The following is a 71,611-nucleotide window of genomic DNA, read 5'->3' on the forward strand; positions in this document are numbered from 1 at the left end:
TGTCTTTTTTCCTCTAGCTGATCTTAGTCCTTTAGTTATGCTCTCATGAGTTGTTGTTTACCTCTCAGAAGTTTTCCTAGTCCCTCTTCAAATTTACCCACTCCTACCCACCAACCAAATGATTCTAAAGCTTATATAGAAAGGCAGAGGAACTAGAGGAGGTAGCATCTGTCCAGCCTAAATACATTTTGTAGAAAATAACACTCTTCTTCCAAAACATTTGTTTTAGAACTACTAAAACAAAATAAATGGTTCAATATCTGCAGGGCAGATCACTTTTCTCACCATCAGAAACAGAAGTGCTTGTCAATCAGTGGCAATTTCTTATACTTAATGAAATGCAGTGAAATGAAGTAAAATAAATTACAGTGAAGTAAAATAAGTCTCATCATTGGATACCCTGGTACCAGAATTTTTTGTCAATTTTCAACAATGAGCTTCTATTATCTTTCTGGTAAAAATGATAGTAATACAAAACAATCTTGAAAAGAAGAAAGAAGCCTCACATTTCCTCATTTCAAAACTTACTGTAAAGTTGCAGTAATCAAAAGTGTGGCACTGGCATAAAGATAGACATACAGACAAATGGAACAGAAGAGAAACAAACCCTCACATAGATGGTCAAATGATTTTCACAAGGGTGCCAAGACCTTTCCCCAGCGGGGAAAGGACAGTTGTTTCAACAAATGATGTTGGGAAAACTAGATATCTACATTGCAAAAGAATGAAACTGGGGGATTTGTTCAAGATGGTGGAGGAGAAGGACGTGCGCTCACTCCCTCTTGCAAGAGCACCAGAATCACAACTAACTGCTGAACAATCATTGACAGGAAGACACTGGAACTCACCAAAAAAGATACCCCACATGCAAAGACAAAGGAGAGGCCACAATGAGATGGTAGGAGGGGCGGAATCACAATAAAATCAAATCCCATAACTGCTGGGTGGGTGACTCACAGATTGGAGAACACTTATACCACAGAAGTCCACCCATTGGAGTAAAGGTACTAAGCCCCACATCAGGTTTCCCAACCCAGGGGTCTGGCAACAGCAGGAGGAATTCCTAGAGAATCAGACTTTGAAGGCTAGTGGTATTTGATTACAGGACTTCGACAGGACTGGGGGAAACAGAGATTCCACTCTTGGAGGGCACACACAAAGTAGTGTGTGCATCGGGACCCAGGGGAAGGAGAAGTGACCCCACAGGAGACTGAACCAGACCTACCTGCTAGTGTTGGAGGGTTTCCTGCAGAGGTGGGGGTGGTTGTGGCTCACCGTGGGAACAAAGACACTGGCAGCAGAAGTTCTGGGAAGTACTCCTTGACGTGAGTCTTCCCAGAGCCCACCATTAGCTACACCAAAGAGCTGGGTAGGCTCCAGTGTTGGGTCGCCTCAGGCCAAACAACCAACAGGGAGGGAACCCAGCCCCAACCACCAGCAGACAAGCGGCTTAAAGTTTTACTGAGCTCTGCCCACCAAAGCAACAGTCAGCTCTACCCACCACCAGTCCCTCCCATCAGGAAACTTGCACAAGCCTCTTAGATAGCCTCAGCCACCAGAGGGCAGACAGCAGAAGCAAGAAGAACTACAATTCTGCAGCCTATGGAAGGAAAACCACATTCACAGAAAGATAGACAAAATGAAAAGGCAGAGGACTTTGTACCAGATGAAGGAACAAGATAAAACCCCAGACAAACAACTAAATGAAGTGGAGATAGGCAAACTTCCAGAAAAAGAATTCAGAATAATGATAGGGAAGATGATCCAGGACCTCGGAAAAAGAATGGAGGCAAAGATCGAGAAAATGCAAGAAATGTTTAACAAAGACGTAGAAGAATTAAAGAACAAACACCTAGAAGAATTAAAGAACAAACGAACAGAGATGAACAATACAATAACTGAAATGAAAAATACACTAGAAGGAATCAATAGCAGAATAACTGAGGCAGAAGAACGGATAAGTGACCTGGAAGACAGAATGGTGGAATTCACTGATGCAGAACAGAATAAAGAAAAAAGAATGAAAAGAAATGAAGACAGCCTAAGTGACCTCTGGGACAACATTAAATGCAAAAACATTCACATTATAGGGATCCCAGAAGGAGAAGAGAGAGAAAGGACCAGAGAAAATATTTGAAGAGATTATAGTCAAACACTTCCCTAACATGGGAAAGGAAATAGCCACTCAAGTCCAGGAAACGCAGAGAGTCCCAGGCAGGATAAACCCAAGGAGAAACACGTCGAGACACATAGTTATCAAACTGATAAAAATTAAAGACAAAGAAAAATTATTGAAAGCAGCAAGGGAAAAACGACAAATAACAGACAAGGGAACTCGCATAAGGTTAACAGCTGATTTCTCAGCAGAAACTCTACAAACCAGAAGGGAGTGGCATGATATACTTAAAGTGATGAAAGGGAAGAACCTACAACCAAGATTACTCTACCCAGCAAGGATCTCATTCAGATTGGATGGAAAAATCAAAAGCTTTACAGACAAGCAAAAGCTAAGAGAATGCAGCACCACCAAACCAGCTCTACAACAAATGCTAAAGGAACTTCTCTAAGTGGGAAACACAAGAGAAGAAAAGGACCTACAAAAACAAACCCAAAACAATTAAGAAAATGGTCATAGGAACATACATATCGATAATTACCTTAAACGTGAATGGATTAAATGCTCCAACCAAAAGACACAGGCTTGCTGAATGGATACAAAAACAAGACCCATCTATATGCTGTCTACAAGAGACCCACTTCAGACCTAGGGACACATACAGACTGAAAGTGGGGGGATGGAAAAAGATATTCCATGCAAATGGAAATCTAAAGAAAGCTGGAGTAGCAATACTCAGATAAAATAGACTTGAAAATAAAGAATGTTACAAGAGACAAGGAAGGACACTACATAATGATCAAGGGATCAATCCAAGAAGAAGATATAACAATTATAAATATATATGCATCAAACATAGGAGCACCTCAATACATAAGGCAACTGCTAACAGCTATAAAAGAGGAAATTGACAATAACACAGTAATAGTAGGGGACTTTAACACCTCACTTACACCAATGGACAGATCATCCAAAATGAAAATAAATAAGGAGACAGAAGCTTTAAATGACACAATAGACCAGATAGATTTAATTGATATTTATAGGACATTTCATCCAAAAACAGCAGATTACACTTTCTTATCAAATGCGTATGGAACATTCTCCAGGATAGATCACATCTTGGGTCACAAATCAAGCTTCAGTAAAGTTAAGAAAATTGAAACCATGTCAAGCATCTTTTCTGACCACAATGCTAAGAGATTAGAAATCAGTTACAGGGAAAAAAACGTAAAAAACACAAACACATGGGGGCTAAACAGTACGTTACTAAATAACCAAGAGATCACTGAAGAAATCAAAGAGGATATCAGAAAATACCTAGAGACAAGTTACAATGAAAACATGACGGTCCAAAACCTATGGGATGCAGCAAAAGCAGTGCTAAGAGGGAGGTTTATAGCAATACAAGCCTACCTCAAGAAACAAGAAAAATCTCAAACAATCTAACCTTACACCTAAAGGAACTAGAGAAAGAACAAACAAAACCCAAAGTTAGTAGAAGGAAAGAAATCATAAAGATCAGAGCAGGGCTTCCCTGGTGGCGCAGTGGTTGAGAATCTGCCTGCTAATGCGGGGGACATGGGTTCGAGCCCTGGTCTGGGAGGATCCCACATGCCGCGGAGCAACTAAGCCCGTGAGCCACAACTGCTGAGCCTGCGCGTCTGGAGCCTGTGCTCCGCAACAGGAGAGGCCGCGATAGTGAGAGGCCCGCGCACCGCGATGAAGAGTGGCACCCGCTTGCCGCAGCTAGAGAAAGCCCTCGCACAGAAATGAAGACCCAACACAGCCAAAAATAAATAAATAAATAAATAAATTAAAAAAAAAAAAAAAGATCAGAGCAGAAATAAATGAAATAGAAACAAAGAAAACAATAGCAAGGATCAATTAAACTAACAGCTGGTTCTTTGAGAAGATAAACAATATCGATAAAACATTAGCCAGACTCATGAAGAAAAAGAGGGAGAGGACTCAAATCAATAAAATTAGAAATGAAAAAGAAGTTACAATAGACACCGCAGAAATACAAATCATCCTAAGAGACTACTACAAGCAACTCTATGCCAATAAAATGGACAACCTGGAAGAAATGGACAAATTCTTAGAATGGTATAACCTTCCAAGACTGAACCAGGAAGAAATAGAAAATATGAACAGGCCAATCACAAGTAATGAAATTGAAACTGTGATTTAAAATCTTCCAACAAACCGAAGTCCAGGACCAGATGGCTTCACAGGTGAATTCTATCAAACATTTAGAGAAGAGATAACACCCATCTTTCTCAAACTCTTCCAAAAAATTGCAGAGGAAGGAACACTCCCAAACTCATTCTATAAGGCCACCATCACCCTGATACCAAAACCAGACAAAGATACTACAAGAAAAGAAAATTACAGACCAATATCACTGATGAATATAGATGCAAAAATCCTCAACAAAATACTAGCAAACAGAATCCAACAACACATTAAAAGAATCATACACCATGATCAAGTGGGATTTATCCCAGGGATGCAAGGATTCTTCAATATACGCAAATCAATCAATGTGATACACCATATTAACAAATTGAAGAATGAAAACCATATGATCATCAGAAGAGATGCAGGAAAACGTTTTGACAAAATTCAACACCGATTTATGATAAAAACTCTCCAGAAAGTGGGCATAGAGGGAACTTACCTCAACATAATAAAGACCATATACGACAAACCCACAGCAAACATCATTCTCAATGGTGAAAAACTGAAAGCATTTCCTCTAAGATCAGGAACAAGACAAGGATGTCCACTCTCACCACTATTATTCAACATAGTTTTGGAAGTCCTAGCCACGGCAATCAGAGAAGAAAAAGTAATAAAAGGAATACAAATTGGAAAAGAAGAAGTAAAGCTGTCACTGTTTGCAGATGACATGATACTATATATACAGAATCCTAAAGATGCCACCAGAAAACTACTATAGCTAATCAATGAATTTGGTAAAGTTGTAGGATACAAAATTAATGCACAGAAATCTGTTGCATTCCTATACTCTAATGATGAAAAATCTGAAAGAGAATTTAAGGAAACACTCCCATTTACCATTGCAAAAAAAGAATAGAATACCTAGGAAGAAACCTACCTACGGAGACAAAGGACCTGTATGCAGAAAACTATAAGACACTGATGAAAGAAATTAAAGATGATACCAACAGATGGAGAGATATACCATGTTCTTGGATTGGAAGAATCAATATTGTGAAAATGACTATACTACTGGAAGCAATCTACAGATTCAATGCAATCCCTATCAAATTACCAGTGGCATTTTTTACAGAACTAGAACAAAAAATGTTAAAATTTGTATAGAAACACAAAAGACCCTGAATAGCCAAAGCAGTCTTGAGGGAAAAAAAACAGAGCTGGAGGAATCAGACTCCCTGACTTCAGACTATACTACAAAGCTACAGTAATCAAGACAATATGGTACTGGCACAAAAACAGAAATATAGATCAATGGAACAGGATAGAAAGCCCAGAGATAAACCCATGCCCCTATGGCCAACTAATCTCTGACAAAGTAGGCAAGGATATACAATGGAGAAAAGACAGTCTCTTCAATAAGTGGTGCTGGGAAAACTGGACAGCTACATGTAAAGAATGAAATTAGAACATTCCCTAACACCATACACGAAATTAAACTCAAAATGGATTAGAGAGCTAAATGTAAGACTGGACACTATAAAACTCTTAGAGGAAAACTTAGGAAGAACACTCTTTAACATAAATCACAGCAAGATCTTTTTTGATCCACCTCCTAGAGTAATGGAAATAAAAACGAAAATAAACAAATGGGATCTAATGAAACTTAAAAGCTTTTGCAAAGCAAAGGAAACAACAAACAAGACGAAAAGACAACCCTCAGAATGAGAGAAAATACTTGCAAACAAATCAACAGACAAAGGATTAATCTCCAGAATATATAAACAGCTCATGTAGCTCAATATTAAAACAACAAACAACCCAATCCAAAAATGGGCAGAAGACCTAAATAGACATTTCTCCAAAGAAGAGATAAAAATGGCCAAGAAGCACATGAAAACCAGCTCAACATCACTAATTTTAGAGAAATGCAAATCAAAACTACAATGAGGTATCACCTCACACCAGTTAGAATGGGCATCATCAGAAAATCTACAAACAACAAATGCTAGAGAGGGTGTGAAGAAAAGGGAACCCTCTTGCACTGTTGGTGGGAATGTAAATTGATACAGCCACTATGGAGAACAGTATGGAGATTCCTTAAAAAACTAAAAATAGTATTACCATATGACCCAGCAATCCCCCTACTGGGCATATACCCAGAGAAAACCATAATTCAAAAAGACACATGCATCCCAATGTTCATTGCAGCACTATTTACAATAGACAGGTCATGGAATCAACCTAAATGCCAATTGACAGATGAATGGATAAAGAAGTTGTGGTACATATATACAATGGAATATTACTCAGCCATAAAAAGGAACGAAATTGGGTCATTTGTAGAGACGTGGATGGTTCTAGAGAGTGTCATACAGAGTGAAGTAAGTCAGAAAGAGAAAAACAAATATCGTATATTAACCCATATATGTGGAACCTAGAAAAATAGTACAGATGAAACGGTTTGCAGGGCAGAAATAGAGACACAGATGTAGAGAACAAATGTATGGACACCAAGGGGGGAAAGTGGCAGGGGGCGGTGATTGTGTGAGGAATTGGGAGATTGGGATTGGCATGTATACACTAATATGTATAAAATGGGTAACTAATAAGAACCTGCTGTATAAAAAAATAAATAAATTAAAATTAAGAAAAAAGAATGAAATTGGATCCATTCCCTATACCATATACAAAAACTAATTCAAAATTGATCAAAGGCTAGAATGTAAGATCTAAATTATAAAACTCTTAGAAGAAGACACAGGGAAAAACTTCATGATGTTGGATTTAGCAATGATTTCTTGGATATGAGACCAAAAGACAATAAAAGAAAAAATAGATAAATGGGACTACTTAAAAATACACACAGTGCTTCCCTGGTGGCGCAGTGGTTGAGAATCTGCCTGCCAATGCAGGGGACACAGGTTTGAGCCCTGGTCTGGGAGGATCCCACATGCCGCGGAGCAACTGGGCCCGTAAGCCACAACTACTGAGCCTGCGCATCTGGAGCCTGTGCTCCGCAACAGGAGAGGCCGTGATAGTGAGAGGCCCACGCACCGCGATGAAGAGTAGACCCCACTTGCCGCAATTAGAGAAAGCCCTCGCACAGAAACGAAGACCCAACATAGCCCAAAATAAATAAATAAATAAAGATAAAAAAACACACAAACCTTATGTACATCAAAGAACACTATTAAAGGTGCTTGACTAAAAGAATGAAAAGGAAACCCACTGACTGGGAATCATATATCTGATGAGATTAACATCTAGATTTTATAAAGAACTCCTACAACTCAACTACAAAATGAAGAACAATCTGATTCAAAAATGGGCAAAAGATTGAATTGTCCTTTGCATTTCTCCAAAGAAGATATACAAGTGGCCAATAAGAACTTGAAAAAAATGCTCAACATCACTAGTCATTAGGGAAATGCAAGCCAAAATCACAAGATACCATCTCACACTTGTCAGGATGGCTATTAAAAACAACAACAACAATAACACAACAGAAAATAGCAAGTGTTGGTGAGGATGTGGAGAAATTGGAACCCTTGTGCACTTTTGGTGGGATTGTAAAATGCAGCCATTGTGGAAAACGGTATGGCGGTTCCTAAAAAAATTAAAAATAGAATTACTGTATGAACCAATAATTCACTTTTGGGAATATACCCCCCAAAATTAAAAGCAGGGACCTGAATAGATATTTGAACATCCATGTTTATAGCAGCATTACTCACAGTAGCCAAAAAAATGGAGGCAACCCAAGTGTTCATCGATAGATAAATGGATAAATAAGGTGTGGTGTATCCATACAATGGAATGTTTTTCAGTCTTAAAAAGCAAGGAAATTCTCAGACATGCTAAACATGGATGAGGACATTGTGTTAAGTGAAATAAGCCAGTCACAAAAGGACAAATACTGTATGATTCCACTTACATAAGGTACTTAGAGTGGTCCGATCCAGAGGCAGATGTAGAATGGTGGGTGCCAGGGGCTGAGGGTAGGGAGAAATGGGGAGCTATTTTTTAATGGATGCAATGGTTCAGTTTTGCAAGATGAAAATTTCTGGAGATGGATGGTGATGATATTTGCACAACAATGTGAATGTGCTTAATGCCACTGAACTGTACACTTAAAAATGGTTAGGATGGGAAATTTTATGTTATGTGTATTTTACCACAATTAAATACAATAATAATTTTTAAAAATTAGGAAAGACAATGTGCAAAAACCTATGTAATAATTGTTACCCCAAACAGCAAATATATATATATATATACATATATGTATACACATACATATATATATATATATATGTATGTATAAGAAAGAGTCCCTGTTCTTGAGGAGCTCAGAAAGGGGATACTTTTGCCCTCTCTGTGCCAAGCGTCACTGACAGAGCCAAGGAAGTCTTAGGGCCTCCTCCCAGGGAGCCCCGATGCAGCTCCCCTTAGCCCTCCTAGTTCTGCTGTGGGTGCCCACTGCTTCAAGTCCTTGGTGGAAAGGGGCAAAGACTACATGGATTGGTCGCAGGATGTTGGAAAGCGATGCATCCAAGTGTGGCCTGCCTGATCCAGCCTTGCCAAGAGCGCTCTCTCTGGTGAGGTCATAGTCATGCGCACAGAGCCTACGCGCTGACAGGCAGGAGGAGGGGAGGGCCCAGGGAGCAGGGAGAACGGAGCCAGACCAGCGGTCTTCCTGAACTGCTGGTTTTTCCCTTCCACGTTTTTGGTTTAATTCCAATTTCACGCTAGGTCCAGAATCTGGCTCAAGTCCAAGCTGTTCCGCAGACAGAAGTCTGGCAGTGGTCAAACCACACAACCCGTGGGAGGGGAGTCCTCAGGCTCTGGAAACCTCTGAGGTACAGACGAGGGAAGCACCTGGACCTGCTCCGGAGGGTCTCACCTCGATCTGGGATAAAGAGCTTGCCAGCGGCTCGGGCCCCGCCCTTGGTGACTCAGTCAGGAGAAACTGCCTGTGGGTACGACAAGCACAGGACCTCCCCCTGCCTCGGGTGTCACCCACACGCTCCCAGATCCCAGCTTGTAGAACTGGCCCATCCCCAGCCCTCCCACCCTGGAAGATTACACGGGACTAAGAGGGGAAAACAAAGCCACACGTTTCTGGCTCAACACCCAGCTGCAGCGCCTGGACCTCAAACCTCCCTGTGATTTCACGGGGAACCCAGTCTTCCTCAGACGTGCTAAGAGCCCAGAGGCACCTTGCCCTCTGTCGCTCCCACGTTGACTGTAGGGTGTGTTTGGAGCTGGGGTGGGAGTCCAGGGCCATGTCCCTTTCTGCTCAGGGCTCCCTGGAGGCTGTGTCTGCCCATCACCACCATCTCTCCTGTGCCAGGTGAGGCCTTCATGGATGTTCTAAGCCCCCAGAAGTCACCCCAAGGAGTGAGGAATCCCTGCCATCCTGATGTCTGCCACTGTACTGTCTGTATTGGAGCCGTTTGTCTATGGACCAACTGGTGGTTTCCACCGTCTTTCTCAAAGTTCCTGTTCTTCTCGAGACTTGGTCCTTCCTGCAAACAGACCCCTGGCAGGGAGGTCCCCTAGCCTCCCGCTCTGCCCTCCTATCCTCTATTGCCTGAATCTGAACGAATTCCATGGTTTATTTGTTCACAGTTGGGGATGGGGGTGAGTTAGTCTGGAATCGAACTGCCAGAGTACCAATACTGGGTCCAGCTCTTACTAGTTTGTGACCTTGTGACCCAAACTCTCGAAGCCTGATTTCGTCTTATCAGTCAAATGTGAATGAGAATAGCACTTTTCTCACAGGACCCCCGGCACAATGCCTGTACTGCTTTTGAGATGGTGCCGGGCAAAGTGACTGTGCGGCGAATGTTAACCTTCTTGGAAATCCCACAGCCTGTGCTGTGTCCTCTCAGCCAGGCTGAGGCGGGGGCTTCTCCCTCACTGGCCCAGGTAAGCACGTTAGCGCATGCAAGGAAGTGTTTGGTCTTGAACCAGCCCCAGGTTTAGGTGAATGTGAACTTGGCCTCTGCTATGTTCCCAGTTTCCTCTTTAAGTACCTGGGGACGAGTGCAGGAGACCGGGAAACACAGAGAGGGCAGGAAGCAGACGTCTGGGGGTTTGTGCTAAGTGCCCACCGTGCTCTTCACAGACTCTGTCTCAACCAGTCCTCATGACAGCCCCGTGAGGTGGATATTACTCTCGTCTTTATAGAGAAACAAAAAGGAGGTGAGATGAATCATTACATCAGAGAGATGAAGCAAATTTCCCAAGGCCATGTAGCTGATGATGTTGATGATGCTGACGATGATATAGGTGACATTTAAGCACCTACTATGTGCCCGGCACCGTTCTAAACACTTCACATACGTTAACTCATTTAATCTTAACAACCACTCCTGAGTAAGTACTATTTTTTTTTTAATTGGGGTAAAATTGTTTTACAGTGTTGTGTTAGTTTCTGCTGTACAGTGAAGTGACTCAGCTATATGTATAAATGTATCCCCTCTTTTTTTGAATTTCCTTCCCATTTAGGTCACCACAGAGCATTGAGTAGAGTTCCCTGTGCTATGCAGCAGGTTCTCATTTGTTATCTATTTTATACATATTAGTGTATGTATGTCCATCCCAATCTCCCAATTCATCCCACCTCCCCCTTCCCCCCTTGGTGTGCTTATGTTTGTTCTCTACATCTGTGTCTATTTCTGCCTTAAAAACAGGTTCATCTGTACCATTTTTCTAGATTCCACATATATGCGTTAATATACGGTATTTGTTTTTCTCTTTCTGACTTACTCCACTCTGTATGACAGTCTCTAGGTCCATCCACGTCTCTACAAATGACCCAATTTCATTCCTTTTTATGGCTGAGTAATGAGTAAGTACTATTTTTATCCCCATTTCACAGATGAGGACTCCAAACACAGAAAGGTTAAATAACTTGGCCAAAGACACATGCTAATAAGCGACAGATTTTTAAAAATTCTTCTTTAAAAATTTTATTTATTTGTCTTTGGCTGCATTGGGTCTTTGTTGCTGCATGCGGGCTTTCTCTAGTTGTGGTGAGGGGGGGCTACTCTTCATTGCGGTACACAGGCTTCTCATTGCGGTGGCTTCTCTTGTTGTGGAGTATGGGCTCTAGGTGCACGGGCTTCAGTAGTTGTGTCACTTGGGCTCAGTAGTTGTGGCTCGTGGGCTCCAGAGCACAGGCTCAGTAGTTGTGGTGCATGGGCTTAGTTGCTCCACGGCATGTGGGATCTTCCCGGACCAGGGCTTGAACCCGTGTCCCCTGCATTGGCAGGCGGATTCTTAACCACTGTGCCACCAGGGAAGTCCCAAGTGACAGATTTAGGACTTGAATCCAGACAATCTTGACCAGAGTTCAGCAAATTTTTCTCTAGAGGGCCAGGTACTAAATATCTTAGGTTTTGCAAACTATGCAGTTTCTGTCACAAATATTCATTGTTGTCATTGTGGTACAGAAGCATTCATAGGCTGTGTAAACAAATGAGTAAGACTGTGTTCCAATAAAACAAACAGTGGGCCCATCTTAGCCCACAGGCCAAAGTTTGTCCACCTGTGGTCTTAACTGCTACATCAAGAGAATGAGGGGCCAGAAGCATCAAAACTCTCTGAGAAATAAAATCGTAATTGTGAACAAAATGTTCGACAAGTCTCTGGCCTTTTCTACGTGGCACAGCATGTAATCCATTCGATGTCAATGCAACATTATTAATTGAAGGCTTACTGTATACTAGGCACCACCTTAAGTGCCTAGAATATGCCAATGAACAAACAGAAAACACCTCCATTTGAATGAGCTTATCTTCCAGCAGGATTGGCAGGGGAGCTGATAAATAATACACGTAATACGCACCTGAATTATTCAGTGTGCTTACAAATGGTGAGTGCTTTGCAAAGAAATGGAGCGTGGAAAGGGGAATGTGGGAGCAGGAAAGAGCAGCATAGGATGATGAGTGTAGGTCTTGAGAAGGTGACAGTTCAGCTTTAAGACTTTAAGGAGTAAGGGAGTGAGACATGCTGATATCTTGGAGAAGAGCTTTCCAGGCTGAGAGAACAGCCAGTGCCAAGGCCCCGAGGCAAGAGCATGTCCCACTTGTTCAAGAAAGAGCAAGAGGTTCACGTGGCTTGAGGTGGTGAAAGGATGAGATCAGCAGTTAATGAGAGCCTGATCTTGTGGGGCTCTGGAAGTGTGGTGAAGACTTGCCTTTTACTCCCAGAGACGTGGGGAGCAGGGGCCTGATGGGATTGGACTCAGATTGTGAAACCATCACTCTCACTCGTGCGTTGTGTCTTGGGCTCAATAGCTTTGGACTGGGGTTTCCTGGGTTTGGTTCTGACTCTAATACCAATTGCAGTTCTAATATCAGGCAACAGTTAATCTTTCTATGCTTGGTTCCCACACCCATGAATGAGACATAATAATGGTATTTACCACACAGGGCAGTTCTGAGCACAAAATGAGAAAATTCAGGTCAATCACTAAACATTGTTCTGGGGACATAATGAAGACCAAGTGAATACTGTTTATTTTAATTATTGTTAAATTTATCTTCTTAATAAAAAACTACCATTTTACTATAATAAACTGTTGGTGAATGTGTGCTGCTGCTCAAGGGTGGTGAGAAGTCACCTTGGGGTACATTACCCCTCTGCAGGATGGGACAGCTTCTGGGCACCTCCATGGTCCTATAAAGTCTGTGAAGTATTGAGCTGTTTCCTAAGAAGGGAGGACACTCACTGAAGACTGGAGAATGAAAAAACAACAGGAACAACAGAAACAGGAACTGCCAGTCGTGATGACAAAGTGTATTAGTTACCTATTGCTGTGTAAGAAATTATCCCCAAACTTAGCAGCTTAAAACAACAAACATTGATTATTTCATACAGATTCTCAGAATCGGGAATCTGAAAAGTGACGTTAGCTGGGTAGTCTGACTCAGGGTTTCTCATGAAGTGGCAGTTATGATGTCAGAGAGTGTTGCATCATCTGATGGCGCTAATGGGGCTGGAAGGTTTGCGAGTGAGCTGTTGGCAAGAGGTCTGAGTTCCTCACCACGTGGGCCTCTCTGCAGGCTGCTTGTGACACGGTAGCTGGCTTCTCCCAGGTGAGTGGTTCAAGAAAGGTCCAGGGGGAAGCTGCAATGCTTTCTACCATCTAGCCTCAGAAGTGGCATGCTACCACTTCCACCATATAGTATATTCTTTAGAAACAAGTCACTAAGTCCAGCCACGCTCAAAGGAAGGAGAATTAAGCTCCACCTCTTAGAGGGTGGGGTATCAAAGAATCTGTGGACATATTTTAAAGCCACCACACATGGTGTGTGAGTCTGGGGCAAAATAACATTGTTTTAGCTAACGCCAGTTTAATTTTCAAAAAACCCAAAACATGACTCTCATACAAACACATAGTGAGCATGTGTCAAAGATTTATCTTTATTAATAAATGAAGGAACTGGCAGGATGATAAAGCTAATTCAAAAGATAAGTCAAGGAATAGAGGTTTATATGATCAGTCAGGAAAGAAATTGTGGAATAGATTGGCTTAGATAAAAAAAAACTCCTTAATGAATTGCAAGGCAATCCAACTGTACCCTTTGGGGTTATCTTTTCTATCAGGCAGAAATCATTTGAAATTTATCAATCTTCTCTTAGTTCACATCTAACTTCACAGAGTTTGATATCTAATCCATGGTAATTAATAAGTCAAACGAAGACAGATGTTCCCCAGGGAATTGAGCAATTGTTGGTGGGACTGTTTGAGGGTGCTCCAGTATGACACTGACAGCACATGATGTCATCATTGTGTTTTATTTTCAAGTTTGGAGAACTTAACAGGGGCTTGTTTTATTTTTCTTACTTTCACCTTCCTGGCTCATCCATTTGTTGTCCCGTCCATCCACTCTGTATCCATCCCCTGTTATGCACATCGTGGAGTAGACGGAGCTGGCGGAGACATCCCCCCGTACCCTCAGCATCCCGGGGTGGGGGGGCAACCACATACTGGCTTCATTCTTTATTAGCAGAATGAGGAAAGAGCTTGATGAAGCACCACGGCAGCGTCCTGGGGTGCAATTCACTGGGGTCAGGAGATCAGAGAGGGCAACCAGGGCAGATGGCATTTTACATTTTTAGGGGAAACAAAATCTTCTTCTCTATTATCACTTTGCAAATGAAAGCCTGTTTGCTTAAAGCCACTTTGCCTAATGGCCAACTCCCTCTGGAGTTTCTTTTTTCTTTTGTTCTTTTTTGCAAGTATTTGCACAAAGAGTGTTATTTCTGTTGGGTCAATTTATGGCCAATTCAACAATTTTGCATAAGCCTCTACATTTTCTGAAAGGTGTTTATCACATTAGTGGCATTATGAGTGATGAGTTATTTTTCTATCCTTTGAACAACTTGATATTTTATTTATTTTTGAACACTTTAAGGACATTTTAGCCCATAAGCCTGAACACAGTTTCTTTAAAAGGTATACCTTAACAATAAATGGTTATCAGTTGTGCTCAAGACAAAATTAAATTGTCATTATGCACTGACCCTTACCTTTCATTTAGATCCATCACAGAGAGTGTATGGATGGATTAAAACCACATGAATTGTTACACAGTCACATGTTATTTTACCGGTTAGGTACTGAAGAAAGATCTGTCATAGATGGCCCAAGCTAGGTTTTATTTCCAAGGGATATAATCAGACACTCGAGCAAAGATGTTGATACAAAGATGTCTGTCACAACATGATTTTCAATGACACATAATAGCAATAAGGACTATTAATAACGGATTGCTATAAATAAATGATGTTGCATTTGTAGAATGAAATACTATATGGCTATTCAATGTTCTGATATCATTATACTTGGTATGGAAAGAGATTCTGCTATTTTGCTACGTGAAAAAAGCGTGTTGAAATGAGTGTAGGTTCTGGGATGCAGTCGTGTGTAAAGCTGCGATGGTTACAGGCATGTATGTGCAGAGGAAAAACTGTTGTCCTTGGTTTGCTGATGACGCACGCACTGGAGATAAGTATCCATGTGTTTTGATTTGTTTTGTCAATATGGATTTTCAGGTTATTCTACAATGAATACATTGACTTAACATCCGCTAAGCAGGGGAGCTCCACCTCCAGCATTTCCCGTAGTCCTGGCAAAGGCAGAAAGGAAGGAAAGAAGGAAGGAAGGAAGAGAGGGAGGGAGGAAAGAAGGAAGGAAAGAGGGAAAGGAAGGAGGGAGGGAACAAAAGAGGGAGAGAAGGAGGGAGGGGAGGGAGGAAGGAGGAAAGGGGGTTGTTCTAAAATCTGCTTTCCTTGAGCTGCTCTCTGCATGATACCATTGGGTCTGGAAGGGCCAGATGTCCAGGACATGAGTGCTCACTAAGGGCTGGAAAGCCCCTGAAAGTTCTTCAGAATTGCTAGAAGAAGACTGTTTCCAGCAGCTTCCCTCCCTGAGAGAGATAATGGGCAGCAGGTGTTTCTGGAAGCTTAAGGCGGTGTGAAATCACTCTGGAAATCCTGCTCCTCCTGGGGTTGAGGCAGTTTCAGGGACCCCTCCCTAGGGCATCACTAAAAGGGCTGAGGCAACCTCCGAGGAGCAGGCAGACACCACGGGCCCTGCCAAGAGAAAGGAGCATTCTGAGGTGTCCTCCGGGGAGCTGGGCTTCACCTCTCCTGACCCCAGACCTAGAATCCCCTGATCCTTGGGGGTTGTTCATATGCTGGGGGGCTCAGGAGGCTGCTTACTGAGGCCCCTGCCAGCTCAGCCTCTATCTCCACCTAAGATTTTCTGTTATCTCAAAATAGGAGAGTCTACACCCAGAAGCTCGAGATGGCCCTGAGTGGGGCGCTGTGCTTCCGGTGAGTATCTGAGCCTCTGCTTGGGCCGCGTCCTCTGGGGGGAGTGAGTTCTGGGTAGACCTGCTATCCAGCCTTTCCGGGGAGGGCGCTGCGCTTGTCCCACAGGTGGGGTGGGCAGCTGGGAAGGTGTGAACTCCCTGTCCTTAGAGAAGTTCTTCCAGCCTCTTCAGACGGGGGCAGGCCCTCTCCTGGGGGCTCCCTGATGAGAGGGGGTTGTGGCCTCATCCCTCCTAGTGAGAACAGGGGTTAGGAGGCCCGGCTTGGAGCCCTGCTGTTACCACCCACTGCAGTGAAGAGATGTCAACCCAACCACTACCTCCTTGCTGCCCTCTGGGACAAAACAGCAACAGCAAAACTCTTCTGTCAGTCAGTCTGTCTGTCCATTGGCATGTGCTGAGCCAGGGGCTCTGCAATGATCTGGACTTTTGCAACAGTGAATGAGAAGAATCTTGCTCTCACTGAACTCGGAGTCTAGTATAGCTTTTCCCAAGGTGTGTTCTGTGGAACCCCAGTCCTACGAGTGGCTTTATACAGCGGTGCTCCTCGGTCAAGGAAATGTGGGAAATATGCTTTCTAGGCCCCCTTAAAAGAGGACCATAGCACAACTCAGCATATTAGTCACTTTGAAGTAGAGATTTGTTTAATTGTGTTTAGTCAGCATTGAACCAACTTGTACACATCTGGAGGAAACCCCTTTAGAGTACAGCTTTCGCCTCACAGGATGTCAGAAAATCAACTGAGATTGTAGGTGTGAATTAAATTTGAAAAGCAAAATGAAAGAATTTTAAATGTAAAGAAATCCCTCACGTGGTAGAGACTATGTGGCCAGTGGAAGTAAATGCACCAAGCAGAAGTAAAGGCGGAAGTCAATCAAGGCACATTTTAATCCTGAAGAGGCCTGGGCAGCATCTATCCCATCTTCTTAGTTTAGCAATGAGGAGACTCAGGCCCAGAGAGGGTGAATAACTTGTCTGTTGTGACTCAGCAGTGATGGTGGCAGAGCCAGGATGAGAACCCAGGATTCTGACTCAGTTTACTTTCTTTTCCAACATGACACAGGGAAGAGTCTGGTTAGTGTAGAAAAGATTGAATAGGATGAAGGGGCAAACCCCAGACTCAGATGGGAGGCTGTGGCCTTGTCCCGGTGGTAGGCATGAGCCCCCAGGGCTGGGAGAGAAGGTTGCGCCATTACTTCTGGCTCAGTGGGAAGAGAGGGTGACAGTGCCTGAGACTGGGGGACTCTCCAGAGCCCAGGCGAGCTGGAGCACCCACCACCTGCCCTGAGTGCCATCCTGTCCTGATGTTTTAGAATGAAGGATGCAAAACTGAAAGTGCTTTATCTGCACGATAACCAGCTTCAAGCCGGAGGGCTGCAAGCAGGGAAGGTCATTAAAGGTTGGTGGCAAAACAGGACCCTACTTCCCTAGGTTTCTAAATACTCTGAGGGGAGGGGGCCTGAAGAGGGCTTAAAAACATTGGCACAAGCCAACAGACCCTGGGCCTGACACAGTAGATGGGGCATCAGAAAACCGGGCTCTGAGCAAGGACAAATAAAATACCACACCTTCCAGCACGGCGCCATGCCCCAGTCCCACCGGAAGCCTCTATGCAAAGGTGGGATTATTTTCCAAGATGGCTGTTCTGTCCTTTCCTCACAGGTGGACTTGGGTCCAACATCCCTTTTTCTGGGAGCCAGTGCTGAGGAGAGCACGAAGGCAGGCTCTCTACACCTTCACTCCCACGTGGGAGTGGGTTTCTGCCCCTTTACTCCTGGTCCTCTCGGCACTCTGAGGGTCCTCGGTCACTCAGAGTGGTGGGACCCAGAGCAGCAGGTGTCACCCGCTGGCCTCGGGCTCATTCACACTGCTGCACGCAGTGTGACAGGACCTTCCCTCTAGAGTGGCACATACCTACTCACCTAGAACACCCTTACTGGGCACTGGGGCCAGGCAGAGCCCTCTGTGAGGCTGAGTGTGTGTGTGGTGTGTGTGTGTGTGTGTGTGTGTGTGTGTGTGTGTGTGTGTGTGTCTGATGGAGGGATTTTACAGAGAAAAATGAGACCCTTTTCTGTTCTCAGGAATCTCACAGGGTGTGGAAAGATACCGACTAACTCTAATGGGAGGCTTATCAAGACGGGTTACAGAAAAGAGGCTGGAAGGTCGAGGGGCATTCAAAGAGGTGGTCAGTCTCCCTTGGGGCTTGGAGAAGACTCGAACTTTTGACCCTGGAGTGGGCGTGGGGTTGGGAGGCGGTACCGTGTGCTATCTGCCTTGACTTCCACTGGACCAGCTGGCAGGAGACCACCCTTCCCTACATGACAGCTGTTATGAGGCTCCCCTTCTGTCCAGCCTGAGGACAGGATACCTGATACAGCTCATGACGGGGCAGAGGGAGGGAAGGGCGGCCAAAGTCCCTGCATCCGCTTCCTTCCTCTAGGTGAGGAGATCAGCATTGTCCCCAATCGGTCTCTGGATGCCAAACTCTCTCCAGTCATCCTGGGCGTCCAGGGTGGGAGCCAGTGCCTGTCGTGTGGGACGGGGCAGGAACCGACCCTGAAACTAGAGGTGGGTCCTGTCGGGGCAGCCTCGTCACGTGGCTTCACTAAGTCAAAGATGCTGATCCCACGGCTTCCTGGGCTCCTCTCCCTCCAGGGTTCTGTTAATTATGGCTCCGCCTCCCTGTGTCTTGGGGCCAGCTCCTACCCCTCACCCACCTGCCGTGCCCTGTGCTTGCAGCCAGTGAACATCATGGAGCTCTACCACAGCGCCGAAGAGTCCAAGAGATTCACCTTCTACCGGCGGGACACGGGGCTCACCTCTAGCTTCGAGCTGGCCGCCTACCCGGGCTGGTTTTTCTGCACCGTGCCCGAAGCGGACCAGCCTCTCCGGGTCACTCAGCTCCTGAAGGACACCAGCTGGGACGGCCCCATCACTGACTTCTACTTCCAGCAGTGTGACTAGGGCAACGTGCCCCCAGGGGTCCCGGGGCGGGCCAGCTTGGGCAGGGCCAGGAGGTGTAGGAGGAGACCCGTGGTGATCAACCGGCCTCTGCTCTCAGGGCCTCCACCGTGGAGGGGCTGGGCACACGGCCACTCTTCCTCCACCTGTTTCCCAGTTTGGATAAATCCTTCTGAGATTTGGGGCTTAGTCCAGAGTTTTCTTTTCTGCTGAATGGCACTACTGATGTGAAACCTTGCAGAAAGGTAAACCCCTAAGGGGTCAGGGTCAGGGTCAGGGGAGCGGTGGGAATCCTTCATGCTTTGTGGTAACGTACAGGCAACAATCCTGTGCTTTGACCTGGATTGGTCACAGTCTTCTGAGATTCCAAGAGGCGGGATCCAGCCTCCAAGGGGTCTCCTGGGCTGGTGGAATACTGTTCCCCACAATTCATGTCCTTCTGGGAACCTCAGACTGTGACCTTTGTCAACTGAAAAAAACTGTACAACCTTAAGTTGAGAGTTATGTTTTATTTGGTGGGCATTCTGAGGGCTTCAAGCCTGGAAGACAGCCTCTCAGATAACTCTAAGGGACTGCTCCGAAGAGGCAAGGGGGGAGCCAGGATATATAGGAGTTTTTGCAACAAAGACCAGGTAGTAGGAACATCAAAAGATTATTGTTAATTTAAGAAAATCAGACATCTCAAGTTAAGGAATTCAGCGCTTTTCTATGTATGGGAAGATGCAAGATTCTGGGCTCACTGGAATCATTCCTTTGATATGTACCTCAGCTATCTGGGGCCAGTATCCTGTGTTTTCTCATCCAGAGTTTCCTCAGGGCTCACCGTTGGGGGAAGCTGTAATGTGATGGCTTGATGGCTGCCACATCCTTTGTTTACTGATATGGCAGGCAATATTTTTCATTCACGCCTTGTTTGGAGGTAGGGTCTTTGTAGATGCAATTAGTTAAGAGGTCATGCTATATGTGGGTGAACCTAAATCCAGTAGGACTTCTGTACTTATAAGAAGAAAGAAACCCAGAGAAGGAGGCCATGAGAAGATGGAGGCTGAGTAGAGTGCCACCAGGCAAGGCGTGCCAATGGTTGGGGCACCATCAGAAGTGAGGAGGCAAGTTCTTCCCCAGAGCCTTCAGAGGGAGTACGGGAGCCTTCTAATCTCCTGAACTGTGTGAGAATAAATTTCTGTTGTTTTAAGCCACCAAGTTTGTGGTAATTGGTTAGGGCAACCCTAAGGAATGAAGACAGCAGCCAATGATCCCCATCTCTTGGTATTCACACGCCCTGTATGCCCCCGCCCACACTGGACCAGAGTTGTCTCCATGACCAATAGAATGCCGCAGAAGTGATGTTATGCCGCTTCTGAGATTAGGTTATAAAAGACACTGTGGCTTCTATCTTGGTCTCTGTTTCTTTATTCACTTGCTCTGGGGGAAGCCAGGTACCATGTGTAAGCTGCCCTATAAGGAGACCCATTGGTGAAAAACGAAGCCTCCTGACAACTGCCACACCACTGAGCTTAGAGGTAGCTCCTCCAGCCCAGGCGAGACTTGGGGCGATGCAGTCCTGGCCGACTGCCACCTAGTGAGAGACTCTGAAGGGAATCACCCAGCTAAACTGCTCTAGAGTCCCAACCCTCAGAAACTGTGAGAAAGTTAAGTGTTCCTGCATTAAGTTGTTAAAGTTTGGGGTCACTCGTTACACAGCAATAGATAACTAGTATGCAGGGGAACAGAAATAAATTATTTATTTTATTATGATTGCAATTTTCTCCATTACTTTTATTTTCCCTCTCAAAATGAACACCAGCCCTTTTATTTCCCCAAACATCTGATTTAAATGCTGATCATACCAAATTGGTTGAATATTCTCTGTTCCCACAAGGTTTAGATCTTCCTTGACTACCTTTGCACCTTCAGACATACGTGCCAGGAACTGTGACTTCAGGGTCCCTGCCTAAAGTCTGGGGAATGAGAGCAGAAGCCAGAGGAGGGGCCCAAGTCGGAGCCCCAGGAGTTCCATATAAGCCTCACCAGTCAGACCAGCCTGGCAGGTTCACCTCTCTGCTGAAGGACCAGCAAGGGAGAGGCCAGGCCATAGCGTCTGCCTCTGGGGACCGCAGCGGCTCCAGCCCAGATGCAGCTCAAGTCCTTGGGCAGCAGGCAGCACAGCTGCTACCACAGGCCTCTCAGGGCTGCCGAGAACAGACCTAGTTCACACTCTCCTTCTGTCCACAGGCCCAGCCATAGTCTCATATCGTCACCTCCTCTGAGGAGCCTTTGCCGAGTGGAGATCCCTGGTCATCTGCTCTGACAGTGCTTTGTGCTTAACTCTATGCTAACTCCCCCTCCTTGTAATAAATTGACTTGGGGTCTGAGGCCCCTAAAATCACCCCAAGGTCAAGGCTGTATCAGTTTTGTTTCCAAGCACCTCGAATAATGTTTGGCAAATAATTGGGATCCAGTGAGGGTTGAATGTGGAAACTATTCCTCCACCTTGGAATATTCTTTCTCTCTCCTCCACCCATCTAAATGGACCCACCCGGCAGGGAGCAGCTGAAATTTCACCTCATTCTTGAAGCTTTCTCCAGCCTGAAGTGATTGCTTCATCATTTGTAGGATTAAAGAATTCAAAAGGGCTTTAGCAGGGGTGAGCGGACACAAGTAGCTGAAAAAGGAAGAACAGGGACTTCCCTGGTGGTCCAGCGGATAAGACTCTGAGTTCCCAGTGCAGGACATTTTTTGGTTGCGGCATGCGGGATCTAGTTCCCTGACCAGGTATCAAGGTCAGGGAACTAGATCCCGCATGATCCCTGGTCAGGGAACTAGATCCCGCATGCCTCAACCACAAAAGATCCTGCATGCCGCAACGAAGATCCTGCGTGCTGAAACTAAGACCCAGCACAGCCAAAATAAATAAATAAATAAAAACCTTAAAAAAAAAAAAAAAAGGAGGAACAATGTAAAGGGCTAAGACCCTTTCAGTTCTAGGAATTTATCTTTTTACTCCAGGAGGTTCTCTGTTTCTATTGTCTCCAATATTCCCTTGGCCCACAGATTAGAGAGTCTGGTCTTTTCAAGTGTTTATGGCTTAGCCCCCAGACAGACTGTAAAGCTACTTAACAACAGGGACCAGGTGTTGTATGCCTTTGTCACAGGGCCTTGTAAATGCTCAGTAAGCACTCATTGATTGCCTGATATAATACCCTGTGCTTTGACCTTTTCCGTTGAGGGGACAAGAGATTGGGAAAGGGAGTGAAGAATGACTATTGGCCTTAGAAAACAGAAATCTGTTCCCCTCTCTGCCCATCTTTTCTCATCCGTCACTCTGCAGACATCTGGGTATAGGACTGACCTCTCCCACATCCTTGCCAAGCCCTTTATGGAACTTTGCAAATGACCTGTGAGGGAGAATTACCGTAAGGCAGTTGGTCTGTGTTGGGCACTATGCCCAAGTGTCTCTGTCCCTTGTGAGTAGGTGGATGAATGGATGGATGGATAGAAGGATGGATGGGTGGGTGGGTAGATGTATTGATGGATGGATGGATGGATGGTTGGATGGATGGATGGACTGAATTAAGTAATATCAATCAGAGGCCTGTGTGTTCTTCACCCCTACCCTGATCACACTGAGCCATGTGCCCACATAGTCCAGGGCAAAGGGCACCTGCTCAGTCCCAGGATGAATCTAAGGTCAATGTCTTCTGTCTGTAGTGGGTTTCCTTAGACATTACATCTCATCAACTGGTACCAACTAATAGAACCTGTTGAAAAACAGAGATGTTCCTCTCATAATTCCAAACAGGGCCATACTCACAATGCCATCAGTCCCTGTTCTCACATTGCCTCACTGGCCACAGCCTGGCTACAGAAAAAAGTCTGTCCTTAGGACCTTCAGACACACTCACTCTTGCTTCTTCCACCTCCCTATGGCTAAGATGGAACCCCATGGGGCACCAAAGGGAAGGTGATATAAAGTCTTCTGACCCCAGCATCATTTATCTGGCTGCCAAAACCACCAATAACATTATCAATAACAATAGCTATGAGCAGAGTCCCAGGGCCTGGCTTTTGCCAAGGCTTTATGGGTGACTCTCCCCCTTTTCAACAAACACTCATTATTGTTCCCCGCCTCCTTATTATCCATGCTGTGCTGAAGACATTGTGAAATCCCTAGGCTCTTCTTCCCCATCCTGGAGACAATTATAAAGATTGCTACAGGCTTACCCACCCTGACCAGGCAATATAAACTCAGATGCCCTGGAGAAATCAGTCAGAGGTTCCAGGCACCTGGGATCTGCAGGTCAGTGGTGGGCAGGCAGTATTCTCTCTTTCTCTGTTTTCTTCTCCCTCTGTCAATAGCTCTGATATACCACCTCCTTTTAACTCCTCCTGGCAAGCTCTCTAGTTAGCAAGGTATCTCCTACATAGATCACCATGGGTTGCTAAATAAGTCTAGGGGCACATAGAAGGAATTCGAGGAGAAGGTATAGGTTAAGTCAAGTCAAGATTTTTAAATATTTAGGACCACAGATTTTAGAAAGTAACTTCAGAAGAAATCATCTAGGCCAGTGGTATTCAACAATGTTTGGTGAAGCTTGAGGTTCCTTAGAGATGCCCCAGTGCCTTTTTGTTTTTTGGGTTTTTTTGCAGTGTACATTATTTTAGTTTTATTTTTTAAAAATTTAAAAATTTTTTAAAAGTTAATTTTTATTGGAATATAGTTGATTTACGTTGTTTTGTTAGTTTCTGCTGTAGTGCAAAGTGAGTTATACATATACATCTTTTTTAGGTGTATACATCCACTCTTTTTTAGATTCTTTTCCCATATAGGTCATTACAGTGTATTGAGTAGAGTTCCCTGTGCTATACAGTAGGTTCTTATTGGTTATCTATTTTATATATAGTTGAGTGTTTAGTTACCAAGGGGGAATGGGGGCAGGGATAAATTGGGAGATTGGGATTGACATACACACCCAGTGCCTGCTTCAGTAGTCAATGCTAGCTGGGTCCTGGTGCCACCATCATTCTCTGCTTCTACAAAAGCAGGTGTCTTTTATCCATTTAACTTTCATTAGTGTCTGTGTAAAATTTCCTTGTGAAACGTAAAATAGTTTTGAAAAATATTAACCTTGTTCAACCCCTCATTCCAATGATAAGAATTTGGAGGCCTAGGGAGAAAAGGAATTTTCCAAGGTGACAAAACAAATTGGTAGCAGAGTTAGGTCTAGAACCAACCTTGCCATCCGAATCTGCGGTGAGTGTTATTATGTCCTGCTCATAAGCACCAATGTGTCTCAGTTGGGGCAGATGGAGAGGGCTACAAGCTATGCTTTGTGGCTTCAAGAGCTTGTTAACTTTTATAAGGGAAAAAATGCCTATACATAAAACAATAAATAACACACTGAAATTTAATGGGAGTTCAGAGTAAGTTTGCAATGGAAAAGGAAAGAGTCTTTAAACTCTGAGTCATGGAATCATTGATAGTTTGATCTTGAAAGAATCTTAATAACCGCATACTCTAACTCCATGATTTTATAGATGCTGAAAACTGAAGATTGGAGGTTAAGTGACATGAACTTGTATGTCTGAGCTGTTTCTCTGAGCTGATAATTAACTTGGCAGAACTAGATACTCAACCTATAGATAATAATGCCATGTCCTGTGACCTTAATGTCAAAAGATTTGAATGGACAATGGTGAAGAGGGATGACTTCTGAGGTAGGGAAATGAAAGATAACTTTGAGTATGCCTACTGAGAAGACAAGAAAGAGGTCTCATTGCGGGGGAGGTGGTTTAGTGTCCACGGAGAAGTGAGATACACTTAAGATAAGTATATCATACAATGGGAAGCCAATGTAGATTCTAGAGCTGGATGGGAATGTGATGAAAGCAGTACTTAGAATACAAGTCCAGGAACCTCACATAGGTTGGGCTGGATTGAAGGCAGAGGAACCAGGAATACAGGTGCAGTTCCAAGGGCTATGAAGAAAACAAAGTTATATTTTAAAGAAGTTATTTATTGGGACTTGATAAATCTGACATAGGGTCAGGAAAAGTGGGAGAAATTGTCAACAGTTCTCAGGATTTGAATCTCACTGTCTAGAGAAAGATTATGGCAGTGAGAGAAATGAAACCAGGAGGGATGAATGAGCTGGGAGGAGAAGGTGAATTTGACCTTAGATGAATTTGGTTGGGTATGATGGCAGGATATCCAAAGGGCGGTGTCCTGTAGGCTGTTGGAGATAAAGGAGGATGTTCAGTCTGGACTTGGAAGGCATTAGAGAAAGATGATCATGCAGCTGTGGAAACGGACGGATTGCAGTTTCATGGGATATGAAAGAGGAGAGCTTAGGACCTTGGCCGGTGACTTCCAGGTTTAGGGGTGACCCCCAAACAAAGGGAGAATCTACAGTGCATCTGAGAAGGAGAGAATGGAGAGGTGTGAATCAATATCAAGGGCTCCCAGGGGGACAATGGCCAAAGATCAGAGGAATCAAAAAAAAAAATCTTTGGATTTGGCTCCACAGAAGTTGATATTTGTCTTGGAGAGATCAGATTCCATGGAGATAGTGTGTAGGAGGATGAAGGAGAGGCTGGAACAGGTGTGATGTGCAAAAGAGCATGAGGAAGCCCAGGGCTATTTGGTGGTGGTATTTGATCCAGGATAGGTGAATTGATGAGGTCTGAGACAGCCAAGGATGGGGTCCAGAGAATGGTATAGACCAAAGTCCAGTGAAAGGTCACTTGGGGACAATAGGGAAGGGAAAGCTTGGGGAATGGAGTTTGTGGTGCACTGGGAGGGATCATGGCAAACACTCAACACCAGGAGCCCAGGCTCAACACCAGGAGTCAGTTTCTCACTCCTACACAATCCTCACTTCATCACAATCTATACCAGGACCCCAGGTAGGGGTTCCTGATATGGGAGTCTGTAGGAGAGACACTGGAATTTGGGGCTGGACCAGGACAAGAGGACCCCAGCGATCCAGCTGGACTTGACCAGTCCTGAATTTCTGCCGACTCTTTGAGCTGACACGGACCAAGGGTGGGAGTCATCAGCTTGCCTATCCAGCTTTACACAGGGACCCTCCACTTCGTCTGCCCCGGCCAGCCCTTGGCACGGCTGCTAGGCTGCCCATATTTCTGCTGCTCCGACCAAAGAAGCCCCAGTAGCTTGGCCAAGGGAGATCACAGCATCTCACTCACATGGGCTTGCACGGAAGCCATGCTTCTGTCGACCTATCAGGGCTGGGGGATCATCTGGTCCTTTGATACTAAAAGTGTGGTCCAGGGACCAGCAACATTTATATCATTTGGTTGCATGTTTGAAATGCAGTCTTAGGTCCCACCCCAGACCTAGGGAATCAGAATCTATTTTAACAAGAGCTGCAGGTGATTTACACGTTTATTAGAGAGTGAGAAGAACTGAGCTAGTGTATAAGTTCCCAAGACCAGTTGATCACTGAGTCACTTCAAGAACCTTCAGCCCAGGGAATAGTACTTCTCCAGAGTCCCCCAGGTGATTTGATGGGCAGGCACATTTTGGAAAGCCAACGACTGTAATCGAACCCTTCATTAAAAAAAAAATGAAAACTTACCATATACCACAAAGGAAATTTATATTCATATAAGGAAAAATGTTGAAATGTTAAAATAAAAATGTCACCCATAATGTTAAAATGTTAAAATAACCTGTGCTTTTCACTTAATGTATTTTGACCATTTTTATATCATAAAATGTTTTTCTACATCGTCTTTTGTTTCTTTGTTTTTTAAATATTTATTTATTTATTTATTTATGGCTGTGTTGGGTCTTCGTTTCTGTGTGAGGGCTTTCTCTAGTTGCGGCAAGCAGGGGCCATTCTTCATCGTGGTGCGCGGGCCTCTCGCTATCGCGGCCTCTCTTGTTGCGGAGCACAGGCTCCAGACACGCAGGCTCAGTAATTGTGGCTCACGGGCCTAGTTGCTCCACGGAATGTGGGATCTTCCCAAACCAGGGCTTGAACCCGTGTCCCCTGCATTGGCAGGCAGATTCTCAACCACTGCGCCACCAGGGAAGCCCTCTACATTGTCTTTAATGTACACATACTTTCTTATTTACCATAATTTTTAAACCAATCACCTACTATTGGGCAGGTAGATTATTTTCAGCTTCTTGTTATTATAAAAAATGATGCCATGAACATCTTTATTATTAAACATTTGGGCAATTCATTATTTTCCCATAGAATAAGGGCAACAGATGAAATTACAAAGTACATAGAATGCTTTAAGACTTTGATTCACATCACCAATATCCATCCAGAGTTTGTACTCCTATTGGTGTCCTGTGATCCTTTGCTCTCACCAACCCTTAAACTCTCACTGCAAAGCCAAGGGATAGGAACTGACTTGTCCAAGGTGATCAAGTGGCAGATCCAGTACTAAAAGCCACCTTGGCTAAGTCATCCTTCTTCTAAGATCCAGGCCATGTTGCTCAGGGATGCTGAGATGGCCGGAAGTCCTGCCATCAACATCAATCGTCTCCTCCTTACCTGCTTCCCAAAATGTCCCTCAGTGTCACTCTCTCCTGCTCTGAGCCCTGCTTCTTCATTCCTACCTTTCTCCTATTTCCTCTCCTTTTCTGCTTTCTTATCTTTTCTCTTCTCTTTCCCTTCTTCCTTGGTGAGACAATCAGCCCTAGTCATCCTTGCTTTTACTTTTCTGGGCTATTCTCCAAGTCCTACCACCCTCATGCCCTGATTGGCTCTGGGTTTCTTTCCATGCTGGATTCTGGAATGGCCTTTCTGGAGGTGGTCATTTCAGGGAAACGCTCTAGGGACGAATGATCCAACCGGAAGGAGTGGAGCCATGTGAAGTTCTGTGGTTTAGGGTCTGTACAGGAACACTGGCATCAGTTTTTAGATCATTCCTCCTCAAAAACACAAGTCTGTGTATCTCAAGCCTGTGCTGTTTTCCATCTGGAACAGAACGGGGGAGTGTGCATGGTCTCTCACAGATCACAGTCTTGGCAAAGCGATCCAGTCCCCAGAACGACACTCTCTAACTGCAGAGAGACCCTGACCTGGCTGCAGGCGGGAGGTTCCTCCTAGTAGTGCTGTCCAGAGGAGGCAGGGGGAGGTGGTGACTCTAAGGCCAGGATGGGAATGGGACAGGGTTTCAGTCAGGTTCATCCTTTAACTGTGAGGCTAGAGCTCACCCCACCCCAGTCTGAGCCCCAGGAAGGGCTCCTGGCTGAACTCTTTGGGAAACCTGTCATCCTGTTTCCCAGAACCGGCACCAGTGCACAGTCAAGCTCACACCCCTGCCAGCTCGACTCGGATGGCCCCAAAAGAGGGAGACTCAGAGCTGCCTGGAGCTTGCTGGGCTGAGGAGCCCTTGGTGGATTCTGGTATGCCTCTTATAGATAAGCACCCAGTGGGAACTTGCCGCCCTGTGATTGGGTAATTTGGCTCCTTGGGATGTCTGTTCCCTAACTCCACCCCCTTCTTTCTCTGACAGCCCCCTTTTTTTAATAAATTACAGCCATTCTTTTTTAAAAAAAATTTTACTGAAATATAGTTGATTTACAATGTTGTGTTAGTTTCAGGTGTACAACAAAGTGATTCTTTTTTAGATTCTTTTCCATTATAGGTTATTACAAGATATTGAGTATAGTTCCCTGTCCTATATAGTAGGTCCTTGTTGGTTATCCATCTGTTTTATATATATTAGTGTGTATATCTTAATCCCAAACTCCTAATGTATGCCCCTTCTTTCCCCTTTGGTAACCATAAGTTTGTTTTCCATGTTTGTGAGTTTATTTCTGTTTTGTAAATAAGTTCATTTTTATCATTTTTTAAGATTCCACATATAAGCGATATTATATGATATTTGTCTTTCTCTGTCTGGCTTATTTCACTTAGTATAATCTCTGGGTCCATCCATGTTGCTGCAAATGGCATTATTTCATTCTTTTTCATGGCTGAGTAATATTCCATCGTGTATATATGCCACATCTTCTTTATCCATTCATCCTCTGACAGCCCTTTTTTCCCTTCCCTCTCAGCAAGGACCAGTCACCCCTGATTGCAGGAATGTGCTCCCTCCCCATGGCAAGATACTACATGTAAGTCTTCCTGGAGTCTTCCCTTTCCTAATCAGGGGGTCTGGAGATGACAGAGGAAGAGGAAAGAGGGCTGAGTCAGAGGGATGAGTCTCCTTCTCACCCCAGAAATCTCAAATGCCCCATAATTAAGCTTAATCATCATCATAATCACAAGAGCTTTCTTTCCTGAACTTCTGCAAGATGCCAGCCATTCTACTGCCCTGCCTCCAACCTGAGAAATCTACAAAGGGGGCATTACTAAGCCCATTTTATAGGTTTGGAAACTGAGGCTCAAAGAGGTTATAAAGTACCTAATGTCACACAGCGCCAGGACTCAGACTCCAGGTTCTCTGTGCTGCTCTGGCCTCCATTCTCTAAAAGCTCAGAGATAATTTTGAATCTCAGTGACAGCATCTTTGTATGTTAGCCTCTGTGGCCTCTATTCCCAGTCTGGGCTTCCAACTCTTACCTGCATTTTATCTCACTTGACATTTGAGTCTTTACTTTTAGTTTACCACTTTATTGTCTGTGATTTTTGTTGTAAATGATCTCAAGCTCTTCGAGGAATGAGTTAAGGCATAATAAAAATAAAATAAGATTGACACCTGGGATGCATTTCCTCAGCTTCTCCATGGGCCCATCCTATCCTAGACATGGGGGGCCGGTCAGGGCCTCTGGGAAGGTACAACGTAGCTGGGAAGACAAGACACAAGTGCATGGCGCACGCAAATGACAAAACAGATGTCAACTCTCTGGGGTATCTAGCCTGGGCTCTGGTCTCTGAACAGAATATTGCTGGCAGCTAAGCTAGCCACAGTTCTTGGTTGTGCAGGTTGGAGGGAGAAGGCCAGCTGGCAAACCCAGGCTCTTTCCAGATCTTCATTTTTTTTTTTTTTTTAATTAAGATTTTACAACTAGGAAGTGTGGGAGCAGGAGGTATCTTAACTGTGACTTTAAGACTACATACATATTCTCTGCAATGTCTTCTAGGCTCTTTATAAAAATTTATTTATTTATTTATTTTTGGCTGTATTGGGTCTTCGTTTCTGTGCGAGGGCTTTCTCTAGTTGCGGTGAGCAGGGGCCACTCTTCATCGTGATGCGCGGGCCTCTCACTATCGCGGCCTCTCTTGTTGCGGAGCACAGGCTCCAGACTCACAGGCTCAGTAGTTGTGGCTCATGGGCCTAGTTGCTCTGCGGCATGTGGGATCTTCCCAGACCAGGGCTCGAACCCGTGTCCCCTGCATTGGCGGGCAGACTCTCAACCACTGCGCCACCAGGGAAGCCCCAGATCTTCATTTTTATTGGACAGGGGAACCTGCTTTAAACACATGCAGTCATTAGCCAAGGGTGTTATAATTAGCTGTTACTGAGAGAGTAGAATCTCCTGGGGGCGTGGTGTTGGCCGGGAGGTTCTGCTCTTGAAGGTAAGAAGGGCTCCCCAGGCCTGAGAGCAGCCAATGATCATCTCTGAAACCAACCAGCCATGGGCTAGTAGCATGGGCGTGGCTTTGGTGCTGCACGGACTCACCACGGTTCCTTCTCAGCCTCCCTGGCATGCGTTTACCCCCCCAGGCTGATCGTCAGAACCACAGGCAATCCCAATGCCTGTCATCAGGCCCTGCTCCAGCCCCCTGCTAACCACCTGTATTTGGCATCCATAGCCCAGCCCAGCCCACCCCTTACACACTTGCACACTCACCGGAGCACGGTGGCCAGGCTGGAATGCTTACCGTCACATCGGACTTTTTTTCCCCTTCATTTGTGGATTTTCTTCTATAAAGAGCCTTTAAAGTATCTGGAAAACAAAACACACGTTATTATATACTCAACTAATCCGTTTACTGAAGAGAATAAACATATGAAAACTTGGGTGGGCCCAGAAAATCTGGGATAAGGCTCAGCATATCCCAGAGACATCGGAACCTCATTAGGAAATTTCTCAGGGGAGGCATGGAAAAGGGCTGGAGCGTCAGGAAAACTCTCTACCCTTCAGTGGGAAGACGCAGGCTCCCATCACCACCCTGAGGGCCTGACAGAGGCCAAGCCTGGTAGAGACAGAGGTGCGGTCTCTGAAAAAATCACGAGCCCTGGGAAAACTTCCTTTGCCTAAGGCTGACCTGGCCTCGACATGCTCTTGGGTGGAGTAGCACCCCTACTTCTCTCCTGAAGAAGGAGAAGCGCCCCTAGTGCCCCATGTTGTCCTTCAGAGTGTGGGGTGCGAGGGGCGTGGGGCTCAGTGGTGTCTGAAGGGGGTCGCGCCATCAGCACTGCCTCCTGTTTCAGAGTTAAGGATGCATATCTGGAGGCTCTGTACATGAGAGATGGCCACTTCCTGGTGGGAGATCCCGACGCAGACAACTGTCGTGCAGGAGCATCTGGGGCCTCGACGCCCTGGGACTCACCCAAGCTCCGCTTACCCCAAGCTCTCCCTTTCCTACTGAAGGGTCAGGACCCCTGTCGGAGTCCCAGCTCACCCTGCAGCATGCATGTAGGGGTCAGGCCAGCTGTGCCCTGGCCCAGCCCCTTCCTGTTCAAGCCTTAGCTTGCTCAAGAGCTTGCGATCTGGGGTCCCCTCATCTCCTGGCTCTCTTTTCTCCTCCATTCCCCCCAGAGATGATCTGTATACTCCCCAACAGAGGCCTGGGCCACACCAGTTTCCCCATCTTCCTGGGGATCCAGGGAGGCAGTCGTTGCCTGGCATGTGTGGAGACAGGGGTGGGGCCTTCCCTGCAGCTGGAGGTGAGAGACCGCACCCTGTTCTGGGGGAGCCTGCAGACCTGGCCAGGCCTCCAGGGTGCTCTGGCATCTCTGTGCTCATCTGTGGGTTCTGGCCAGGTGCACACATCCCTCCTGTTCAGGTTTCCACCATCTTTCCCTGCACCCAGCACCCAGACCCTTGCCTCCAGAACCTTCAGAGGGCAATTCCCTGGGGAAAGAGCCACCCTCTCAGGTCCCTTGTTGGCCAAGCCCCAGAAGCCTCGAGGGCTGACACACAATCAGCAGTCTTATCCAGCAGCCGCCGCCTTGCCCTCACAGGATGTGAACATCGAGGATCTGTACAAGGGCGGTGACCAGGCCACCTGCTTCACCTTCTTCCAGAGATGCTCGGACCCTGCCTTCAGGCTGGAGGCTGCTGCCTGACCTGGCTGGTTTCCCTGTGGCTCGGCTGAGCCTCAAGAGCCCATACGACTCACCAAGGAGAGTGAGCCCTCAGCCTGCACTGAGCTCTACTTTGAACAGAGTCGGTAGAGAGGCAGGAAGCTGGGTTCCGGCCTGGCGCCCCCAAACCAAGCTCATCCTGCTCAGGGTCTGTGGGAGGCAGAATAACGACTCCTCCACAAAGAGGTCCACATCCTGATCCCCAGAACCTGTGAATATGTTACCTCACATGGCAGAAGGGACTTCGCAAATGTGATTAAGGCTGATCCATCCTGTAGTATCCCAGTGGGCCCAAGGTAATCAAACACCAGGGTCCTCCTATGAGGGAGGCGGGAGGGTGAGAGTCAGAGGGAGACTGGAAGATGCTATACCGCTAACTTTGAAGATGGAGGAAGGGGCTGTGAGCCAAGGAACGGAGGTGGTCCCTAGAAGCTGGAAAAGGGCAGGGAATGGGTTCTCCCGTAGAGACTCCAGAAGGGGCACAGCCATGCCAACAACTTGACTTGAGCCCAGTGAAAACCATTTCAGACTTCTGACCTCCAGAACTGTAAAATGATAAATGTATGTTGTTCTAAGCCATTGCATTTGTGGTGACTTGTTACAGCAGCTGTAGGAAACTAATACAGGGAGTGAGTGGGCCTCTGTGTGCAGTATTCAATGCAAAGGGACTGGATAACTTGGCGAGTCCTTCTTGGAAGCCTGGCCATGTCTTCTCCTCCGGCCTCTCTGCTCCAGAGCTTCTAGAAACAACCGAGAAGCTCCAGGCAGAACCCAGCTCTCCTCCTCTGTCCATGGACAATGTCTTGGGCTGCTTACAATTTCAGTTTTAGTTCAGATCACGATTTTTCTATCAGATACTTCACAACGAATCAGTCGTCCAACCGACTGACCGGTACCATTAGTTGCCTGCTAGTATTGATGTGTGAGGACCAAGGAGGAGCAGTGATGGAAAGGCAGTGAGTTTGGACTGGACGTACTGAGTTTAAGGTTACTGTGGAACTGATGAGTTGAGTTGACTGTTTACAGCTGGGAATATAGGGTTGGACCTCAACTGAGAGTTTGTAGTTAGAACTGACACTCATCCTCAGAGCCCCAAATCCCTCTCCATTTCGTAGAGGATCCATGGTCAAACAAGCTAGAGCAGAGAGAACGTGGTATCAGGGCTCAGAGGGGTGGACTGCTGGTTCTCTTCCTCTTGTACAACCACCCAGCATCTGTCCAACATGTACTGTGGGCCAGGACATTTAAGAACAGTGTATCTTCACCCTCACAGTGACCCTGCAAGGCAAATATTCTTACCTGCATTTGACAGGTAAAGAGACTAGACTAAAAGAAGTGACATACTTAACTTGCTGAAGGTCACATAGGCTGTACATGTACATCTGGTCCATTTGATGCCAACGTCATTCCACAAATTTTTATTCCACTCTTATTCTAGGAGCAACAAAACTAAGCTTCCTTGGAACTGATAATTGAGTGGAAGAAACACTAAACAAGCAAATTCACAAACAAGAAAACAAACAAGGGCAATTTACATGAGAGAGGGTGAGGGCGGTAGGTATTCGATGGTAACATTAGAGAGGGTGGTCGGGGAGGTGACCCTGACTTTTTGGAGGAGGTGACATTTGAGCTGAGGCTGAAGGGCAGGAGGGAGTGGGACTAGGAAGTGATGCAGGAGAGAAATAGCAAATGCACAGCCCTGAGGCAGAAGGGGCTTAGTGTGTCTGAATAGCAGTGGAAGGCTGGGGGGCTGGACCCTGGAGAGGATTAGGAGGTGGGCAAGAGAAACAGGGGCTGGATCATGGGGGTGTCTTGAAGGCAAATAAAGGTTTCTATTTATTTTTAAGTGAAAAAGGACGCTATGGGAAGATTTTAAGCAGAGGAGAGACATGCTGAGCTTTATGACTCTGATAAATTTAGATTCTTTCCCTGCCTCTCCATGGCCTTCATGTGCCCCATTATTTTATCACCTGGCGATCACATCATAACTATGTATTTATGTGCCGGGACTACTCTGTGCTTTTTGAGGGCGTGTAGTTCAATTTTGGGTCACCAGTGCCCAGGGCAGCTGCTGGTACATTGAAGGTGATGAGTAAGTGCAAAGTCTTGAACAAATTAATGGATGATCATTTGGTTCTTGTTAGACATTCAGGATACAGTGTGAGGACATCTATGGCAGCAAGGTAGACGGACGCCACTGTAGTGTGGAGGTGCAGCTGGTGGAGAGGGCTGGACGGGTCTTCACAAAGGAAAGGGCATTTAATCTGGGCCTCAAAGAAAAAGTAGTTTCAGGGCAGAGAATGTGTGGATGGGCATTTCTAAACAGAGGGAGCAACTAAGGAAGGTGTGATGGAGGAGAGCTCCCAGCACACCTGGGTTATGATGAGTCATCCACGTGCAGGGACCCGAGGCTTGTGGCTGAGGAGTTGCCAAAAATTAAGAAGATGTATGGGGCCTGACTGTAGATGCCTAGTGAAGGAGTGAAGGAGGAAGCCTGGAGGAATCATCCAAATATTTCAAGTAAGAGCCAGATTTTAAGCCTGGGCCCCGAGGTCAGCACTGGACCAATCCGCCTGCTTCTAGGGCTTCTGCTCATCTCAGCTTCCTCTTTACCCTACCTCTCGCCCCACCTGCCTTCTGTTTGGCTCTGCCCTGGGATCAGCTTTGATGCTGTGGTTCCACGGTTGGCCTGACCCCTGCTTCATCTTTCCATATCAGCTCATCTCCTTCACCGGTGGTAACTCAACTTGACCCAGCTTGGAGCAGGGCCAGGAGTGGGAGGAGACCTGGGTATGCCTGGGTGGGTGGCAGGCACATTTCACAAGAGAAGGGCCAGCAAAGATGAGTTGAACATGTTCTCTATTTAAGTAAAAACACATTTGGAGCTTGAATATATGTCAATTCTATATGAATGCTTCGGAGAGGAAGAGGATACAAGAGATTTAGAAGACACGGTCCCTACCCTTTAAAGACATATAGTGTGGGTGAGGACACCAGACATTATGAACAAAAGCCAACATCTATTGACTGCTTCCTATGGAATGACTAGTAAGCACTCCAAACATTACTCAGGAAGCCTTGGGTTGAAATTCTGCAGGGCTCAGGTAGAAATAATGATGGGATGCTGCTATTATAATTATCATTAATAATATTAATGATAGCAGCTTCTGATAGACACCCCTCCCAAGTCTTGTCCCTGAAATTCTTCCATGCCAAAGGCTTCATTCCACAACCAGCCCATCAGAGCTGTTATTATGTAAATTCCTGGGAGAGGCACACTTTAGGTCATGTCCACTATTAACATCTCAGAGTTAACTGAACTGGCAGGTCCTGAGCCAGAAACTAGTAAACAAGCGAATAGAACACAGTGTGGTAACCTCTCCTTCAGGCAGCACCAGGGAGCTGGACTGCTGAGTGGTCCCATCCCAGGGGGTCAGGAAAGGATTTAGAGGAGGTGATGTAGGCATGGGGCCAGCCAGGTGAGGGGCAGGGGGAGGTGTGGGGCAGGCAGAGGAGACAACCTTATACAGGCTTGAAGGAAGTCCTGAGTGTAGCTGCGTGTGTTAGTGTGTGCGTGTATGCATGTGCACATACGTGTGTGCACATGTGTGTATGGTGTGCATGTATGCATGCATGAACCTGTGTCTGCATGTGTGTGTATGTGTGTTGACAAAAAGCTCCAGATATAGGCAGTGACTGATGCATAGAGGAACTTGTCTTTATTCTGAGAAGATCTGAAGCAACTTTATACAAAAGGGTGATGTGTTCAGGGTCTCCTGCAACCTGTGTGTCCTAAGTCACATGGATTGAAAATCTATCACACTTCCTTTGTGACCCAAATTTTCATCTTGTGATCGCAAGTCCACACTATAGCCCCTATATTACTATAGTCTCTACAAACAAGTGCTAAAAACATCACACACAGGAAGCAACCTAAATGTCCATCAACAGAGGAATGGATAAAGAAGATGTGGTACATAGATACAGTGGAATATTACTCAGCCATAAAAAAGAACAAAATAATGCCATTTGCAGCACCATGGATGGACCTAGAGATTGTCATACTGAGAGAAGTAAGTCAGACACATGTCACATATTATATGATATCGCTTATATGTGGAATCTTAAAAAATAAAGGGTACAAATGAACTTACTTACAAAGCAGAAGTAGAGTCACGGATGTAGAAAACAAACTTATGGTTACCAGGGGATAAGGGGGAGGGAGGGATAAATTGGGAGATTGGGACTGACATATACACACTACTATATATAAAATAGATAACTAACAAGAACCTGCTGTATAGCACAGGGAATGCTACTCAATAGTCTGTAATAGTCTATATGGGAAAAGAATCTAAAAAAAAAAAAAAAAGAGTGGATAAAGGCATATGTATAACTGATTCACTTTGCTGTACACCTGAAACCAACACAATGTTGTAAATCAACTATACTCCAATAAAAATTAAAAAAAACACAACAACAAACATCACACACAGAATTACACAGGCTACACAACACATGGAAGTTCTGGGGAAGTCTAAACCCAGATTTAGGGAGGGAAATAGTAAAAGTAAAGAAGAACACTCTAATGGAAACCAAAATTTCCTGGATACCATTGGGCCCACTCACCTGTGTGCAGTAAAATCAATTTATTGACACCAAGTTGTGGTCAAGGAAATGCAGCATTTACTGCAGGGCACGAAGCAAGGAGTACAGGTGGCTAATGCTCAAAAGGCCTGAACTCCCAATGGCTTTCAGGGAAAGTTTTTTTTTTTTTTATTTTTATTTATTTATTTTTGGCTGTGTTGGGTCTTCGTTTCTGTGCGAGGGCTTTCTCCAGTTGCGGCAAGCGGGGGCCACTCTTCATCGCGGTGCGCGGGCCTCTCACTATCGTGGTCTCTCTTGTTGCGGAGCACAGGCTCCAGACGCGCAGGCTCAGTAGTTGTGGCTCACGGGCCTAGTTGCTCCGCGGCATGTGGGATCTTCCCAGACCAGGGCTCGAACCCGTGTGCCCTGCATTGGCAGGCAGATTCTCAACCACTGCGCCACCAGGGAAGCCCCAGGGAAAGGTTTTTAAAGACAGGGTGAGGGAGAGGGTTGCAGGGTACATGATCAGCTCGTGGACATTCTTCCGACTGGTTGGTGGTGAGGTAATTGGGAGTCAGCATCATCAACATTCTGGTTCCAACCAGTCTGGGGTCTATGTGCTTGTGGGCAGCATACAGTTAATTTTTTCCACCTGGTGGGGGTTTCAGTATCTGCAAAACAGCTCAAAGGACATGACTCAGAATATTATCTATAGCCCTTGAGGAGAAACTAAATGTCCTTAACGTCATTTAATGGCTAAACTATTATTATTTTGTCTTGCTCGACTGTTTTCCTTTGTTTCTGCATTTTCTCACTTCTCTGATTAAATTTATTCTTTGGAACTTGAGGAAGACCTAGGAAGCTAAAGTTTTCCTAACAAACAAGAGGCAAGCAGAGGACACGGCCGGGGGGTGGGGGGAGGTCTGTCTAGGGAAGTCCCCACAGGGTCCTGCTCGGTTACACCATTCTACTACAATATGCAACCATTTCATAAATGATCGTGACAGAAGTGAACATGACGAGCATAGACAGAAAAGTTAATGTCTTAGAAGCACTAGCATTTGAGTTATTTGACTACATTTCCGGTTGGATTTTACATTTGTGTAATTAAAAGGGTTTGCTAGTGATTCAACCAAAACAAAAAGTCTATCTATGCCCGAAGTAAATTCCAATCTTGGCCCCCTCAATAGGCACAGATTCTGAGCAATCCAGGATCTACATCCCATGGGCCCATTTCTGAGGCCGGGAGCCTGCAGTGGGGCCTCTGGGCTGCGGGTGGCGACAAAGATCAGTTTCCCTGCACTGCTTGTTGGGTCTGGCGCTGTGTGAGCAATTAAATTAATCCCTCCGGTATTTGGTATCCACTGGGTGTCAGTCCCTCTCCCTGTGACAGAGACACTGCGGTGAATCATCCTCTCCTACACTCATCCCCTCTGACTCCCTTGGGACACCCTTGCCCAGACTCTGGTCATAGAATTAGAGTGACAGAGGAGGCTGGAAGTCTGGAGTTTCAGCATAGGCTCTTTTATACTGGACTGTTTCCCGCAGACGTTTTCTGAGGGCCCATCACTCGTAGAACCCGAGACGCTCAAAATACCAGTCACGTGAGTCTGTCTGCTCAGAAGACTGCAGACTTGGGTACCTCCAAGATAAGTATTTTCCAGACTGGTTCCAGCGAACACTATTCCAATGTATGTTCATGGGTTTATGGGGAAAATGGATTATTGTGACAGTTAATTTATGTGTCAGCTTGGCTGAATTAAGGGATGCCTGGAGAGTTGGTTAAACATTATTTCTGGGTGTGTCTGTGAGAGCGTTTCTAGAAGAGATTAACTTTTGAATCAGTAGAATGAGTAAAGGAGATGGCTCTCACCAATGTGGGTGGGCATCATCCAATCCACTGAGGCTAAGGATCGAACAAAAATGCCAAGGAGGGGCTTCCCTGGTGGCGCAGTGGTTAAGAATCTGCCTGCCAATGCAGGGGACACGGGTTCGAGCCCTGGTCTGGGAAGATCCCACATGCCGCGGAGCAACTGGGCCCGTGAGTCACAATTACTGAGCCTGCGCGTCTGGAGCCTGTGCTCCGCAACAGGAGAGGCCGCGATAGTGAGAGGCCCGCGCACCGCGATGAAGAGTGGCCCCCGCTTGCCACAACTAGAAGAAAGCCCTCGCACAGAAACGAAGACCCAACACAGCCATAAATAAATAAATTAATTTAAAAAAAATGCCAAGGAAGGGTGAATTTGCTCTCTCTTTTCTTGAGCTGGGATGTTCATCTTCCCCTGCCCTTGAACATTGGAGCTCCTGATTCTAGGGCCTTCGGAGTCCAAGATTTGTACCAGCAGTGCCCCCTGCCACCACAGCCCCCCTGGTTCTCAGGCCTCTGGACTCAAATTAAATTATACCACAAGCCTTCCTGGTCCTCCAGCAGATTGACTGTGGGGCTTCTTGGCTTCCATTACTGTTTGAGGAGACATATATATATATATATATATATATATATCTGGAGAACCCTAATACAGTTATTTCTGATCTATTCTCCTACATGCTTCTCCCTGTTTACTCTGCTTCAGCCACATCAAACTCCTCGCTGTTTTCCAGAGACAAATGCTCCAGGTCTGATACCACCCCAGGACCTTTGCACTAGCCTTCTGTCTGGAAGTCTCACTTCCTCAATGAAGACTCCTCTGATCACTTCATTTATAACTGCAACATGGACCCCTCTCTGAATCTCAGCTCTCCTGAATCCCCTATTGTACTATCACATTCTAACACAACTATGATTTATTATTTATTTATTATTCTGTTGACAAAAAATTCATCAGTAGTCAATCTAAAAAAGAAATGGAAAATTTTACTTTAGCCAGCCTGAGGATTATAACCCAACAGACAGTCTTTCAGAAAGCTCTGAGGACTGTTCCAACCATCAGAGGTCACAGCACAGTGATACACATTTTTGAGATAAAGGGTTACATGTCACTGACAGTTTACACAATCCAGATCTGCACGTACAAAGCGAGTAGTGGGTCATCGTGACCCCTTACGAGATTAAGAAGGAATGTTATCTCCTAAGGAGGTCTGGTTAATGCAGATGCACAATGCACACTAAAGGGGAGGGAGGAGGCCTAAATGGGCAGAGGAAAATGTTATGTTAAAATTTTTCTTGTCTTGCCATAAAATATGAATTTTATTTCATTAGTACTCTTCCCTTCTCCTTCCACTAGAATGCAAGTTCCACAGGGCGGAGGTTTTTGCCCATTTTGTTCATTTATATTTTACGAGCACTTAGAAGTTTTTATGACATGCGTCAGATACTCATCAACATTTGCTGAACAGATATGGGAATAAATGCACAGGTAAGTTGGGGAACTATTGGTTAGTCAGGTCACCATGGGGAGCAGTCCCAGAAAACTCCAATAATAGTCCCCAAATGGTCTGATTTGGAGGTCAAGCTCTATGGAGAATAGCATGAGGACACCTGTACAGATTTGTCAGGAAGGACTGTGGAAGTGGGAGGGAGTAGTGGAGAAGGGTCTAGTTTCCAGAAGGAGAGCTGGTGGGGGTGGATGGGGCCTCAGGACTCCCAGACAATGTCTGAAGCCCTTTGCATGGTGTCTCAGTTAGCTCTTGCTGTGTAACAACAAATTACAAACTTACCAACTTAAAACAACAATTTATTATTTTTCATGATTCTGTGTGTTGCCCCCAGCAATATTTATTATGACAAAGGTACTTATGCTATTCTTCTGATGTTTCCTTCTTTTTTTTTTCCCCTCCTTCCCTTCCTTCCATGTGTATTTACTGAATCCTACTTTACATTGTGTGTGAGGAGATACATGTAAGGTTTGGCTTCCTAGTGTAGGAGAACAAAATTTACCACTCCCAAATGTCTTTTTGGCATGTCGATAATTTTGAGCTGAAAACAATCAAGGCCAAAAAGATTCTGGAAGAAACTTTGACCTTCCCCCTAACTGCCTAAAAGAATGTAGGTAAAGGACCTGTTCCAGGAAGGGAGATGTCACCATAGATAACTACAGTATGAACTAGGTGTGTAGACAGGGAGGAACCTAGCAAAGTTTGTTTGTTAAAATTCCTCTCTGTTTCCCATTGTCTCTGCAGGGCCAGCAAACATTTACCAAACATTTGCTTTTCCATTTCCATGTTAGTTGCCTTTCTCGCCTTTGAAGCCCCAAACCACTCTCCACCCCCTCAACATCCTCTTTTGTCTTTAGCTGAAGGTGGTATCTAAGGTGAGAGTTTTGGCCATTTTGGTGAGTTACACAGGTTTCCTGGGTCTCTCCCATGTGTACATGTTGTTAAACTTTTGTTTGATTTTCTCCTCTTAATCTGTCTCATGTCAATTTAATTCTTAGACCAGCCAGAAGGACCTAGAAGAGTAGAGGAAAATTTCTTCCTCCCCAACACGAGTCTTCTCAAATTCTTACTTCCTTCTTGCTCTCCAAAGCCCTGAATTCAGTGTCGAGCACACAGTGAGAGCTTAATCAATGGCTTTGAATGATTCTAAGCAAACTGCAGATGCAAAGAACATTTCCACCGATATTCTCAAGAGTAGCCTGACCCTCATCCAAGACTATGTCCCCTTCACATCGTACAACTCCAAGGATGCCGTTCACATTGTAGACAATTTGGATTTGTTTACTACGTTAAATTATAACTTGCCCTCAGAGCACCAGAGGTTCTCAAATGCTCTTGACCACTTACATCAGGGTCAGCTAGTGAAAAATGATTCCTGGGTCCCCATCTCCAACTGGCTGATACAAAACTATGCGGTTGAGGTATTTCTGAATTTCTAGGAAGCCTCTAGTTGATTTTTAGGAAGACTCTAAGGATCCCCAATGTATACCGAACTTCCTTCAGCATCAACTCCACAGAAATTAGATCCCGGTCAGAGTACACAACACTCTGTATGTGTATGTTTCCATGGCCAAAAAGGAATAACTAAAACAGGAAGTTGAGAATCAAAACATAAATCTCCTGTACAAAAATATGTGCCTCAAATGTGACCCAATATGTCATTTTATGCTCAGGCTCATTAGTCATGGAAGATGGAAAATCATCCTCATTATGAGAGGTTGCTCATCATTCATTACTTCCCCATATGCCCTATGAGAGAGGGGAAGGGGGTGATCAGCATGGAAATTCAGGGAAGCTTGGTTAGGAGAATTCACTAGAATAGACTCCACTGGGGCAGGAGGTGCTTTGCCTGGGCAGGGGCATAGTTTTTGGGTGACAGTTCAAGGCTGATGTTACATCCTTTCCTGTTCTGGAGGTCGGGTGTCTCTCCTTACTGTGTTGTCCTTGGGTACACTTTTGCTGTACCTGGTAGGTGGCACTTCCTAGGCCTGGCCAACCGCTTAACCAAAGGGATGGTAACTCCCGCCCTGAAGATATCCTGACAAGGGAATATGGGTGTGGCAGAGCCCATTCTTACTCACCCCCAATACTCTGCAGGCAGCAGGTGAATGCTTGTCCCTTTGTCAACATTCTTATTATATGGCACCAGACTGTGAGCTCCTAAGGGACAAAGACTTTGACATTTTCATTTCCATATGCTCATAAATGAGAACAAAGATGCTGGAGTCACCTCATACAGTTATGTAGGTTTTACCCCTCGGCTCTAGGGCTCATCACCCACATTTCGATATCATACTCTTTAATATTTATTATGACAATGTTATGGCAGTCGTCAATAAACTGCCTTGTACTAAAAAAAAAGGTATTTCTAATGACTTTCCAGCTGATGAGAATAAAATCAGGAAAGGAAACCTTTTGCTAATTCACTGCAAGGAGCCACAAATAGCTGGAGCAAAGGGTACAAAGAAAGAGGAAGTGGCAAAGATGTGGCTTAGAGGAAAATAGAGTCCAGATCATGAACTTCATTATGGCATAACTTCATTATGGCATGCTAAAAGCCTGGTTTCCAACAGGAGGTCCCTGCAGATGACTTCAAGCAGGGTAATGACATGATCAGATTTGCCTCCTAAAATTATTGCTTCTGGCTGCTGGCTGGGGGAATGGGTGTTGGCACAGCCTCTCAAGTGGTTTTTCCTTGCTCCAGCATTGCTCTCCTCCGATCCAGTTGAGAGATGAGTGTTAAATGATTGTTGCAGGGGATTTGAGAGAAGTCAATGGATTTAAGGAAAAGGAAGAAGGTAGAGTCAATAGATTTGGGTGATTTATTGTATGCAGAATGAGATTGACCACCAAATTTCTAGTTTTGGTGTCTATTAATGAATGTTTCTACTGATGGGTGGTGATTCTATTGATGGATGATGATTCCATTTACCGACAAAAGGGAGAATGGAAGAGAAGGTGGCAGTCTAGGGAGAAAGAGAATAAGATCTGCTTTTGACTATGTTGAATTTTGAGGTGTCTATAAACATCCAGACAGAGGTGTGCAGTGGGCAGATCTGGAGTTTGGGAGAGGAATTTGGAATGGAGATATAAATTTCAGAGTTTTCGGCATAAAGAAGATAATGGAACTGAGGGGGTGAATGAAATGGTGAGAGAGGTTAGTTTAAAAGAGAAGATGGTCAGGACAGAAAGATATGTGAGAATCAGGCAGAAGATTCAGAGGTTTCTGGAGGCTTAGGAGAAGCCTTCAGAGGTAGAAGGAGGACCATGAGACATGGAGTATGGATGTCTAGAGAAAAGAGGGTTCGAGGTGAGAATCAACAGCATCAAACTAACAGCACATCAAGTCTGGTCAAGTTTGAAAAGTGTCCGTTGGATCCTGGAGCTAAGACACCCTGGAGAGCTTTCAGGAAGAGGGCTGTGCAAAAGTGAAAATGAAGGGTCTTCAAGACTGAGTGGAAGGTGAGAAAGAGGAGGCAGTGGGTAGAGATAATTTTTTCAATAAATTTTGTTGTGAAGGGGGAGAGAGAGATATGGGTGTAGCTAGAGGGAGACATGGGTCTAATGGAAGAAATTTTCAAGATGTGACAGGTTTAAACAAGTGTAAAAGCTGATAGGAAGGAGGTAATGAAGAAGGACAGGCTGAAAAAAACAGGGTGGGTATACAGTATGGGTTCCTGGGTACGTGCATGGGCTCTGGAGAAAATCCATCTGACTTTAAATTTCTACTCTGCTCTTTCTCATCTGAGTAAATTGATTGAAATAGACATACTCAAGTTCCTTTTAAAATTATAAATGTCTCAGAGTCATACACTTTTATCTTTCCATAATGCATCTGAAACAAAAGTGCCAATGACCTTCTTCAGTCTTAACAAGAAATCTTTTAGATCTTTATACCACTTAAGGATCTGGAAATGCTTTTTCAGCATTATTTCTGAGGCAACTGTTTCATTTATCTCTTATCGTGAAATAAACCATCCTGAAACTTAGTGGCTTAAAGGAGAAAAAAAAGGAGACAATATTTATTCTGCTGTGAGTCTGCAACTGAGCAGGGCTCAGGGGGGAACCTCTTGTTTCTTATCCGCCCAGTATCAGCTGAGGGAGCTCAGAGAGTGGGAGCATCTCCATCATGCTGGGACCTCAGTGGGGCTGTTGCCCAAAACACCTTTGCATGTCCTCTCCATGCTGGTTGGGCTTCCTCACAACATGGTGACTGAGTTCCAAGAGTGAGTGTCTTGGGGGAGAGCCAGGCAGAGGCTGTATAACTTTTGATGACTGGCTTTAGGAGTCATTCAGCATCACTTCTACCACATTCTGTTGACTGGAAGTGAATCACTAATGTCAGCCCACATTCAAAGGAAGGAAAATTAGACTCTACCTCTTAATGATAAAAAATCCCCAGGAATATGTTGGCATGTTTCAAAACAACAGCAACACATTACCAGTTACAACAACACAAAGAAAGAGGAAGAGGCAAAGATGTCTTTTTCTGGCTTACTTTTTTGGGACATAACAACTTCTGAAGGCTTCAGTGTTGTATAAGACCCTTTTGTTCAAATACTACTTGCAAGGGCATATTTATTTTAACTAAGAACAGAAAAGTTGGAGATAGTAATGAATATTCATACAGCTCATAATGCACAGGAAAAAAAAGTGATAGTCTTGTGGCTGTTCTCAATTTAACGTTTCTCAGCATGGATTCTTTGAATTAGTTTATGTTGCAGAACGATTCTCTCTCCCATGGAAGCTGTGAGGGAAAAGGAACACCTCAGGTATTGCTGAGATTTTTTGTTTGTTCGTTATGAAGACTAGTGCTGGAGAGAATATTATTTGTATGATAAGCAAACAGCAGGCCTTTGGCTTAATTTTGCCAGTAAAAATGGGAAAAGGACTAAACAGAATTTTATTTAGTGTTGGTGGAATAAGGACCATAAAGTGTTTTTCTCCCACCGTGGGTAAACTTGGACTAGTTAGGAGGGTGTATACAAATAGTGACCACCACATCATAGCCTTTTGGAAGAGGACTGGGTAAGCTAATGCCACAAGCCATTAGCATGGGACCAGGCACATAGGGTGTCACTAAATGATGGAGAATTACTGATGCGGTGAGGACCTTGAGGAGGCCGAATGGGATGGTATCCAAAGCAAAAGTATAGGGACTGGCCTTGGATAAGAGTGGCACTCCTGCTTCTGTTGGATGAGAGGAGAGAAGAAAAGACTAAAGAAAGATTCAACAGGTTTTAAAGTGGGCTGCTGGGCAGTTGAGAAAGTCTTCTGTTATTTTGCTTCTGTTCCTTTGCTGTAAGTGAGAGATGAGGAGGTAGGGTAGAATACTGCTGAAAGTAGGGATGATTTCCTGTGGAGAGGTGACAGCCATCAAATTACAGAGACACTGAAGGGTTGCTAAAGCAACCATAAAGGTCAGTTGGTTTTGGTCATCAATGTGCAATAGGATCCATGTTCTCTTGAGGTGATCACTGACTTTGGTGCAGGATCTGAGAGGGCAGATATTGGACAGATCCAGAACTTTGCCAGGCGGTGTAGTGAGAGGGCTGAGGGGCCAGGCAGCGGGGAATAGCGACAAAAGACTATCAAGTGAGGGGCTGGACGGAAGTGAAGACAGGAGGAAACGATGGAGCCAAGTTGAGTCAGTCAAAGGATTAGAGATCTCTGGTGGCTGAAATACGCAAACAGTGGGGAAGCTGGAGAGAGTGAGGAACAGAGGGAGAAGGAGAGGAGGCAGGCAGAAACAGGCCATAAAAATGGTCTGTTGTGGTCAAAGAACAGGATGTTTGAACATTTTAGAGATGAAGAGGTTAAGAGTGACGATAAGGCACAGGGCGTGACTCTGGGGGTGGATGGAAAAGAAAGTAGAGGCGGAAGTGACTGGGTGAAAAAGTCAAGGGGCTGAGAGGTCATGGTGTTGGTCATCCAAATGGGCGTCAAGGTCAAAGAGGTTTAGGACAAAGAGGAGGGCTTGGTTCCAGGTGTCAAATGTTTAATAAGTGGAGGGGCCTGAGCAGGTCAGTAGCTGAAAGCTACAAAGAGAGGTATAGGATGGTATAAACATCAAAGGACTGGGGTTTTTGTCTGTTTGGGTGGGTTGTTCATTTTACAAGGTTGCTGATGTCATATTATGATGTCAGTTGAGAGGTGACCCGATGTTGGCCCCAACTTCCTGGCTGGGAAATATCTGTGTGTAGAGGCATGAGTTCTTTCTCCTTGAGAAAGCTTCAGGGAAAGCATGGTCTTCAGAGGACAGCCAGGTTTCAGCCAAGGCAAGAATTGGGGGAATATTTAGAAAAGAGAATCAAGAGATAGAGTCATTCATTTAAAAAATAACTGTTGAGCACCTGCTTTGCATATGATCCTGTTTGAGGTGTTGGAATGTATTAAGGAATTTACATTCCAGTGGCAAGAAATGGAGAATAAACACAAAGCAAATACATACTGAATATAATTTTGGTTAGTGATGCAAGCTGTAAAGAAAAAAAAAAATAGGGCTATTAGATGGAGAGTAAAAGGTGTGCAGAGGAAGTGGGGATTTATTTGTCTCAAACTGTGTGTCTCTAAAGGGAATGGAGGGTTTTGTGGGAGTTGTGTCAATGCTAAACCCAGATCCATTTTATTGGATTAATGCTTGCTAGAATAAGTGGCTCTGCTGAATAGCAGATGGAGGAAAGCACATTAGGGTGTGCAAACCATCACTGTGGGATATGACATTTTGCAAAATAACTGTCAGGGTTTTCACAGAAACTATTTCCCATGTGGCCCCCTGGAGACGTTCTGGCCAGTGCATGACCTCTCCTACCTGTTTGACCTCAAGGCCAATGACAGACACTTGCAATCCCTGCCCATGGCTCCCATGGGTCACCGAACTGTGGGGCTTGGAGGCAGCCTCTAGGACAGTCTCAGTTTGCACGCAGCTCACGAAGCGATGGAGTAAAGGGAAGTGGCTAGCATTTCAGACATGACACTCATTGAGGCTTAGAGGAGACAGTTCTAGGACAAAGAAAAGGAAGTTTTACTTTACTAGGCGTTAGTAAATATAGGAGATTTACTTCCTGAATCAATCTCTAAATAAGGTCAAAGGAAGACCAGGAACAATACCTAGGGGATAGAGCTATAACTTATTGGTAATGGGAACTGGGGACTTTGGGGAGGGTGCCCTCCGTCCAGGTGGCCCAAGAGCATCTGCCCCAGGCTCCTGTGATCCTCTCTGGTGCCCTGATTTGCCAGGGCATTGGAAATGTCACTCAGGCCCAGATCGGTGCCCCCATCCTTGCCTGATTTTCCTTTTTCGTGAATCTTAGTCTTATATTTCCTGATTCCCTCTTCACCTGTGCCTCTCCTTGAGATCACATGGAAGGTATATTTTTCTGGTTAGTTAAAGCCCTTCCTTTTTAAAATGACTAAATTAACTCATTATTGATTTATTTATTCCAACTTTTTGAGCTCTTACTCTATTAAGGCACTATTGTAGAAAAGAGAATTGAAGATAAAAATGTTAGAGTTCATAATCCAACAGAGAGAACAGATCATTTTTTAGATGACATTACAAAATAATAAGTGCTACAGGGAACTATATTCAATATCCTGTGATAAATCATAATGGAAAAGAATATGAAAAGGAACATATATATATATATATATATATATATATATATATATATATATGTATCACTGAATCACTTTGCTGTACAGTAGAAATTAACACAACATTGTAAATCAACTATACTTCAATAAAATAAATTTAAAAAATAATAATAAGTGATGAAATACTGGTTTGTCCTTTATACTACACTTTCTCTCTCAGGCATCTCTTGGACTTCAACCATCACTTATAGATCTTTTTCTCTAGTTCAGTCTTCTAAATTCCAGGTGTGTAAGTCCAGCTGCCAACTGGACACCTCCATTTGGTGTCTCATCCACATGCAAACACTACACAACTTAGGTTGAATTAACCATCTCTCTCCACTACCCTCAGAAACAATCTGTTCCTCCTTCTTCTTGTATCTTCTTTCTCAATAAAAGGTTCTAGTGTCCTCCCATTATCTAAGCCCCAAAATAAGAATATCCTTGATCTCTCTTGTCCTTCCAAATTCAAGAGTCATGTCCTTCATTCAGTAGTCACTAAGTCCTAGTGAATTTACCTCCTAAATATTTCCAGGGCCTTTTGTCCATCTTGATGGTCATCATCATAGTTCAGACCCTTGTCTCAGCATCCTTGAGTTTCCTGAGGCAACTTCCCTACCAGCCTCCTGACCACAGCTGGCCTTGTTCTACACCTTGGTCCACACTGCTACATCTGGATGGTATGGTACCTTTTCTTCAATGGCTCCCATATGCTTTTAGCACAGACAAGATCCCTCATATTCTGGGCCCTGCAAATCCCCCAGCTCATCTCTCAGCTGCCCTCCCAGCTCTCTGCACATGCAACAGGTTACAATCCTTGTGAACCTCTCACAGGTCCTCCAGGACACTATTCTCTCTCACAAGATGTCTCTGCACAAGCTGCTCCTTCTGTTTTAGAAAATCATTCCTCTTCCACTTCCCTGGCTAATATTACTCATACTTTGGGACTCAGCTAAGGACTCAACCCTTCAGGGAAACAATATATAGCCCTATGGCCAGATTAAACATCCCTTTTCTATGGTCCAATGAGACCCTGGATCACCCCCATCATAGCACTTGCCAAACTACTTCTTAATTGTGAACCTTTTCGGTTAATCTGTAAGCAACCTAAGGGCAGGACCTGTGCCCTAGGAGTTTTTGAATCTTCAGTGACTGTCTTGTAGTAAGTGCTTCATAAATGGATGATAAATGAGTCAATGAAAGAAGAGAAAGAATGAATGAAAGGAAGAGAGAGAGGAAAGAAGAACAAACAAAAGAATGAACAAAAGAAAGAAGAATGAAAGAAAGAAAGAGAAAGAAAGAAGGAAGGGAGGGAGGCATGGAGGAAGGAAGGAAGGAAAAAAGAAAGAAAGGAAGGAAAAAAAGGAAGGAAGGAAGGAAGGAAGAAAGAAAGAAAGAAAGAAAGAAAGAAAGAAAGAAAGAAAGAAAGAAAAAGAAAAAAGAAAGAAAGAGGGACTTCCCTAGTGGTGCAGTGGTTAAGACTGCATGCTCCCAAGCTCCCAATGCAGGGACCCCAGGTTTGATCCCTGGTCAGGGAACTAGATCCCACATGCATGCCGCAACTAAGAGTTCGCATGCAGCAACTAAGGAGCCCGCCTGGTGCAACCAAATAAATAAATAAATAAGAAAGAAAGCTAGAAAGACAGAAAAGGATGGCGAGTGCATGGAAATGAGGAGGATCAGGAACTAAACCATACTGGAAGTAGGAAGTGAAGGCTTCAAGGAAGAGGTGATGTTTGAGCCAAGTGTTGAAGTATAAGTAGAATTTATCTAGGCAGAGTTAGGGCAAGAAGACTGTTAGACAGAGCCAAGAACACATGCTAAGGCAAAGAGGCGAGGAAGATGGTGGACTGTTGATTTATTTGGCAGGATTCAGCTGCAGGTAACAGAAAATACTCCAGCTGATTTAATCAGGAAATGTTTTCATATGAAGAATTGGGGACTTACAGAATCACCTGGAGGACTCAAGGAATGGTCTTTGCATTAGGCATCCAGGAATAATCCCTGGGGGAACATTCTAGAACTGGCTTGCTGGGGGCACCGTCATCTCTGCCACAATCAAAAGATGCTGTCACAACTCCTGGCTCCAACTCACACCACTTGAGCCCAATGCAGGGGTCAGAAGGCAGTTGCCATGGCTGTCGGCTCCAGAAATACAGGGGCTCACCCGTGATATGGAGACCAGAAAGCCACCCCCTGAAGCATGCCTGGCTTGCTAAAATCTGCAGTGAGAGAATGGATGACTCACCCCAAGCAATGCATTCTAAATTCGGGTCTCCCGTGGAGGTGTCTGGCAGACTTGATATCACAGGGAGTCTGAGAGATGTGTTTTCAGCTTTCCAGGCCCTGCAAGGACAAGCTGGAAGGAGGCTGAAAGATGAGGCCCAGGAGCCAGGCTACCATGTGCACTGCCCCTTCCCATGCCTACGGACTCATAGTAACCAGATGTGGTCCACATATGACCTTGGAGAGAAGGCAAAGCTCTACGCAGGGCACTTGCCTCCCACTCCCTTCCTCCCCTCCGACTGTGCAGGCTTTGCAGGGCCTTATGCCCACAGTAGAAAGCTGAGCCAAAGCTCTCGTGTTCTTCTCCATTGAAGCCCGTGCTCCTTCCTGGGTTTCCACCTTGCAGCTTGGAGCCCAGTTTAGCATCAGCATGTGTGGGGCTTGTGCTCATGTGGTGGCAGACTCACAATGACAAGTCTGATATCCTCTTATTGGGTGTGTAGTCATCAGAGCACTGGACCGAAGGAAAGGGGTGGGCTGAAGTCTTGCCCCACCATGAACTCTACTCTGCAATAGCTCTGTGACTGTGGGCAAATTACTTTGACATTCCAGATCTCATTCAGTGCTTCATGTCATCAGATGCTCACCCATAAAGGGAGGGATTAGAATAGCAGCAGCTGCCACCACTGCCATGGATAACTTAATGCTTTCTTTTTAAAAAAATTTTTATTGAAGTGTAATTGATTTACAATGTTGTGTTAGTTTGTGCTGTACAGCAAAGTGAATCGGTTATGCATATACATATATCCACTCTTTTTTAGATTCTTTTCCCATATAGGTCATTACAGGGTATTGAGTAGAGTTCCCTGTGCTATACAGTAGGTCCTTATTAGTTATCTATTTTATATACAGTTGTGTGTATATGTCCATCCCAATCTCCCAATTTATCCCTCCCTTCCACCTTTGCCCCCTGGTAACCATAAGTTTGTTTTTTACATCTGTGACTCTATTTCTGTTTTGTAAATAAGTTCATTTGTACCATTTTTTAAGATTCCACATATAAGCGATATCATATGATACTTAAACTGAGTGAAGTAACAATGCTTTCTGTGTCTTTGCGTCACTCCCTCAAATTCAAAGTTCTCAGTCGGAGCACCCAGCCGTCCCCTATTTAGTCATGTGCCCATTCCCTCACTGTCCTGGGAAGAGGAAAGGAGTATTTGGTTCTTTCAAATTATGAAATGGAAAGCAAAACCCTACTTCCTACCCAGACAAGATCGGTGGGGGATTTATCCCCAGTGGGAAGCATGTTTAGTTGGTGGCTAGAAAACAAAAAAATAGCTATACTACAGATGCATTTTTAAAATAGGAATTATCCATTTTACCCTCCTCCTCCAATGATATCCTTAAAATCACAAGTTAAATGTGAAAGCTGTATTTGTTTCTATTACATCTGAGAAAAACACATAATTATACTATTGAAATATAAAAAATATATTCTGAGAGGGACTTCCCTGGTGGTCCAGTGGTTAAGAATCCACCTTCTAACCTAGAAAAATGGTACAGATGAACTGGTTTGCAGGGCAGAAATAGAGACCCAGATGTAGAGAACAAACATATGGACAACAAGGGGGGAAAGCGGCCGGGAGAGTGGTGGTGGTGGGATGAATTGGGAGATTGGGATTGACATGTATACACTAATATGTATATAATAGATAACTAATAAGAAAAAAAAGAAAGAAAGTTCTTCCTAAAAACAAAAAAAAAACCACCCACCTTCCAATGCAGGGGACACGGGTTCGATCCCTGGTCAGGGAAGTAAGATCCCTCATGCCATGGGGCAACTAAGCCCGCACGCTCTAGAGCTGGCGCGTCACAACGAAAGATCCCACATGCCACAGCAGAAGATCTCGAGTGCCGCAACTAAGACCCGTCGCAGCCAAATAAATAATAAATAAATAAATATTTAAAAAGTTGAGATTAAAAATTTATATATATACATATATATGTGTATATATATATATACACATATATATGTATATATATATAAATTCTGAGATCTGAAATTGTCTCATAGACGGCCAGTGAGAGCCGTCACGCATTTAGTGATCCTAAATGTCTGCATGGCAGGTGGAGTGTTGACAATAATAGTGTGAGAAGCCAATCATTGTTGACAGGTCTGTCTTTATCAGCCGGGATCTATGGGAAAAGTAATGGAAAGGGACTCAGACTAGCGGAAATAGAAAAGTAATGTATTGGAAAAATTATCAGGTAGTTTCCAGAAGTGACAGGAAGGTTGGAGAACGGGCTCAGAAAACGAGCAGAAATCAAGGGAGGCTTTTTTTCTGCAGGCATGGGGGTGGGGCGGGGCAAATGGAGGAAAAAGAGCCAAGAAAGGATAGTGAGAAAGGCCACTCACAGAGGAGGGAGCATCCTGCTGCAGCATTCTGTTCTTTCTTTAAAGCTGGAGATATTCTGTGGTTAGATGCATCCATATTCACACCACCAGGGGCTAGTTGAGTCCTGTTTCTGGAGAAGCAGAAAATGCCAAGACGTAGTACCAGGACAGAAGCCCGTCAAGCCAAGGGCTGGATACGGTGGGAGATGGAAGAAGTGGGTCCTGGTCTTAATATCGATGAAGTTGGCCTAATGGCTGACCTTGAAGGTGCTGTGTCGAGCACGTTACCTTGGGGCGCCTCACATCAACACTTTCAGAACCCATCTGTGTTTTCAGCCCACTCAAGATGGCTGTCCTCTTGCTCTCTGTACATCCCCTGCCCGACCAGTGCCTGCTTCACGCTCACCCGTGTACCTGTGTACTTACACCAGGTCCCAGCTAGTGACAGTTTATCAAAGGGGTGGTGAGGGGCGTGCCCCTCTACTGGTTTCCCTGGTAACTAATGAGCTAACCTGATGTCAATTCCCCTATAACTGGCCATCTCCCCATCCCCATGGGAGCACACACTGCCACAATGTCCTGCCTGCTGTCTGCCACATACGGTGGGGTGTAGCTCCAGGACCTTGCTTCAGACATGTAAGATTCCTCCCATCCATTAAACCATTGGTGTCTCTGTTGCTGACTCCGGGCTCTTTCTTCCGTCTTGAAACTGGGCAAGCGCAGGACTTGTAGGCCTGTGAGGTGCAGCTGAGGTGCAGCCCAACACCATCATACAGACGAAGAAACAGAGGCTCAGAGAAGTTAGGTCACTTGCCTCGGTGAGTAAGTTTTGTAGACTAGATTCCAATTCAGACTTTCCTGACCAAAAGCCCGTATTTGTCATCATCATTACTCACTCCTCCTCCTTCTGAGTACAGGGTGCCTAACAAGCTCAAAAAAGCCAAGCTTTAGAGCTGCCAGGAAGGTCCAAACAGCCTGTGAGGAGGAAGTGATGGCAAATGGCTGGGGCATCAGGAAGGCTTCAAGGAGGAAGCAGCATTCTGCGTGGGCTTTGAGCGTCCACCAGGATTTCAACAGGTGAATACAGGCAAGAAGGAGGACGTGGCAGTTTGAGGGAGCAAAACAAACCAAAGGAATGGGGAGCGGGGAGACTTCCAGAGACAGTAAAGAGAATTCCCTGGCAGTCCAGTGGTTACGACGCCACGCTTTCACTGCTGAGGGACCCGGTTCGATCCCTGGTTGGGGAGCTAAGATCCCACAAGCCACGTAGTGCGGCCAAAAAAAAAAATAAAAATAAATTAAATTAATTAATTAATTTAGAGACAGTGAAGGGTCCATGTGACCTGTGTGGGAACGTGTGGAGGGGTCTGAGCAGGTGGGGAACCTGTTGTGAAGACCTGGGTTGGCAGAAGAAGCAAGACGGTCTCCTTTTGCAGGCAGAGGGAGGCATTAACATGTTTAGACTGAGAGTGGATTGGAGGTAGGAAGCTTACTGTGATCACAGCTATGATTTAAAACAACTCTTCACAGACTATTGAATAACTCATGGCAATAATTTTTTTTAAATTGGGGAAATCCCCTTTTAATTTTGACAAAGACCTTAATAAAAATAACAAGTTCCAGGGCTTCCCTGGTGGCGCAGTGGTTGAGAATCTGCCTGCCAATGCAGGAGACACGGGTTCGAGCCCTGGTCTGGGAAGATCCCACATGCCGCGGAGCAACTAAGCCCGTGTGCCACAACTACTGAGCCTGCATGTCTGGAGCCTGTGCTCCGCAACGAGAGAGGCTGCGATAGTGAGAGGTCCGCGCACCGCGATGAAGGGTGGCCCCCGCTTGCCGCAACTAGAGAAAGCCCTCGCACAGAGACGAAGACCCAACACAGCCATAAGTAAAATAAATAAATAAATAAATAAATAAATGTGAAATTCTTAAAAAAAAATGCATTCAGTGATAGGTATGAACTTTGTATAGCATTTAGATAGGTATTTAAAAAAAACAAAAACAAGTTCCACCTATTATCACCATTACTTCATAAAGGAAAGGCCCTTTTTACTCCCCTCTCCTCCCCCAATGAGAACTCCTTGTCCAATATACTGTATTATTAGAACTGCTTGTCCAAAGTATTGCAATAGCCCCTTTCGAACTGAAACCCTTCCCCTGCCTGTAATCCCTCCTCGGCTCCAATCTGCCTTCTATACTATTGCCAAATCTTTCAGAACAGTCGTTTCTACATATTGGTTCTTAGACTAGTACCAAATAAAATGAGAAAAAATGAGAAAAGTGAGGGCCCTGTACTTGATGCTTAAATGTGTTGGGGTACTGCTGACAACTCTGCTTTTTGAGAAGGGCTGTCCTTTCTTCTGAGAACATATTTTAGGTGGGAGGAGGGTGTAAAATTCGCCTTTTTTTTTTTCTTTTTGCGTTTCAAGCCATTAAATTTTGGTCATTTGTTACATACAGTAGTAATAGGAAACGAATACAAGAAGGGTGTGTCATCAACAGAAACAGAGTAGTCTGAAGGGTAGAGCGGGAAGCTGACGGATTCTGTTTTGGACATTCTGGATGTCATATGTAGGGTACCTTTTATTGGGAACATGTCCCTCCAACAGCTGGAACTTCAGGGATGGAAAGTAAGGAACAACAATATTTTGAAAGGAAGACAAGTGGCTAATCAATATTTGTTGAGTACCTACAAGGTTTCTGGTTCTTTCACTAAGTTATGGCGTGTAATCCTCATGGCATCTTGGAGGTTCATTTTTTTTTTTTAACCTGATTTTCACAGGTTAGTAGCCCAGATAAGTGTCCAGAGGTTAGAAAATATGCCAAAAATTACTCAGCTAATAGCAGACAGAAACCAGCCTCACTTCTGGGTCCAATCTGATTCCAGATTGTGTGATTTTTATCATTCATTATGCGTTGTTATGGTTCTACAGCGGTTCGGAGGATGGAAGTCAAGGGAGTTCCTGACAAATGTCTTAATTCTTCTCAGTAACACAGAAGATGAGGTCCCCAACAAGTAATTTCAGGGTTAAGGAGTCACTTAGAGGTAAGTTCAGAGCAACAGTAGTAGAAGCAGAGACAAATCTTTGGTTACCTGGAAGCGATGCTTCTCAGAAGGAAAGTTTCTTCATGTCATGAGGTCATCGGCTCCAAGACCAGTGGGTGTCATGCATGATGTTGATAGTGACTCACTGTCTGTTGGCCCAGGACACGGAGGGGGCAGAAGCCTGGACAGTGGCTCAGGGTTCTGACTCCTATCCCTACAGTGATCTATTCCTGGGCCTCCTCACTGCGGAGGCAGAAGGAGATGTGTGAAGGGATTTCCCCAATGTCTGAGGGCTCCAAGGCATTTCCAGAGCTGGACTCTTGTTGACTCAAGGAGCTGGGTGTTCTGCGTATCATACACCTCCCCTGGCCCAGAAGGTGCCGCACTAAGTTGGGAGTCAAAAGACTTTGGTCTTGGTCTACACCAGGGGTTCACCGCCTGAGTGCATAGCTAACATTTGTTGGGCATTTAGCGTGTGCTAAGAGCCTAATGAACAGTTTTTCTTTGACCTCTATTGTATTGATGAAGAAACAGAAGTTCAGAGAAGCTCAGCAACTTGTCCAAGGTCATAGAGCTTGTGTGTGTGGCCAAAATCTAAAATCAGGTTTATCCAACTCCAGATCCCATATCTGATCCATTTTGCTATGAATTCAACATGATTCTGATTTGGAGAAACTCTCAATCTCAGTGAGGAAACAGATGGAATGGCAATTTACTGTAACACAGTAGAGCAGTGTGGAAATAAAAAGAAGGGCAGGGAAGCCCTGGAAAGAAGCTCTAACACTGATGGGGAATGCATCGGGAACACTTCTCAGAGGAGGTGGCCTTTGAGCTCAGGGGCAAATGAGTTTCTGGACAGAAGAAGGGCATTCTGGGTAGAAGGAGTATTACACAGACATGAAGATGGTGGAAGTGTTTGGCAAGAGTGAGTAGGCTGGTGACCACGATGATGAGTCAAGAGCCTATGGCATCAGGGGTTACTGTTGGCATGAATGACGGCTGGAGAGCCTGTGAAAAGAAAACCCCTTCCAACTGAGTCCTAAAGCCTTGCTGGTTATACATCGTCCCTCATGAGAACAGAGTAGGTGAACATTTGGGTATACTTATTATTCTGTTCAGGAATCACTATGTTGCTCATTTGGTATGTGCCAGAGTAACATTTTTGGTGAGATTTGTTTGCTGAAAACTGTAAACTCTATACATGGAGTCATAGGCTTCTCAGTTTGTTACTTATACAATATGGTCATCCAATCATGAGGCACAACTATCTGCTCAGAACTTTTTTAACATAGAGGGAAATTTGCATCCTAGCTCCATATCTTCTGAGAACTGTGCACCTCAGAAATCTCCTTCTGTTTTCTGAGCCTCTAAGATGACATGAGTGTGTTATAAGCATTTTTCATGTTTGCTACTCAGTCTTTAAAATTAAACGTTTTAAATTGTTGCATAATTTTCCATCAATGTAACATTATTATTATTTTTGGAGTATAATTACTTTACAATGTTGTGTTAGTTTCTGCTGTATAACAAAGTGAATCAGCTATACGTATACATATATCCCCATATCCCCTCCCTCTTGTGTCTCCCTCCCACCCTCCCTATCCCACCTCTCTAGGTGGTCACAAAGCACTGAACTGATCTCCCTGTGCTATGTGGCTGCTTCCCACTAGCTATCTATTTTACATTTGGTAGTGTATATAGGTCCATGCCATTCTCTCACTTCGTCCCAGCTGACCCTTCCCCCTCCCCGTGTCCTCAAGTCCATTCTCTATATCTGCATCTTTATTCCTGTCCTGCCCCTAGGTTCTTCAGAACCATTTTTCTTTTTTAGATTCCATATATATGTGTTAGCATATGGTATTTGTTTTTCTCTTCTGACTTACTTCACTCTGTATGACAAGCTCTAGGTCTATCCACCTCACCACAAATAACTCAATTTCATTTCTTTTTATGGCTAAGTAATATTCCATTGTATATATGTGCCACATCTTCTTTATCCGTTCATCTGTCAATGGACACTTAGGTTGCTTCCATGTCCTGGCTATTGTAAATAGTGCTGCAGTGAACATTGTGGTACATGACTCTTTTTGAATTATGGTTTTCTCAGGATATATGCCCAGTAGGGGGATTGCTGGGTCGTATGGTATAACATTATTAATTAATTTTCCTTTCTTGCACATTGAGGTCTCTTCTAATGTTTTGCTGTTTTCACCTATGCTGAAATAATCACGTGGATTTTATCCTTCAGATTATTTTCTGTTGAAAGAGTCTCTGAAATGGGATTAAAGGATCAAAGAGTCATGATGTTTTTTTTTGATACATGTCACACAATCGTCTTCTGAAAAAGTTTGAACAATAGCTTGTCACCATCATCAGATTTCACTGCAACATCACCCATGTTGGGAAGTGTGCTTTTCCTAATTTTTGCTAATTCGTCAGGTGTAAATACCTTATTTTATCTATGATTTCCTTGTTAATGGTGAAAGCTAAGCATTTTCTGTATTTCTGTTTTGCATCTGATTTCAACGTTTTGTAAAATTTCCTTTGCTCATTTGTCTACTGGAATTTTAATATTTTTCTTTCAAATTTGTATGACTCCAAAATCACACATGAGAAAATAAGCTAAGGTCTCTCTTGGAAGCCACAGAAATGAAGGAATGGATTAAGAAACAGAACAGTTAAGGGGATAGTGAAGAAAGATACAAAATAATACCTGAGGGTTTATTTTCATTTCTGAAGTTTCTCCGGAGTAGTGATTCTTAACCTTTTTTGAGATTATACATCCTTTTTAGGTATGAGTCCTTATCCCCAAGATGAACCTGACCTATGGCATAAAATTTAAATGAGTTTATGGCCCTCAGGCCTATACATAGACCCCTCTTAGGTTGGGATCCTTTGTTTTGTAATAACTGCTTTAACTAAAATGTTCATTTAATTATTGCTATTTTTAGCTATCTTAAAGAGCTAAACTGTTATGTTTTGTGTTAGAAGGTTAACGTTATAAATAAAATTCAATGTGGTCTTTATTTCTTTTCCTTTTTCCTTTTTTTTTTTTTTTTTTTTTAAGAGAGTTTTGAGGTTATTGCTGGGTGGACTTCAAATCCCAGATGGAAATTTGACCTCACCATTCAGACCTCCAACTTTGGGTATAAGATAGTCCCAGTGATGTGGGAACCTCAGAGTCTGAAACAAGAATAACAGATTGAGACCCCCAAAGACTTCAGATTTATCAGATTCAGAATTTTAAATAACTACTTGTAAAATATTTAATGTAAAAATTGAATCAAGGGCTTCCCTGGTGGCGCAGTGGTTGAGAATCTGCCTGCCAATGCAGGGCACATGGGTTCGAGCCCTGGTCTGGGAAGATCCCACATGCCGCGGAGCAGCTGGGCCCATAAGCCACAACTACTGAGCCTGCGCGTCTGGAGCCTGTGCTCCACAAGAGAGGCCGTGACAGTGAGAGGCCCGCGCACCGCGATGAAGAGTGGCCCCCGCTCGCCACAACTAGAGAAAGCCCTCTCACAGAAACGAAGACCCAACACAGCCATAAATTTAAAAAAAAAAAAAAAGTAAAAAAAAAAAAATTCTAAAAAAAAAAAAAATTGAATCAAAAATTGAGCAAGAGACAAATATAACAAATGATCTGGCAGTTTGGGGAAATAAATTGAGCTTTTAGAAATAGTAAATATAGTTTTTAAAATAAAAACTCAGTGAGTGGGTTTAAACAGCAGAATGAATGACTAATTAAAGAAGAATTATTGCACTGAAAACTCCAGTCCAAAAAAAAAAAAAAAATCACACAGAATGCAAAACAAGGAAACAGGGCAAATTCAATATATGACAGACATGTTAAGACACTGTAAGCATAGCATGAGAAAGTGTAACATACATCTAATTACAGCCCCTTAAGGTGGAAATAGAGAGCCGGGAGAAAAACAATACTCAAAACGTTAATATCTTAGAATATTCCAGAACTGATAAATAAGTGAATCCACAGATCCAGGAAACAAAGCTCATAAAAAGACATATAAATAAAGGTACACACATAGATACATTGCAATGAATCTGTAAAACACCAAAATTAGAGATTATTTTTCCAGTAGACTGACAGCTGACTTCTCCATATCCATGGAAGCAGGAAGACAGTTGAATGCCATCTTCAAAGTGCTGAGAGAAAATTAACTATTAATATAGAATTGTGTACCTATTGAAACTATCTCTCAAGAAAAAGGACACAATAAAGATATTTCCAGAAAAATAATAAACGAGTTTACCACCAATTAGCTCTCATTAAAAGAATAGCTAGGGACTTCCCTGGTGGCGCAGTGGCTAAGAATCCACCTGCCAATGCAGGGGACACAGATTCAAGCCTTGATCCGGGAAGATCCCACAGGCTGTGGAGCAACTAAGCCCGTGCGCCACAACTACTGAGCCTGCGCTCTAGAGCCCTTGAGCCACAACTACTGAGCCCACGTGCCACAATTACTGAAGCCTGCGTGCCTAGAGTCCATGCTCCGCAACAAGAGAAGCCACCACAATGAAAAGCCAGCGTGCCACAACGAAGAGTAGCCCCCGCTCGCCTCAACTAAAGAAAGCCCACGCGCAGCAATGAAGACGCTGTGCAGCCAAAAATAAATAAATAAAATATATAAATTTATTAAAAAAAAAAGAATAGCTAAAGAGTGTTTTGAAAAGAGGGAAAATGATCCCAGAAAGAAAGGTGTAATTAGTTTTTTAATAGCTGCTATAACAAATTACCGTAAACTTAGTGGCTTAGAACAACACAAAATTATTGTCTTCCATTTTTCTAGGTCAGGATTCTGAACAATTCCAGGTGTCAGCAGGGCCGCTGGAGGCTCTAGGAGACAATCTGCATCCTTGTTTTCTCCATCTTCTAAAGGCTGCCCGCATTGCTTGGCTTGTGGCCCCTTCCTGCAACTGCACAGCCAGCAACGGGGGTTGGGTCCTTCTTATATCATATCACCCACTCCTCTTCCACTTTTAAACACCCTTGTGATTACATTGGGCCCACCCAGATAATTCAGGATAATCTCCCTATTCTAAGGTCAGCTTATTATCAACCTTCATTTCCCCTTGTAACATAACAGATTCACAGGTTCCAGGATGGAGATATCTTTGGGGCAAGGGGCGTTATTCTGCCTATCACAGGACATCTGGGATATAAGTAAGAATTGTGAGCCAAGAAACCAGTAAACAGGTAGGAAAATCTAAACAAACCTTGTCACGTCTGTAAAAAAAACAAAACTAAACGAAATGTGGGTTAGAGGGCTTCCCTGGCGGCACAGTGTTTAAGAATCCGCCTGTCAATGCATGGGACATGGGTTCGAGCCCTGGTCTGGGAAGATCCCACATGCCGTGGAGCAACTAGGCCCATGAGCCACAACTACTGAGCTCACATGCCACAGCTACTGAAGCCCGCACACCTAGAGCCTGTGCTCCGCAACAAGAGAAGCCACCGCAATGAGAAGCCCACACACCGCAACGAAGAGTAGCCTCCGCTCGCCACGACTAGAGAAAGCCCGCATGCAACAACGAAGGCCCAACACAGACAAAAATAAATAAATACAATAAATGTGCGTTAGAAAGGACAGAAACTAAAATGCCATTCTACAATAGGCTGAGGGGGAGATAGCTGAACTTAAAAGTGCTCATAAATCCACGTATTTTGGGGGAAGGAAGTTTAGATATTTATTACCTCTGGACTCTGGAAAGTAAAATATTCACGGTAAAATTTCAATAGTAACTACTGAAAGAACAGAAACAGAGTATGTAACTTCTAAACCAATAGGGGAGGGGGAACTCGAATAAAAAAAAATATCTCCCCACCAAAAAAAGGCAAAAGAGGAGACATAAGAAGCATTGAAAAAGGGCTAAAATAGAAATTTTAAAAATTAAGGTAGTAAAGCAAGTCCAAATAGATTAAAGATGACAACTAAATGAACATGAGCCAAACTTCCTAATTGAAAGACTGTCAGATTGGATGTTAAAAATCTGGCTTAATGCTATTTACAAGAGACATGACAAATATTAAACAGAAAAGTTAAAAGGGAAAGGAAAAAACACAGCCAAGCATGGACCAGAAGAGAGCTGGGGTCACTCTGAATATCAGAGCAGAATTTCATTGAGAAAGCACGAACAGGAAGGGGAGGGCCACAACCTAGTGACCAAGTATTTAATTCACCACAAATATATGACACTTCTGAACTTGTATGACTGCAAAATAAACAAACAAACAAATAAATAAATAACCTTGCCATACATAAAATTTTGAAAGAGCCACAGCCATCAGCTGACATGTACATACTACGTCCACATTGCTCTACTAAAGCTTCTAGTATTATTAAAGTGTTATCATCATTCCCATTTCACAGATGGGGAAACTGTCCCCATACAGGAAGAGGTTATATCTGAGCCATGCCTTGGCATCTCCTGGGCTCCACTCCCTCCTCATTGAGCCCACACCTCACCTGGCGAACTTTTTTTCATCATCTGTTAGGATGAGGATGCCGTGCTTTTACCCAAGGACTGAAGTCACTCTCAAAACAGATCTGGATGGACTCTGGTTTCAAATGAATCAAGAGGCCCCGTGGTACATCTGACCCCAGGTCAAGCACTGTATACACACACACACACACACACACACACACACACACACACACACACACGGCCTTCTCTCGGACTAGCAGTGGTGCCAACACTCAGATCCCAGGTCCCACTCTGGAGCTCTTTGAGGAAACTGCTGTCATTCTGGGCTATAGGAAGCCCTCTTTTCTGTGCCCCTTTTTCCTTATCCTGGGGTTTCTTTCTGTGCTAAGGGCTTGAAATCCTAGCTTCCACAGCCTGCAACTTTCTCTGATCAACCATATCAGGTGCCCTAACTTATGAACCCCGGAAAGGGCCTCAGACCAATCCCAAAATTAAAGAAACAGATCTTGCTTCAAGAGACAAAGGCTTTCACTCCCTTCCACCATTTGAGCTTCTGGGTCGAAACAGGTTCAAGTGCTGGCCAACCTGTGACGCTCCCAGCATCCCCTCCACAATGACTCCTGTGGCTTTGGAGCAAGCTCTTCACCGGGCAGCAGGCACTCAGGTGTGCTGCGGATCCCTTAGAGCCCGTATCCTGCATGTGTAGTAAGAATGCCATCTTCTATTTGTATAGGACTTAGCGGTTCCTAAAGCACACCCGCAAATCCAGTCTTGTTTTTAATTGGTCTTGGCAACAATGCAATGAGGGAAGTAAAAAGTAGGTCAAGTGTTATGATCCCCATTTTAGAGCTGGGAAAATCGAACCCTAGAAAGGAATAAAGGCTTGTCTGGGAACAGTCCGTGGGTGAATGAGAAGTTAAGGATTTTGGAACTGAGGTTTCCTGACTGGATGTGCTGACAAGCACATCTAGTGCTTGATTCGTGAAGGAGGTGTTTGGATAGTTAAGCAGCCTCCGAGTCAAACAGCTCCGTCCCTCAGTTTCCTCACCTGTAAAATAAAGAGAATAGTTATACATTCTAAAGACTGTTGTGAAAATTCAGTGACAGAGTTCATATGATAGCATGACAGATGTCATTAGTCATTGCCACTGTAGTAGATGCTGGGGGGTGCTACCCAGATCACCACCCTCACCAGCCCCATTGAGAATGGGCCACAGCCGTAGAGGTCACCTCTCCTTTCCAAGGGAAATGACCAGTAAAGGTGGGGACATAAAGGCTTGACTCCCTTCCCAGGGCCACCCTAGCTCCAGATTTTCTAGGGGATGGGTGGAGGCCTGTGTGACCGCATTGCAGTTCAGCTTTTCTTTCGGCTTAGTTCCTTCTTTCTTCACACCATACAGGTGTGGATTCTGAGTTAACTCCCCAGTGAATGCCTGCATGTTAATCTCCATTGCCTGCTAGATTCTGTGCACACATATAAAGACCACCCTCTGTCAGTCAGGCATGAACCACAAAGAGGAGTGAATTTGCAATGGAACCATCCACACAAAGCCCTCTTTCTGGAGTAGCAGAGAGGCTGGTCTGGCTTAGGTGTGCACCCTGTGTCCTTGCAACAGATCAAGACAGGCAAGCCCTCCTGAGATCCAAGTCCATAACCCTGGCCCCCAGCGCTGGGATCCAGTCAGCCAGGGTAGCCTCTAGGTGTGGGGCAAGCCCAGACTCTGGACCGTTCTGTTCTTGGGCATAGGCTTCTTTCCCCAATGATGCAATACTTTGTAACAGACCACAGGTCAATTGCACGTTCCTGTTACCCACCAAGCAGTGGCTTGTAGCTCAGTCTCTCCAGGAATTCTGATGTATCGCAAGACTCTGTGGTTGAAATGCATCTACTTTCCCCATGAAAACCCCTGGTCTCAGAAAAGGAAGCATTCTCAGGTGACTAACATGTGGGTCAGGGCTTCCCAGGGTCCAGTCACCCTGAGACATGAAACAAACAACAGAGGTACACTTTAGCTCAGGTTGTTTTTCTTTGGGAGGGTGAGGTGGGGTAAGATAACTACCATCAACTCCCCAACTCCTCCTCCCCCAGATAAGTGTACCATGTAAAAGGGAAAATGCAAATTGAAAAGTTGCTAGCCTTTCCCCCACTTCCAACCTGATTGTTACCCCAAGTCTCCCCTGTTGGAAGATCTGCAGCCCCCAGTTCTGCCAAAGTCCAGAGCCCTTGATGGGGTAGATGGACAAGGGTCTGGATGCCAGGGCCCCCATCACCCTGTAGGCTCCTCCCATTGCTTTTCCCCTTGAACTCTACATTTTGGCTCTGATGACTTATAATTGCCTGAAGCCCCCAGCAGTGCTTTCTCTCCCTTTGGGGCCTCTGTCCCATCCTCCTCCCTTACCTGTCCCATCTCCCTCCTGCGACCCCACCCCCAAGCCTGATTGGGGTGCCCCTGTTTGGAGGGAGCCACCAAGCCCTGTGCTTCCTTTATCCATGCACACATCACCCCGTGATGTCCTTTCTCTGGACATGTGAAGACTGAGTCCCGTGAGGATGAGGACACGCCCACCTCACTCACCTCTGTGCCCTCAGGGTCTAACATAGCACCTGGTGGGGGTGGGTGGGGAGTGAATCTTCTTGGAGCAAATGTGCTTGAGGTTTTGATTGTTGGTTGGTGTTGCAGGGACCAGCCCACCTTGAACTAGCTGCTGGGAAAGCACCCAGAACTGCTCCTCTTCCTTCAGACAGAGCTTGGACCACCCCAGGAGGATGCAGCTGGTTCTGACTCCTGTCCTGTGCCCGATGCAGTGTGGCCGAGGACGGGGTGAGATGGCTGGAGTGAGAAAAGGAGGAGCAGCTTGCCAACACGAGGCAGCGTGCCCGGCAGACAAACCTCAGACGGCACTACTAAAGCATGGGCTCACCCAGGAGCTTGTGCACCGGATGGACCGTACAGATGCAGGAAATGATTCTTCCCATCATCCACCTGTGCCTTCCTGGACTGTCCCTTCTGGAATTTCATGTTGGTTGACTGCTCAGTTTCCTTACGTGCTGTTTGTTGGCTTTTAGGGGATTATTTAATTTAAGGCTTCGGCTGCAGGAGACAGGACACGCTTGAGCTAGCTTCAGCTGTGATGGGGAGTTTGTTTCGGCTGTGATGGGGAGTTTGTGAGACAGGACACAGCAGCAGGAAGTACAGGATCCCGTGAGAGATCCTAAATGGGAACACTAAGGTTATGAGATATGGAGGCATCATCGTCTATCAGCTGAAGGCCACTGCCTCCTCACCTCTGCGTCTCTCTGTCTGTCTGCTCCATTCTTTTCTCCCATAGAATCTGCTTCTCTCTCTGTACATCTGCCGAGAGCAGCCCCTTCTAGAGCTGATGGATTCCGAAGTCTTGGGGTTTGAGAGCAACTACACGTGGCCTGGCCTCTCTGCTTTTTACTTCCTTATTCCTGGCAGTGGGTTAGTTTGAAGCAGTTGGCCTCACACGTCCAATCAGCTATGGCCTGGGGACAGAGTCAGGACGTTGAAGGTGACTGTCCCCGTGTGTTGGGATGCAGATGATGGGGGTAGTTCCCAGAAGAGGGGATCATGGGTTAAGCAGAGTCGGCATGTCTTGACCTTGACGGATGTGAACTTGTGTGTTTCAGTGTGTGATCACTTATGAATGTTATGCTCGGGAGTCTCGTTTATCTGTAGTGATGTATGTGTGTGTGTGTCAGAGAGAGAGAGGCACCGTGTCCACGCGTGGTGGCTTCCTATCCATTCTTTGTATCATTTCTCCACGTTGCAGATCCTGTGCTATGGGTCAGGGACACAGCGGAGAACAAAGCAGACACAGTCCTTGCGGTGACCTGCCAGGGGGGCGGGCGTCGCACGGAGTATCACACAAATGAGTGTCTGAGCTGAGGTCTTCAGGGAGAGGCTGGTAGACTAGTCAGCAGATCAGGGGAGGGGAGGCAGTACCATGCAGGGAACAAGCAATGCCAAGGTCCTGAGGTCGGGGGAAGAGGTGAATTTGAGGAATCAAAAGCAGGCCTGTGGGGCTGCAGTTCAGAGGACAAGGGGGTTGTTTTGCAAGCTCAGCCCAGACCTGGTGGCGTAGACTCTTAGGGATGCTGTAAGGGCTTTCGGGTTTATCTAAGACCATGGAAAATGGCTCAAGGGTTTACAATCCTCAGAATTGTAAAACTGACGCCATCTCTTCTCACAACTCAAGGTCAGTGTCGTGGCCTCATGTCCCTAGAACGGCAGGAACCAGATCGGCCCCTGGGTGTTGCTCTCCTGGCTGCAGTGGAGGGAATCCCCCCCACCCCTTCTTAGTCTTTCCACGGCACCAGGGGCCCTGCCTTGAGCCCGGCTAGTGGCCCAGACTTCTGTTTCCACATTATGACTTCCCTTTAGGACCCTGGGGTCTCTCCTGCCAGGAGACATCACCTGCGACCGTCTGAATCCAAGATAGGGGTTCTAATGATGTCCAGCCTCAATATCTCACTCCCCCACCCTACCCCGCTGCCCTTCTTCCTTGTGCAGGGGGCTGGCCCAAGGCAGGTCAGTCACTGCCACTGAGGTTCTTCAGAAGCACCCCGACCTCCATGGCCAAGGGGCGCAAGCCACCAGGAATCCCCAAATTCCCAAATGCCAGCTCTTCTCGCAGCTGCCAGTCTTCCACCTCTGGGACATTCGGCTCCAGGCTTCCAAGGGGCTCTGCGTGCTCAAGGCCAGGCTCTGATCCCTCAGAGTTTTGCAGATTTGGAACAGTGCTGGCAGGTCTGGAGAGGAGAGTTCTGGAGTTGGGCCAGGCCCTGGGGGGTTAGAGGTGCCCACAAGTGGTCCTCCCACCCTGGATGAGCCCCGTGTCAGGGAAGCCCCAGCCTCTGCTCTGATCCACATGCCATCCCCGGGCCCTGATAGGTAGCTCAGTTTACCATGTCCTTACTGACCCCAGGCCAGGCCAGGCCCCTGGTTCCCCAGGGGAGACATCAGACCCATAGCCTGCGAGACTCTAGCTCATACTTAAGTGATGCTTCCTGTGTCCTGAGCACGTTTATTAGCTCAGTCCTCACAACCCCTCTGCAAGGGGTGGCCACGGTCTTCCCCTCATTTTCCAGATGTTCCCAGAATCCCACAGATAGAGTTCATGAGGCCAGGGATCTGAATCTGCAGGCACCAGAGTCCGTCTCCCAGAGCGGCCCTCCTGATGTCATAAGAGACACGCACCACTCCAGGTTGCCCCAAGGCCCGACTTTCCAGGTTTACAAAATTGAGTTCCTGATTCTTTAGCAAGAAAACATTTCTCTACAAAAGCTGCTTCAAAAATTCCCAGCCCCGGCTCAGAGGCCCTGGCATTCTAGGTGGTGAGGCCGGGCTTCAGAGAGCAGGAAGTGAGACCCTGTGGGAAGTCCCTGTGGTTGGGACACCAGGATGGGGCCCTGCCCTGCTCCAGCACCCTGCACCTCTCGGCCTGGCTTCAGACCCCATCCTGAATGATGGACACTTCCTCAAGCCACCGGCCTGTCGTTCCCTGACAGAGGCGCGAAGGTGACAGGATTAGGATGGGGGCAGCAGCTAGGCTGGCCTCCCCTTCACCTGCGCCCTATGGCATTGCCTACAGCAAGGTCCTGCTTCAATGCGCACAATTTATAAAGCATTCTAGAGTCTGCCCATCATTCCTTCTTCCAGCCAGCCCCTCCGCTATGGCAGGGCAGGGAGTGACCGCCCCCTCTGCAGTTACCAGCATGAGGGCCTGGAGAACGAAAGGGACACATCCAGAGTCATGCAGCTGCAGACCTGGGGATGAGACCCAGGACTTGGGGCCTGGCGGGAAGACCCTGCCGCTGTTCCCATGCATCGACCTGGGTGGTTTTAAAGATTGCTGAGTTGTCTGCTCGCTGCTGGCAGGGTCCAGGGCATGAAGCAAGTGAGCAGGTCAGCTCTGAATGGCAAAGAGGAAGAGAGGGTTGAGAACACAGAATCTTCCAGAGAAGGTGGGGAGAGAGTATGTGACCTCGAAGACAGCCTCATGCCAGGGTTGGGCATGGGACCTGAGGGTAACTGGAGGAGGGGACGCGTACTCTCTGCTCCCTAAGCCAAGCCCCAACCATATGGGCCACAATCCAACCATGAGGATCCCACCCGAGGGCCTTTGTGTTTGCTGTTCCTCCACCTGGAACACTCTTCCCCTTCCTTAATCATTCAGAGCTCAGCTCAAATATCACCTCAGAGAGACTTCCCCTGACCACTTTCCCTAAAATCGTACCCACCCCACATCCCTTGAAAACCTCACGTTTCTTCTTTCCCCTCTAGCACTTACTGCCATATGAAGTTAGTTTGTTTACTTGTTTCTTGTCTGCCTTCCCCATTAGAACATCAGGGGCCTTCTGTGGCTTTCCCCCGAGGCCCAGAAAAGAACCTGGCACACAGGGTTAAGTCCACCCACGTTATCTGGATGAAGGCGTGCATGCAGGCACCAGCTGACGGTCGTTGGGTTTGGGTGGGCACAAAGGTCCAGCCCCACTAAGCCAGCTCAGCCCCTCCCACGTGACCTCCAGCTTTATGCAGGTAAGAACCAGTTTGACTTCTGTTAGCCTGAGTCACCCTTCCGGAAGCTGAGCTTGCCCACCTCCTTGCGGTGGCCAGCCCTGCGTGGGTATGTGAGAAGGCAGGCTGGGGCTTCTCCTCTCATCCTCCTCAGGGAATCAAGAAGGAGGGAGCAGCTCTGTCCTGGGAGGTGCTGGTGGCACAGGAGGGGTCTGGCCTCTCATCCTTCCTGTGCCAGGGCTCGATCTGGAGCCAGAGGCTGGAAGACCTTGGAACACCTCTTCTTCTACCAGGCCCTCCCCGTGGGTTTAGGTAAGTTCCTTCCACTCTTATTTTTCCATCTGAAACATGGGAATGAAAAGTATCTGCCAAATGCTCTCAGACTCTGAAGAGTGAGCTTCAAGGGGAATGTCAAGGGCATGGAGCTCCAGGCTTGTCTGGGAGACCTGGCCACTGTACAGACAGCAGCCTCCATGGACAGACCATGCAGATGCTCTGAGGCAGGGGCTGAGAGCCCCGTGCGTGCTGGGTGAGCAGGTGAACCGAGGAAGCATGGCTGCTGTGCAAAGAATCCTGAAGCCCTTGGAGTCACCTGGTCATTTCCCACTGTTGATAGAGATGTGGAAAATTGGAGAAATGTTTCTGTAAAAAGAGAGAAAGAACAGTGTGAGCTAAATGAGAAATACTAATAGAATCTGGTCCTCAACCATAGATCTGAGGGGTAATAGGGAAGGGTAGGGACTGTGGAGAATTAGGGGTTGTCACCAGTCAGTTCCACAGGTGGGTTTTTCCATGAGAATGCAGGCCCAAGTGGCCAGAATTTCTCATTTTTCTTCTTTTTTTTTCCCCCCGCACCATGCGGCATGTGGGATCTTAGTTCCCCAACCAGAGATGGGACCTGCGCCCCCTGCAGTGGAAGCGCAGAGTCTTAACCACTGGACCGCCAGGGAAGTCCCAGAACTTCTCATTTTTCAAAAAGAATCAGATATTCTGATTTTGTGATGTGTAGCATTCTGATTAAACAAAACTACAAAGTGAGAAAATAAAATATTTAATCTATGAGTTACTGGTTTGCAACCTCTGGTTAAGTAAGATACATGAGGGGCAGAGAAAAGATCTTAAGGTTGGTGGTCTGAAGGTCCAGTTTTTAATTCTAAGTTGGCCTCTAATGGGTAGATTATTTCTCCTATCTAGGTCTCACTTTCCTCAATGTCAAGAGGAGGCTGGCAAACTCGGGGTTTCAAGGACACAGTAATAACTAATACTTCCACAGTGCTTACTACAAGCTGGGTATTCTGCTGAACTATTTACATGGTTTACTTCATTTAATTCTCACAATAACCATATGAGGAAGGACTATTATGGTTCACATTTTCAGAAGAGGAAACTGGGGCATAGAAGGTTAAATAATTTGCCAAAGGCCAGACAGCCAGTATAAGGGGAGGAGCTGGGCTTGACAGCAGACAGTCTGTCTCCAAACCACTGGATATGCTCTAGGGGTAAGGCGATCAAATGAGATCAGGGAGCGAGAAATGCTTTGTAAACCACAGCAGTGATTCCAGGAGCAGCAAACCTTCGCCCTTCCCCCAGTGGGTGTAACAGTCTCCAGTGGGGTGTGTTAAACTGTTAACCCATGGTCTTATGTATTTTTCAAATGTGTAAGGGAAGATGAAACTCTCAGAACCAGACAGTGATATGCTGTGAAGGAATCACTATACTTATAAAAGGTTCATTCCAAAATATTTTAAGCTGGCACATAGTAGGTGCTAAATAAAGTGTATAACTTGAACTGGATTGAATTCAGGAGACAATTGCATGTAAGTCCAGTGAAGACACCATGTCTCCTGGGAGGAGGAACCACATTCTCCATCTAATGCCAGGAACATGGGTGGTACCACTGACGCCAACCAGAGAACGGAGATCTGAGAAGAGAGAACCCAGTGAGATTCATGGTTTGACAGAAGAGCTGGGAAAGTGAGGACAGAGACAGGATGAAGATAGAACCACTCTGTGTGTATTCTGCATTACCCTGGACAAGCCATTTACCTCACTGGACCTCTGTTTCCTCTCTACACTGCTGACTTTATAGCTAATGGGTGTGAAGAAGGGGGAGGAGGTGAAGAAGTAACAATGAAAAGGTAAATCCTTTCTACGCCCTAAGTTTGAAAACAATTTTAAGCTACTGAATGTTGACCATATCTTGATTACATAGTTGGGGGAAATTAAATATGAATGGCTTAATTAAAAATTAACTTGATTAGAATGAGAGTGATTGATCAATATTATATCTGCTATAGTCTCTTTTCTTGAGTGGAAGACTTACTAAGGTTTTGGGGTCCTCTGGTGTGCTTTACCTATATGTCTATTCATCTAATAAAATGGACAACATCTCTGCTACTAGGCTAATTGGCAAGGTACAATGATTGATAGTTAATTGTGCCTGTAATTTGCAGCACTAGTCATGAGGTGGTGCCAATACCTTCTAAGGGTTTGTATGATAAGGCAATCATCTGTTTTCCAGGGACAGAGGGGTTTCCTACGATGCAGGGCTTTCAGTATTAAAACCAAGAAAATCCTGGAAAAACTAGGGCAATTGGCCACCCTAGTCCATAACAAGGTAAAGAGGTTCCTCTTTAACCTATGTAAGGTCTTAGAATCATCTTTTCTTTACTGGCAAAAAACCTCCTAAAATTTCCAAACAGTTATAGAATAAATCATTGCTCTGTAAGATGTGAGTTCAAACCAAAAGGAACAACATAAGAACAAATATAATTCTTGTTTCTGTGCAATGAAGCAGAGAAGAAAAAATGTCACCTGCCTCTCTGGCAGGACTGCAGTGTAGGAAGAACTGGATTCAAATCCTGGCTCAGCCAGGATCTGGGGCAAGTGATTTAATCTTTCTGAGCCTCGATTTCTTATTCTACAAAGTGAGTATAAGTATATCCCCATCTTGAGACTGGGGGTACATATACCTGCCTTGCACAGCTATATGAGGAC

At 45.2% G+C, this 71,611-nt stretch overlaps 3 protein-coding genes across 5 annotated transcripts in view; all 3 read left to right on the plus strand.

Moving 5' to 3' along the window:
- The first annotated feature begins 10,249 nt into the window (after positions 1–10,249).
- IL36RN (interleukin 36 receptor antagonist) lies at positions 10,250–26,768 on the plus strand. 3 transcript variants are annotated; one of them, XM_082357043.1, is made up of 6 exons: positions 10,250–10,684; positions 13,193–13,410; positions 16,103–16,156; positions 17,466–17,551; positions 18,593–18,720; positions 18,892–26,768. In XM_082357043.1, exons 3-6 carry the CDS (start codon positions 16,128–16,130, stop codon positions 19,114–19,116), a joined length of 468 nt encoding a protein of 155 aa, XP_082213169.1. In that variant the 5' UTR covers positions 10,250–10,684; positions 13,193–13,410; positions 16,103–16,127; the 3' UTR covers positions 19,117–26,768. The 3 variants fall into 3 exon arrangements, 1 of the variants encoding a protein (XP_082213169.1); XR_014234864.1 differs by lacking the exons at positions 17,466–17,551; positions 18,593–18,720 and having other exon boundaries at positions 10,251–10,684; positions 18,892–19,000; XR_014234865.1 differs by lacking the exons at positions 13,193–13,410; positions 17,466–17,551; positions 18,593–18,720 and having other exon boundaries at positions 10,254–10,684; positions 18,892–19,000.
- Positions 26,769–29,913: 3,145 nt separating this feature from the next.
- Positions 29,914–54,497, plus strand: LOC309611759 (interleukin-1 family member 10-like; the record flags this gene model as incomplete). The annotated part of the gene is given in 4 exon segments (XM_082356523.1): positions 29,914–29,954; positions 31,369–31,562; positions 31,811–32,337; positions 32,341–54,497. Coding segments are annotated over 4 exon segments (870 nt in total). The 3' UTR covers positions 32,449–54,497.
- Positions 54,498–68,793: 14,296 nt separating this feature from the next.
- LOC309612314 (interleukin-1 receptor antagonist protein) overlaps positions 68,794–71,611 on the plus strand; it is a 14,233-nt gene continuing 11,415 nt past the window's right edge. The window contains exon 1 of the mRNA XM_082357900.1: positions 68,794–68,926. The gene's annotated coding sequence lies outside the window, so the exon portion shown is untranslated. The remainder of the gene's footprint in view (positions 68,927–71,611) is intronic.

This window comes from Balaenoptera borealis (assembly GCF_965194805.1).
Source record: "Balaenoptera borealis genome assembly, chromosome: 15".
NCBI classification, from domain to species: domain Eukaryota; kingdom Metazoa; phylum Chordata; class Mammalia; order Artiodactyla; family Balaenopteridae; genus Balaenoptera; species Balaenoptera borealis.

Excerpts from the sequence above, each read along its gene's own strand:
- IL36RN (XM_082357043.1), top strand. The coding sequence starts at position 16,128 with ATGGCCCTGAGTGGGGCGCTGTGCTTCCG. Across the intron at positions 16,157-17,465 it reads AGTGGGGCGCTGTGCTTCCG|AATGAAGGATGCAAAACTGA; the intron begins GTGAGTATCTGA and ends CTGATGTTTTAG. Across the intron at positions 17,552-18,592 it reads AGCAGGGAAGGTCATTAAAG|GTGAGGAGATCAGCATTGTC; the intron begins GTTGGTGGCAAA and ends TCCTTCCTCTAG.